This window comes from Strongylocentrotus purpuratus, unplaced genomic scaffold (genome assembly GCF_000002235.5).
Source record: "Strongylocentrotus purpuratus isolate Spur 01 unplaced genomic scaffold, Spur_5.0 spur5_scaffold_20, whole genome shotgun sequence".
Classification (NCBI taxonomy): Eukaryota; Metazoa; Echinodermata; class Echinoidea; order Camarodonta; family Strongylocentrotidae; genus Strongylocentrotus; species Strongylocentrotus purpuratus.
The window spans coordinates 44,983,629-45,044,576 of record NW_022145606.1 but is presented as its reverse complement, the minus strand read 5'-3'; the positions used below and the strand labels follow the sequence as shown (position 1 = coordinate 45,044,576).

General features: G+C 37.5%; 3 protein-coding genes across 3 annotated transcripts; 1 reads left to right on the top strand and 2 right to left on the bottom strand.

Moving 5' to 3' along the window:
• Positions 1–1,065: 1,065 nt before the first annotated feature.
• On the bottom strand, positions 1,066–7,888 carry LOC586901 (ubiquitin-conjugating enzyme E2 T). Its single transcript, XM_030993457.1, has 7 exons — positions 7,705–7,888; positions 7,287–7,439; positions 6,950–7,019; positions 6,459–6,564; positions 4,808–4,906; positions 2,963–3,049; positions 1,066–1,674 (listed from the first exon to the last, which is right to left on the bottom strand). Exons 2-7 carry the CDS (start codon positions 7,405–7,407, stop codon positions 1,414–1,416), a joined length of 744 nt encoding a protein of 247 aa, XP_030849317.1. The 5' UTR covers positions 7,408–7,439; positions 7,705–7,888; the 3' UTR covers positions 1,066–1,413.
• A 175-nt stretch (positions 7,889–8,063) lies between these two features.
• Positions 8,064–34,564, top strand: LOC586963 (actin-like protein 6B). Its single transcript, XM_030993455.1, has 13 exons — positions 8,064–8,190; positions 11,186–11,262; positions 11,737–11,920; positions 12,497–12,597; positions 13,357–13,454; positions 14,400–14,494; positions 15,527–15,633; positions 28,174–28,322; positions 29,540–29,654; positions 30,279–30,359; positions 31,547–31,642; positions 32,378–32,488; positions 33,326–34,564. The coding sequence occupies exons 1-13, from the start codon at positions 8,166–8,168 to the stop codon at positions 33,404–33,406; spliced, it is 1,320 nt and encodes a 439-aa protein (XP_030849315.1). The 5' UTR covers positions 8,064–8,165; the 3' UTR covers positions 33,407–34,564.
• Positions 34,565–45,976: 11,412 nt separating this feature from the next.
• On the bottom strand, positions 45,977–56,903 carry LOC100892725 (avidin-related protein 4/5). Its single transcript, XM_030993454.1, has 5 exons — positions 56,678–56,903; positions 49,985–50,024; positions 49,118–49,231; positions 47,573–47,774; positions 45,977–46,557 (listed from the first exon to the last, which is right to left on the bottom strand). Exons 1-5 carry the CDS (start codon positions 56,684–56,686, stop codon positions 46,521–46,523), a joined length of 402 nt encoding a protein of 133 aa, XP_030849314.1. The 5' UTR covers positions 56,687–56,903; the 3' UTR covers positions 45,977–46,520.
• Positions 56,904–60,948: the final 4,045 nt, after the last annotated feature.

The following is a 60,948-nucleotide window of genomic DNA, read 5'->3' as shown; positions in this document are numbered from 1 at the left end:
AAAGACGAATTACAATAGACAATCGGTTGAGAGGTAAGTGAACTGTTTAGAGAATAAAGCATTTTGAGAGAAGGATAAATGAGAAGAGCGAGAAGATTGCTTTTAAAGAAAGATGATGAATAATAGTGATCGGGTTAGAGAAAATATGAAAGTGGAATAATCATGTTTAGTGAGAGGGAGAGAAAAAAAAAGGAAGAGGGAGAAAAAATAAGAATCACATAGTCCAATTAGCAAGTCAAACATAAAAAAGATATAGTCCAGATTCTGTCTATTTTTATATTTTATTATATATTTCTTATTCTTCAATCATCTTTGTACTCCTCCCTTACATGCAACCCACACAGTGCGTTGTTTCCACTGATCACACGACCTGAAAAAACGAGGGTAAGAATGAAAGGCATTGAGGACTGTCTCCATTTTAGCGTTGAGGGCATGTTATTATGTTCTCGGCGGATTGGGCGTCGACAAGGAAACACCCCAGGCAGTGGACTAGAAAAAAAAGTCACATATATGAATCACAATACATATACGTATAAATGCCAAAAACAAATTTACTGCCTACATACAGTATGGTGTATTGTTGAACATATACTTTATACAAGAACAAAGAAAAATGGATTTGTAATGCTTTTCTTAGTCCAAATAGAAAAATATTCTATAGTCTTATATATAGGCATTTTTCTAAAAATAGCCACAACAATTCTAAACCTAATCCTTCCTGATACAAATGATATACTGTATGCAAATTAAATACCATAGCTTTATTACATAGTGGCAATTTTTAGAAAGATGTCTCTTAACTGCATGATTAAATACCGGTAATGCCTACCCTACAAACTAGTCAGAGTGCCTGCATGGCATATTGACACAAGATGGCGCTATTAACTTTTAAATGTATAGTATAATGCAGAAGCTTGAAGCCATCACTACAGGGGGATGTTTCATAAAGCTGTGCGTAAAGTTACAAATGAATTGAATATGGAGAGCCAAATGGAATGCTCAAATTTGTCCTGACATTTTGACAAAGTGTGATGGTATTTCCCATAATCTCAATTGAATTGTAGCCAAAAATACACTTTGCATTAAAACGTTTTGTTAATAATGATTAGGTTAATCTACTCTACATCTGCATATTACAACTTTAGCTTACGAAATTAAAATGATTTGAGAATCTCATTTAGCTCTTCATATTCAAGTCTTTGTAAAGTCATCCTAAACTTTACGCACAACTTAAACTACAGCAGTTTTAGATACAGTGAACTGCGTAAACGGCAGCTTTGTCCAGGTTTCTAGGCAGCATATGTCACATGAACATCACTCAGTTTTGATCAGTGTTGATCTTTATTAGGAATCTGTCCAGAAATTCTTGAGTTCTGAATTTTCAATTGCAAATCCGACCTCAAATGTCTTATTTCAGGTAGTCAGGTGACTCTTTTTGGCAGACAACGACTCCCCATTGACTTCCTGTAAACATCGCTTCTCTCCTCTCCTCTCATTGGTCAGTTCTTTCTGTCCTGCAAAGCTGCTTTTGGTAGAAGAGTTCTGATTGGAGGATTTCAAAATATGTGTGTTCTGATTGGTTGACTTGTTCTCTTCATCTTCGCTATCATCGGATTCATCTGATTCTGATTCAGAGCTGCTTTCGTCAGAGGAGTCACATGTGCCTGCGGATGTCTGAAATGTCAGGGAAAAAAGAAGGATAAAATGAATAGAGGAAAGAATTGAGGGTCTATATTTAACAATTCTTGATATGTAGGGTGATAAAAGCGGTTATCATAATTATTAAAGGGATCGTTTAGCAATGTTAAATCTGAGATGCACTGCCTTACGTGTTATAAGTGTCTGTGATATGGTGTTATATTGAAGACCAAAAAAAAAAATCAAATGCACTCCAAAATGATCAAGAAGTGCCTCAAAAAAAGTAAAATCTTTGAGTGACCGGTTCTACCATACTCGTTTTCCCCAATAGACTGTAGTGTTATGAAAACCGTTTGGCAAACGCAAAATTTTATTTTGATTATCAATCATAAATATCTTGATAATCAGACAGGTGATTGGCTTGTAAAAGTCATGGGGTTCCTGACTGACCTAAAGTTTTATAATTATCATTGCAGCATGAGCTAAATCAAGGATTTTTTAAAGGATCTGAGACAAAGTTACCGGGTCCCTTTAAGGTGCAAAGGTGGTGACTCTTCTCTACACATGGCCTCCATTTAACATCCTATCCAAGGGATGGAAGCTTTACCACTGAACATAGCTTGCATCTTTGAAACAGGGGAGGGGCACGTTAACACAATATACAGGCTTCAGTCAGACACTTTACTGACTGAGCCAACTGAGTTGAGGTTAATTTATTCATCATTTGTCCTCAAATTTGAAAGAAAGCTCCCTCAAATGTTAAGAAAACTCACTAATGTTTACACATTTTTAAATAAAATCGGGAATATCAATATTGATTTCATTCACACTGCAGTATTATATAATTTCTAAACATAGAGAAATTCATTTCAAATCATTGTCAGATTGTGTGACACATACTCTGTATTAATGGGAAATCCAACTTTGATAGCAAATTACTCTAAGGGGAAAGCAGAAAATCAAAGTAGACTGGTGAAAGTTTGAATGAAATTGAATAAAAGATGAGAAAGTTATGCATTTTTGAAAGTTACAATCACTACAGGTATTGAATCTTCAAATTGATCTGTGAAGTGGTGGTTGGAGAAAAACAAAAATTAATGATATGTTTAGGGTACACAAAATATGAGAGAATTATCTGCAATTACGTCACAATCCACTGCATGACCAGTTGACTTTCTTCATTTCAAACTTTCGCTATTCTGTTTCTCTAATTTTTCTGCTTTCAAACATTCATAACTTTCTTTATTTTGTGTTTATTGAAAGATGATGCACAGTATGCAGGACCAAAGGATTAATAAGTGCAATGTATTACTGTTCTTCTTACCTGTGGAATATCTTGTGTAGCATGTTTCTTTGTCCACTCTTTAGCCTTCTCTATGAACACTGCTCTATTGTGCTTGAATTCTGCAGACTGTGCATACCAGGTGTTAAGTGAAGACAGCATATCCATGTAGGTATTTAAAAAGATGAAGCAAAAAGATAATAAGTCTTCAGTGGTAAAAAACTGAAATGGTAATGTACATATACGTGTCATAGTTGAGTGGTTTGAACATTTGACTGAAGGTCAAGGGTTCAAACCCGACATAGCACTGATATCCTTTGGCAAGACATTATCCACAATTGCCACACTCCACCTAGGTGTAACTGGGTAGGTGATATGCCAGAGCGCTACATATTTGGGCGCCAACCAGGAGCATCTTCACATGTGCTATACAAGAAGCCACCATCATCATCATTCTTGTATAGCGCTCACATCATCTATTTCAGGGACACAAATATTGCCCTGCCTTTAGTTTGGTTACCCATTCCAGCGCTTATAATGAGTTCATAAGAAAAATAATAATAATAATAATAATAACATTTATATTGCGCACATATCCATCCCAAGAGATGCTCAAGGCCCCTAACAAGGTAAATACATTAAAATTAAGAAAGTACATGAGAAGTTACAGAGAACGAAAATAATTTAACATAATTAAATATACTTAAACAACGCTAATTACATCAGATTGTGAAATACACTATGTCTTAACTAAGGAATTCAGACATTCGATAAGTTTTCAAGTTTTTTTGGAACAAATTTTGATTGGCTGACATTTTGATTGGATGGGGTAGGGAGTTCCATAACCGGGGTGCAGCAGCTGTAAAAGCTCTGTCACCCCAGCTCCTCTTTGTTCTTACTTGTAGTAAATTTATTGAATTAGAGGAACAAAGACCTGCACAAGAACTTGAAGAGATATTAAGAAGAGAGGAAATATATTCAGGGACAGATCCATTTAGTGAATGATAGGTGAGTAGTAGAATTGTATATTTGATATGCTGTTCTATTGGAACCAAGCAAATGTGGATACAGGTGCTTTACAAGAAAAAATCATCACCACCATCATTATCGGCATCCTCAATGAATTTTTCACTACCAGGTACCCGTTTACCGTACTTTACCAGTGTGTTGAGTGACAGAAAACAGTTTGACGTCTTGCCAGAGGGCATTATTGGATATCCAAAGCTCAACACTAAAAGAGCGAATCTTTACTCTTTAGGCCGGGCCAAAGCCGGTAAAACCCCAAATAAACAGACCTAAAATTAGTTACTCATTTACAAAAAAATTCTTTCGATTTCCGGGGCAGAACAAAGTGAAATGTCTTTTAAAGGTAAAGACCAGTATTGGAAACGCCCCAATTTCAAAAAATGAAATGGAAGCTCTCATTACCAATCATGTGAAAGAATATGTTTTGACTAATACATGATGATACAAAATTTGCCGGGAAACTGCCTACTAATTCATATATTTGGTAAATTTGTTTCTCTCATGGTCTGTGAGAGATATAGGGTAGTCCCATATACATCTTTCTGTGTATAGTGCTTGTAACTTTACGAACAATGGGCCAAATTTCTTATCATTATGATGATTCCAGAACCTTGCAGATGCTAGCTAGATGCTAGATGATCAACCTTTTCTGATCGATTCCACAACGTTTCTTTCACAATGCAATCACATGACCATAAATGGTCTTTACCTTTAAGACCTGTCCATTCTTTTTCTTGTTTATTTGTTTGTTTTTTAAGATTTCAAGCTACCATTTTCCTAAAACGCCCATTTCTTTCGTCTTTAAATTCACTCATTTATTCTTTAATTTTTCTTAAGGGGGAGGGGGTAAGGGGTACTTACAATATCAGCCATGAGAGGGTCATCAGGGTTGGGTTCAGCCATCAACAGCTGTAAGGACGTCAGCACTGTGGATATGTTTAGACTTGGCTTCCAGTTACCCTAAAGACAATCATGGGAGGCAAATTAATTGGAGAAGTTGACAAACAGGGACATGGAGAAAGGAATGTAGCCTAGACAAATATTTTTGAGACTGAATTCCAAACAAAGTTACCCCTATTCCCACAAAGTTTGCTTAAATAACATCTGGCAAATGATCGCAGAGTAGTATGCAAAATAAACAAGTCTACCGGCAACATTCGTTCCATGTGATCTGTGTTGGCGAGTTTTCAGGTAAAGCAGTCTTTCAGTAAATGTTTAACAAGATATGAGTTTAACTTGTTACATTAATGTAATACATTTCCATACTGACAAAACTTTCCAACAAAATTTACATATAAATACAGTTAAGCAGCATAGAAGCTTTAACATACAGAACAAAACATTTGTTAAAAAATAAAATTTGATTTATATTAAATACAGTAGTATAAATTATTTGCAGTGGAACAAAAACCCAGTAGGGATAGAGGGGGGGGGGGGGGGGGGGGGGTAGTTGTAAGTTCCTAATCCTACATCAGCTCCATTTTACAATATTAAAGGTAATACAAAGTTTTGGTATGGGGTCATGAATTTGGTTCAAATGGACATATTGAAAGCATATGCGATCCTACAATATTCAGTGATCGTTGTCCCGGTTGAAATCGAGTCTGAAGTTATGAAATTGTAAATAATTAACTTTCATGTTGTATAGCTCCCTCTCACGGTCAAGATATTAATTTAGCTACAAAACAATGTTTCTTGACTAAAATCGACCGATTGGCTTTTCCCATTTGGAAATTATATATATATCACAACTGCATTTTCTGAGATTTGAAATAATTTGAAATTCATCAAAATTTACCAGGAGCACCAGTTAATTTTTCTCGGAAGCAGTATGTGTTTTAGGGGCTAAATTTTCTAGTGCTTATAATACATCCACAGGGGCATCCAAATATATCAAAATTGTAAAGAATCACTATCCACCCAATTTTCAAAATTTCTCAAAACTTTGTATAATTTCCTTTAGTCACTGCAAACCAACACCATTTATTCTATAAATTCTTTATATACTTGTAATAGCTACGGTAGTTCAATATTATTTCACTCTAACTAATGTATGTATATTACCAAATAGGAATGTGATTACAAGGTCAATGATAATTTATATTAGTGAAATTACATTCTATTTATGTAGTGATTATTCAGTATAATATCGATATCAGAACTGTTAAATTCTGCATTATTGCTTTTTTTTTCATTCATGTACAAATTGTAACCATCACAATTCAGACATCAGAATGCGAAATTTGATTATACATGGAGTTCTATCAATGAAACTCTTTCTAAGCGCTTTACACGAATATTTGTTAAAATATATCGTCGGCGCTATTATGGAACGACAAATCAGTACAGTTTTACATATGACAGGTTTTTCAGTTCATAGTAATGCAGACGATATTATGAAAGACCTATAGTGAAAATACTAGCAACAAGTCTTTATGCTAAGTAATGAAATTTACAGATTTACATTCTTCAATAAAAATTAAAAATTAAAAAAGATTTCATGTTTTCTTACAGCAGGGGGCATCTTGAGTAGATCCAGACAGATTCTTCCACTGGTATCAATGTTTGGGTGGTAGATAGGGGTCACATACTGCACCTTCGGAGGCTCAAAGGGGTACCTATGGGGATAAAAATATAAATAAATATAAATATAAAACTGACATATTTTTTTTGGGGGGGTAGTTTGTTTTTAGTGTTGTTGGTTCCTTTTTATGGGAGATGGGGTGTTCCCCTTTAAAATATCCTGCGATAAAAAGAATTATTTAAAAAATAGTGGTACAGTAGTGGTCTTGTAACCGAGGGTTTCCGGGCTTGAAACCAAGTCAATGTGTTCGTGTGTGTATGTGTGTATTGGGATTTTACAAACGTGTATCAATCAGATATGATTATTTACGTCTGGTGACCGACCTTTAAATTTCACCATCCGGGGGGAGGGGGAGGGGGAGGGGGAGGGAGGGGTGAAACACACAAAAAGGCAATGTACTAGTTTGAAGGATATGCTACCTGTCTGGAATGTGTATCTCAAGTTTGAAGATCCCTCCAGCATATGGCGTGGATTCACCTCCAAGAATCTCTGGAAGTAAAAGAAAGCATATAAGGGGGAGTATAAAAAATCATAATAATGAGAAAAAACAACAACAGTAGATGATGATGATAACGAAAATAAAAATAACAATGACAATAATAATCATTAATCAATCATAACAGATATAGATCTAGTCTATAGACGTCTAGCTTAGAGCTTAGCCTTAGACTTAGAGTCTACTGTCTAGACCCTAGTTATTTAGTTTTCAATCAATTATTAAAATAATTTCTGGAAAATCCAACTCCTGCAACTTACGGGCTTCAAGACGAGTCGCATCCCCATCTTTCATCCAGCAACTTACACCTGGAGGCGGCGCCCTTTCCATCATTTCAAGTTCTCGTTTCATTCGAGAGATGCGCTGCATTGTGCTTCTCATAAATCACATTCACCCTGTTCACAGACTGCAGGCTGTTCCAAAGAAAAAAAAATGAATTAAACTAAAGACTTTGATCTGTCACTAGTGTCAGTTAAATGCATAGAAATATTAAGAAATGTGTTAGGTGCCAACTATTCTACGTCTTCCCTCTGATGCTAGCTCTCTCCAAATTCCATGTTACTGTCAATTAATCTGAACCGACTGAAGATGGAACAACTTATTTTATAAAAATTAACAAGCAACAATTAATTCCTATAGATCTAGGTCTATTTTCAAGTGTAATAACTCGAGGCAAACCTCCGTCCTCAGTCTCAGCTAGACATGCCAGACACAAACAGCTCGCAATAGTCTAGAAATTAGAAATAGCAGTTGTAGAAGCTCCGAGAATTACAAGATTCCGCTTGCTTGATCCTTGATGGTTGGTGTTGTTGTGGGTGTTGTGGCCTCCAATTTTTTCCCGCAACGGAAGTTGAATAAAATCCCCTACTGGCTCGAACTAGATATTGATAGAGAATAATACATTTTGTTAAGATATTGTTCATTTATATTTATGGTATTCTTTGATTTAATTTAAAAGTATCTATTTTAACTCAATTTTTTAAATTTTACTTCCGAATTAAATCTTTTTTTTATGAAATCATGTTTAATTTTCCATTTATAGAATTATAATTCAGTGGTGAGTGCGGTGTTGCCAATTTCTATAAAGCCGATAGAAATAGTTTACACTTTCTGATAAATTTCATCCATTCGACACAAACATGAGTGGTGGGGTGTATGGTGGAGGTAAGATTTCTTTCTTTTCATTTGAATTTCAATTATTTTGATATCTTTGCCTGCCAATAATGATGTTTTTTAAGCTATTTATGTATCAGGATCAAAGACAAAGAAAAATGGTGATGATTTTACATGTGTGTGAATGTGCGATATTTGTCGTGTGTAGCCGGTCAGTCGGGATTGAATGCTAAAAATTTATCTCCGCGCCGGGAGCAGTAACGGCGCGGGCCAGGCCGACGCCGCTTCGCCACCGCACCACTGGCCGCCTGGCGTGGACCCTGTGCGCTTAGAAACATCTGTAGAAACATCTGTATAAAGCGCCCTATAGATCTAATAAATGTTATTTTTTGCTAACACACACAACTAACACACAGTAAAACTAAAAGTAACACAGAATTTGGGTCTAGATCTAACTAGATCTAGGCCTAGAGTCTAACTCTAAGCATGATTTACTTTCATATGAAAACGATCAGCCATGTATCAACTTGTCTTTCGTCTTCTAACAGAGTTAGTCTAGTCTCTAAGTAATTTAGTCTTTCATCAACTGTGTTTATTGCTACGGCAGGCAGCTAGTGAAAATGAATTTTGTTAATCTAATTATGGAAATGCAAGCATTACCTTGTTACTAGTTACTCCTGGCTCATTTTTCCTGATTAAGGAATAAGGAGTCATAGATTATGAAAGGGCAGAAAATGAACTTTATAGACAGTAGGGGCGCTGGTCCGAGAATAAGGATCGTCTTCATAAACGAGGATCGTCTTCGTAAACACGGACCGATGCGTCCTCTAAAATAAGGACCGTCTGCATTTTTGCAGACGTTTCATATTTTTGATCGGTGCATTGGCGATGCAAAAAACGGATTCTGCAATGATTTTCTTGATGCATTTTACATTGACATTGTACAGAGACTTTCACATTATAAGCAATAAATCCTTGGGAAGACGGACAACCCATAAAAGTAGACGGTGAACTAGGGTTATTTTCCCCCGGGGAATCCATTTTTGGCATCGCCATCAGGCCGTTCTGTAACGTGAAACCCCCAGAGCGCCGATGAAAAAAAACGTCCTCATAAATGCAGACAACCCTGATTTTTGAGGACGCATTTTGTCCTCGTTTATGAGGATATCCTTGTTTATGAGGACGATCCTCATTCTTGGACCAGCGCCCCTACTGATAGAAATGTGAATTTCTCTTTGAAATTCAGATACCGCCCGCCAAATTGATACCCTATCTTCAAATTGTTTTTAATCACTTATGCATGAAATGTGCATCCTACAAGTTGCATCAAATGAAAGAGAAGTATCTAAGCTTTACAAATTTATAGGTCTAGAATCTATGTGTCATTTATTAATAATAATTGTGATTTAAATATGATAAAATATCATTAATTCTCGGTTTCATTTTTCTGGGACGCACTGTATAATTTTTGGTCTCTAAGCTGTAGTCCGATTTGGGAGACTATCTCCCATGATATAAAGCAGATTTACCTTTCATAAGAACAAAAGAAACATCACCAACAAATTCATTTTTTCCAATCAATTTTAACCTCTCTGGGGTCAGGACCCGACTGGTTTGATGTGTACATCATAAGAAAAGCTTTTATGAAAATAAAAGTAGACAGTGAATTTTTCAAGAAGATGGCCAAAAGGGGGGTGATTTTTCTTGAGGAACTTGCTCATCATATTTTTTATTTTGAGCCAAGGAAATCCATTAGCGGCAAATTTAAATAAAGGAAATACCTGTAGTTTCCTAAATTGGAGAATGCATGTCTCCCAAATAAGCTATTAAAGCTACTAAACATCTCAACAAAATAACCTTGTAACTGATAATTGGGTCGGGGGCCGATCCTCGGCCGATCAGGTGAAATTGGATAATATGTTCTGATCAGAAAATGATCGGAAGAGGAAAACATTTTTTTTTCTTCAAGTTTTGGGCTATCAAATACTAAAAGAAAATGTAGAGCTGGGATTATTTTGTCATTTGGATTTGTTGTAAAAAAAATTTTTTTTTTTTATGTGCCTTTTCATGACTTTGAAAGTTATAATATTTAGTCTTATACCCCTTTCAAACTGGCCTGATTTTCATTGGATGCATCCGGAGTCTGGACGCATTAGATGAAACGGCCACTATGAATGCTACAGAGGAGAAAAAGCTGATTAAATAGCCGATGAAAAAAAGAGAAATAGGCGATTAAATTCTCCTGCTCAAGAGCAGGAGAAATTCTCATTCTAACGGTGTGACACCGATGAAACAGCCACTGTGAATGTGTCCGGGAGAAAACAGCGATTAAAACACTGATTAAAATGGTCTAATGTCACTTTATCGTAACCAGCTATGTTTGTTGAACATGCTCTATGCCAGCTAGATGGGGCATGGGCTTAATAATTACGTAATAATTCTTCACTTCCGGCAAGTGCTCACCACAGCGAGTGAATTTCACCGGCAGTATGAAAGCGACAGCAGGGAAAATGGTGGTTCACCTTTGTTTACATAAGGAAAATTCTATCGGTATTTTCATCGGTGTGACTCCGATAGAAGCTAGATTGAAAGCACATAATGACTTAAGAGGAGAGGCAAAGCATGCAAGCTGCCATTTTGGATTATAATGTAGGTGCACATTTTCTTTCCATTGTCGTTATAATCTGAAATGGCGACTCGCATGTTTTGCCTCTCCTCTTGGACTAATATTATTAATTTCAAGTCATGAAACATCAACATTTTCATTGATCGGCGATCAGAATTTATAATCTGATTTCAATAGATCAGCCAACGACCAGCCAACGATCCGATTATCGGTTACAGGATTAAACAGAAGTCTCTGACATTAGACTTAGAGACGGTACCCCCAAAGTACAGTGTAGACCTTCATGTAGGCTGTGCACCTCTATTGTTGAGCCAAATGACTCTCATTTTTTTCCTGCTGGTACGAGAATAAACCAGCGTGGACCTTCCTTCATGCAAGGATTGGATTTTAGTAAGAATCTTTCTTGTTTATGTTTTACAGATGAGGTCGGTGCATTGGTGTTTGATGTGGGCTCCTACTCTGTGAGAGGGGGGTATGCTGGAGAGGATTCACCTAAGGTAGGTCATTTACAGATTGGATATTGTTGGTCTTCCTTTAAAGGCCATCTTTACTAGTGTACATGAGGGATAAGACCACCCTCCAAGGTCACTGGACAGGTGCTTATCTTATCAATCAGCTCTCAATTAACATAAGAAAAAGAGGATCATGGGGGACCAATGGTCACTGATAATGCATGTTTGTTATATAGAGGGCGCAAGTAGCTATAAGTTGCTCCTGAATAAACTTAAAAATAAACATAACATTGACATTCACACAATATTACACATTGTTAAAAATAACCAAAAAATACATCATAACCCCCCCCCCCCCCCTCAAAAAACTAAAACTAAAATGACACATTATCACATATTTCTACAAATAAGGATATCATTTAGATATCCCAAGGAAATTATAATCATGATACAAAGCAGCATTATGCTTTAAAGTCTTGTTCTTAATGTTTCTTACGTACATAATTGTCATACCTACAGGCTGAATTCCCGACAACAGCCGGGTCGGTCGACTGCAAAGATGAAGAATCGATGGACATCGACGGTCAGACGCAACCGATCATCAAGGACGGAGCGATAAAGAAGCGATACGTTGTTGATACGCCTTACCTGACGTTTGTTCGGGAGGGGATGGAGCTTGGCACGCCACTCAAAGATGGCATGGGTGAGTACTAGATTATTTTTTGTTACTGACTACTGTCTTGTTCCCATATGACGTGTTAGTCCCTTATAGTTAAGATGCCGTTGGAAAAGAAGATATGCCGAGAAGGAGGAGGCGGGGGCGAGTTGGTTCAGTCAGTAAAGCGTCTTCCTGTCGAACCAAAGATCGTGGGTTAAAATCCAACCCGGGCATATGACTGTGGCCTGCGTTATGTGTTGATGTGCCCTTCCCCTGTTCCATAGACACAGGCTATGTTAGAGTGGAAAATACTCTTAATGTCCCACGGATAGGACGTTAAATGGAGGCTCCGTGTTGTTACCCTATAAGCTACTGAAATAGTTGCATTTGATTGGCTGAGAGCTAACTTTTTCGTGGAAATTAATCATTTGTTATTGATGACAAGTATTAATATAAGGATTACCGCCATGTTTTTCCTTTCAGGTTGCAACCTATTCCTGAAGTTTATTTTATGTCCTTGTCAAATATGTTCTAAAATGTTGTCTTTTTAACTGAATGCAATAGAATTGAAGTATTGTTGCCCTTTTTTTACATCCATTTCTTCCATCTCTTTGTGTTTAGTTGAAGACTGGGACATGTTTCAGTCCGTTTTAGACCACGCCTACAAGAAATACATCAAGTCCGACCCCAGCCTACATCCCGTGCTCATGTCCGAACCTGCGGTAAGTCAAGCTCAAGTTCACTTTATTCAATACGTTCATTAAAAATAGACAAAGGTTAAAAAAAATGGTATCAATATATATATACAGGCCTGATGATTACCCGATATAAATTGTTTTTTCCAATTTTTTTTTTTCCCAGATTTTTTCTTTTTTCTTTTTTAGTCGATTATTTTTTTTAATTGTCTTTTTTCTTCCCGATTTTACCCCGATTTTACCCCCATTTTACCCCCATTTTCCTGATTTTTTCCCCAATTTTCTTACTCAAAAGAGATGAATGTTGTCAGATGTCAATTTTTTTCCCGAATCCTTTTTTTTTTTAGTGCTCACTATCACCCCTGTATATAACATAAGAATAACACAAGCAGAGAAGAGAAGATGAACGAGGGTTACGAGGTACATTAAAGTGACTTGGTAACATTCCCTCAGATTCTGAAAAAAATTCCTTGATTTAGCTCATGCTGAAATCATAATTTATACCCCTTTAGGTCAGGAATCCCATGACTTTTACAAGCCGATGGCCTGTCTGATTATCTGAGATGCATGGCCCTACGTGTTATCAGTGTCTATGATATGGTGTATATTGAAGCCCAAAAAAAGTCCTCCAATCAATCGCAAGTTTGCAGTCTACTATCTCTTATGTTCATAGTTGCGCATATAAGTTGCGATTGATACCAACTCTTTGTAAGACGGGGCTCTGGTGAACTCTTATGATTATCATTGCAATCGTTTTTCATTTCATATTTGTTTTTGTTTTTTCAGTGGAACCTACGTCAGAAGAGAGAGAAGCTGACAGAGCTGATGTTTGAGCAGTACAACATTCCTGCCCTCTTCCTCTGCAAGAGTCCTGTTCTCTCTGCGTATCCTTTCATGCTTTTGAAATGTATTTGACACTTAAAGAGAAAGTTGAGTTCTGGTCATGCGATTGCATTGTGAAAGAAACGTTGTGGAATCAATCAGAACAGGTTGATCATCTAGCATATAGTATTGGTGTGTACTGCAAGGATCTGAAATCATCAAAATGATAAGAAATTTGGCCCAGTCTTGGTAAAGTTACAAGCACTGTACACAGAAGGATGTATATGGGACTACACAAACGTGGCATAAAAATCTGTCCTGATTTTTATGATGTTACATGCCATATTTAGAATATTAACTTTGAAGAGCCATGCTTTTCAGGGAACATTTTTTTATCTGATGTTCTTCCACACTTGCATAATACATTGATAACGCTCACAAATTATTTTCCACCTCTTTCCAGAACTCAACCTTCTCTTTAATATAAAGTGTAAATTGTATGGGTTAGCTCCTCCATTCATCCCCTCATTCTCTGCATACCCTTTCGCAACGTATTCGGCACTCTTAAAATTTTTTTACATGAAGTATGAGAGTTTTTGTTTGCCCCTCTTCCTCTGCAAGAGTCCTGCTCTCTCTCTCTCTCTCTCTCTCTCTCTCTCTCTTTCTCTCTGCGTAGATTTCGGCTTTGAAAACAAACTTTGTATCGAGTCTGAATTGTGTGTATTTGTCAATTATTTTTCAATGAATATCAAGTTGGGATTAGAACAAATAGCTGCATGCAACAAATTTCTTAAGCATTCATACTTATGTTATCTCAACATTATGAGACACAGATATGTGAAGCACATTCATACTTAAGTCGGTTTAGTTTACCATGGTGGATTTTTGAGGCACTTCACAACGCCATGTCTAAACGAGGCTTTAGGTAAGGGTTTGGCCCGGACTAAAGTTAACCTTCAATGAATACCAGCAATGAAGATTAGTTTCCTTAACCAGCCACTTTGCAGTTTTGCCAATGGAAGAGCAACAGGCTTGGTTATAGACAGTGGAGCAACTCACACCACAGCAGTGCCTGTTTATGAAGGCTATGTCAACCAATCTGGTAAGTGCATTATTCAGTGCCATATGGATTATATAATAAGAGTAGATATTCCAGTTGTGGTGAAAGTGAAGAATTCTTATGGTAGTTTAAATTCATTTACTGTATTCCAATATGAAAATGTGTAGTAGCAGCAATGTCAAATTAGATGAAAGGGATTGTTCTTTAGGGTTAAAACCGAGGTACATAAATGACTCCCTGCTTTTGTGTTATTATATTATCACTGCTTTGCGCCTGATTATGATGTCACCAGTTTGTGTATTCCAATACACCCATATCTACATGCAGCGATTGTTCATTTGAATATTCATGCTATTGAATATTCATGATATACACTGTTCTATCTTTGCACACCCATATCTGCATGCAGCAAATGTTCATTTGAATATTCATGCTATTGAATATTCATGATATACACTGTTCTATCTTTAATACAGCCATTGTAATGAGCCCATTGGGAGGAGATTTCATCAGCATGCAATGTAAAGAATTGATTTGAATATTCATGATATTGAATATTCATGATATACACTGTTCTATCTTAATACACCCATATCTGCATGCAGCGAATGTTAATTTGAATATTCAGGATAAACACTTCTATCTTACAGCCATTGTAAAGAGTCCATTGGGAGGAGACTTCATATTGAAAATGTTCATTTGAATATTCATGATATTGAATGTCATTTGAATGTTCATGCTATTGAATATTCATGATATACACTGTTCTATCTTTTAATACAGCCATTGTAAAGAGTCCATTGGGAGGAGATTTCATCAGCATGCAATGTAAAGAATTGATTTGAATATTCATGATATACACTGTTCTATCTTAATACACCCATATCTGCATGCAGCGAATGTTAATTTGAATATTCAGGATAAACACTTCTATCTTACAGCCATTGTAAAGAGTCCATTGGGAGGAGACTTCATATTGAAAATGTTCATTTGAATATTCATGATATTGAATGTCATTTGAATGTTCATGCTATTGAATATTCATGATATACACTGTTCTATCTTTTAATACAGCCATTGTAAAGAGTCCATTGGGCGGAGACTTCATCAGCATGCAATGTAAGGAATTCTTTGAGGATGAGAGGATAGAAGTCGTCCCTGCCTACAGAATAGCATCTAAGGTAAGAGTCTAGTCTCTATGCTGCTTCTCAACTCCATTTATGCTCTATGCAAAACACAGAGATGCCAACCGGTACGATTAAATCGTATTTAGTACGATAATAAGAGTAAAATACGATAATACAATATCATCTCTTATGAAAATACAATTTTTCACCCAAAAAAAAGAAGATTAAAAAAAAATCATAAAAACCGTGGAATCGCATAAAAACATGTAAAAGTAAACCCCCGCAACTCCTACAAAAACTTTGCTTTACAATTGTCTCATTAAATTATAATGAAAGAGCAAACATTTTACTTGACCGTTCCAGTATGAGATTTTTCTGAAATTTTACTGGCCCAGGGCCAAGGCGCCAGTGGTAGTGTCAAGTTTTTCTTGAAAATCTGATTTTTTTTTGGATTTTTTTTTAGTCAAGAGGTTCGCATCTCTGAAAGCAAGCTATACCAAGGGGAAGCAGCATGCAATATGAATGTTTAGCTTTCAAAATGCCAGTAACAAAATGACAGATCTTCGTCCCTGCCTACAATATAGCATCCGAGGTAGGGCCTTTTCTGTATGCTGCTTCTCAAATCCATTTGTGCTGTGTGCAAACCTGAATATGCTCTGGGAAGCAGCATACACAAATTAATATTCATGAGAGCTTATTTTAGCCTTCATATTTCAATAAGAAAATGGCAGATCTTTGTCTCGGCTTACAGGGTCTAAGGTAAGGGCTCATTCTGTTTGCTGATCCGCATTATTTAATTGCTCCATGAAAGGTAGACTAAGATAAGGGAAGCATCTTTACACAATGAATATTTCAGGATGGCCAAGTCTAGCCTTTACATGTAAATGTCAACGACAAAATGGCAGATTTTTAGAGACAACTTCTGATAGGCTCTTCCCGATGGGTTCTCTAATAGAACTACAATGATAACAAGATACGTGTAGGCATATGTTGCTATTATCCAAATAAGTGCTTTATTGACAGAAAATATCTTTAAAAGGCTTTTAATCATCTATTTTGATCATTTATTGTGATGTTATACATTTACAGTTAACTACTATAGTATTCATTCTCTTACCAAGTTCTGTTATTTTTAAGTATACAAAAAATTATTCGTCCCAACTTCCCTTTCTTGAGAATGTGACGTATCGAAGCTTACATCTGAAAGTATTCAACAAATACCCTTTTTCAACAATTTATACCTCTCATTCTTGAATTATGAAAAATACACAAACATCATATTTACAAGTGGTAAGAATTATTTAGTCATTAATCGTATGTTGTACATTGCAAAATGATACGATTGCACCATATTAACACATCATACCCAGACAAATACAAGAAAAATATGTTCATTATTTATACACGTTGTGATGTTTATATATACAGGTATATATTTGACTTGAAGTTTTAGGCGCCAAATTTGTTTTTATGTCACATTTGTTTCTTCATAAACAGGTAACTGAAATGCTCTGTAACATTTTTAATTTTGTCACTACGTGTTGTGCAGTTAAGATATAATGTACACTGTACTTTAAGCATGTATATACATGTACATGTACAAGGAACTTTCTTTGAAACTCCTTTTTCAACGAAACATTCTGTTTTCTGATCTTCATTTTATTAGAAACATATTAAAGAATAGAGTTTACTTTATAATTTGTAATCTTAAAATTAATTACCATTTAGAGCAACTCTTGCTTTAAATTACTATGGTCTGCAATGTTAATTGTTTTATAGAGAAAATATGAAATAGTCAATTTCAAATCCTTCAACATAATGTTACCTTGTACAGACCAAATATTAGAATTGTTTTTAAGCCACATAGTAGTCAGTGTCCATATACAATATATATTGCATCATAGTTCGCTGATACTAGATTTGGTTGAATTACCAATTAATGTGGGTGCAAAGGTCTCTGAAGCAACTGGGTCATTCCATATCAAATCACCCAAAAAATCTGAAAATCTTAACCCGACCATTTTTGATTTTGATGAAACTTACTGTACTTGTTGAGTGTGATCTCACAGCACCAAATCCCAAATTTTATGTCAATTGGGTGAGGGGTTTGGGAGATACGGCCAACCAAATTTTGAGATTTTTGCAAAAATGGGGGTGGCGGGCCTACCTTTGAACCCTTGTATCTCGGGACCTAATGGGTCAATCTTCACAAAATTTGTATTGTTGGAAAGGGTATTCAATAAGGATTCCAAATCTGCCGCCATTTTGAAAATTTGTACATGTTGGGGTACTTTGACCTCTTGACCTAAGATTTGACCTTGAAATTGACCTTGTGGATCACGTGACCTTGACAACATTTTTCATGAAATGTAATCTCTGACATGTTCACTTAAACATATAAAAGTTTCAGAGATATAATATTTTTGGTTTAGGAGCAATAAGGATTAAAAGTATCCATACTTACAGATATTCACAATAAACCCTATTATAATGTATACAATACATGCAATATGCACAGTAGGCCTACAACATACATGTACATCTTCTGCATGTTTTTTTGTTCTAGGCATATCCATTCTTAATGTCAGCAGTACTTGAATAAAAATAGAATGATAAGTTCATATAGGCCTAAAGGATCGGGTCTAGGATAATTACCCCCCTGGAAAATTAACCCCCAGGAAATGTCCCCCCCCCCCCTCCGAGGACAATTACCCCCCGAGGACTATCACACCCTGATGACAATTACCCCCCAGAAAATTACCTCCTAGGACAATCTGCCCCCCCCCCCCTGGAAAATTACCCCTCAAGGATAATTACCTCCCCCAAAAAAATCTGCTTTGATTAAAACCAACTTATTATCAGGATGAACTTTTCCTTTAACGAATAGGGGGGGGGGGGGGGTAATTGTCCGGGGGGTAATTTTCCTAGGGTGTAATTATCTGGGGGGTAATTGTCCTCTGGGTGTGATAGTCCTCGGGGGGTAATTGTCAGAGGGGGGGGGGGGGGGAACATTTCCTGGGGTTAATTTTCCAGGGGGGTAATTATCCTAGAACCAACTCAGAGGTCTGAAGCCATACATCCTGTTAACCCTTTAGGCCTATATGAACTTGTCATTTCATTTCTAGAATGGATATATGCCTAGAACAAAAAAGCATGTGGAAGATGTATGTTGTACTGTGCATATTGCATGTATTGTATACATTATAATAGGGTTTATTGTGAATATCTGTAAGTATGGATACTTTCAATCCTTATTGCTCCTAAACAAAAAATATTATATCTCTGAAACTTTTATATGTTTTAGTGAACATGTCAGAGATTACATTTCATGAAAAATGTTGTCAAGGTCACGTGATCCACAAGGTCAATTTCAAGGTCAAATTTTAGGTCAAGAGGTCAAAGTACCCCAACATGTACGAATTTTGAAAATGACGGCAGATTTGGAATCCTTATTGAATAACCTTTCCAACAATACAAATTTTGTGAAGATTGACCCATTAGTTCCCGAAATACAAGGGTTCAAAGGTAGGCCCGCCACCCCCATTTTTGAAAAAATCTCAAAATTTGGTGGGCCGTATCTCCCAAACCCCTCACCCGATTGACCTAAAATTTAGGATTTAGTGCTGTGAGATCACAGTCAACAAGTACACTAAGTTTCATCAAAATAAAAAATGGTCGGGTTAAAACCATTGGGTGATTTGACATGGAATGACCCAACTAACTCATGGTCCCACCAGATATACTCCCAACTTGCCTATACATGTACATCTCGAGGGTGAGGGAAATTTGATATGATTATAATTCCATATGATGGTAGAGTAGGACACAGTGCATTACCCAAGACCTGTATGTCATGAGAGTGAAGTCCACTCTTGGTGACTGACAACACCTGTTATAGGGTAAACACCAGTATGGTGTTGAATTAGCGTCGTAAAGTCTCCTTCTTTTTTTTCTTCATTTTCTTTTCTTTCCTCCTGTTACTATCAGAATTATCTATCATTTCTATGATTTATTTTTTTCAATACTGTTTTTACTGCTTTGTGCTCTGCTCTTAATTGGAATAACTCTATTGAAAAGTGATAATTATGGTTGATTTTTTAATGGGAACCTTGCATCTTGATATAGGGCATAATCAGAGATTCCTAGTTTCCTTCCTTGATTGTGAAAGTATTCTTGTTAAATGGGAATAACGCTGTTAAGGGCCCTATTGGCTTTCATGCTCTTCTCAAACTGGGCCCAGAAGAGTTCCTGACCATCTTCATCGTCCATCCACAACATGTAAGGTTTGTTCTTACTCAGAAATAACCGAACCAAATATGGGAGGTCCTCATCCTGGATGTCCTCAATGAAAATCAGTATTACCTTGTCCAGTCTGGTGTCATTGATGTGCTCTAGGGCTATGCGCAGCTTGGTCAAGAACCAGGCATCATCTATGGAGTTGTGACTTATCAACAAGACAGTCTTGAAGCTGATCTCGGTGGCGTAGTGGAGAGCATCGATGTAGAACATCCCGATGTTGAGGTCGTTGTCACCGAAGATCACTTTCCGCAGATGTGGAAACCTCTCCTGCAGCATTGGCTTCATGATCCGGTCCACCCATTCCTCGTCACCTTCATTGTACATGATGTTTAGCTGGTACTCATAGTCATGGGCATCCAAGTCCTGGTTGATTTCCTCGTAGCCAAAGATCGCTAGCTTAAGGAGGAAGACTTTGTAGTTTAGCCACCATCGCTTCCTGTAAGCCACCAAGCAAATCACCACGATCAGAACAACTGAAAAGGATACACCTGTGATCATCACAATGTCAGTGCCACAGTATTGGTCAGGGTTAAATGAAAGTATAGGTGAATTGATCTCTTCTTTGATGGACGTAAGCGAGCAGAAAGTCTTCTCTTGATTCCTGAGTTCAACATTGCCAGAAAGGAGCCACTTCACGAACCACCTCAAGTTGCATGTACAGGAAAATGGGTTTCCAGAAGCATATAGTCTCAGTGTCTTCTTTGTTTTGAACATCGTCTTTGGTTCTATGGTAGTAATTTTGTTTTGTTCGATGTACAGAGTGTGCAGAGAGGTGGTTTTATTGAATAGTGTCCTTGGAATAGTTTCAAGTCTATTGTTGCTTAAATATAGAACAGCAAGATGGTGTTGCGTTTGAAGCAGACATTCAGGTATCTTCTTGATCTCATTGTCGCGAAGGTCCAATGTCATGAGGGCAGTCAGGCTGTCAAAGACACCACGACTCAGAACTGTTATAGAAGACTGCGACAGATAAAGTATCCTGAGTTTTTTCAGCGGGTTGAAAGTACCTGGTACTAACATATCAAGCTTATTCTTTCTTAAATTCAGGCTCTCCAAAGAGTCTAGGCCTCGAAACAGTGAGCTTCCAGTCTTGACGTGGTACATATCTGTACTCCTCAGACTGTTCTCACGCATAATCAGTCTGGTGAGGGATGAGGTATTTGTGAATTGATTTATGGAGGTTAATTTCAATGGGGCGAATGACAAATCCAAGACTTGTAAAGCCCCTAGGTAGCAAAAAGCCTGGTTGATGGTCTGCAAATACTCATTTTTAAGATACAGCTCTTTGAGCAGCCTCAAGTTTGTGAACGACTTGGGAGAATATAAATTGGAGATGTCATTGTTCGACATGTTTAGAATTTTCAGATTATTGAAACCCCACAGTATCAACTTCCTGATCGCTGTGAATTTGTTAAATGACAGATCGATGTACTCTACTGAGGGAAATGTTACATTCTTTCTGCTGCTTTCGATATCCTTGATATTATTGTGCGCCAAGTCGAGGTGATATAGTAAGGATAGGCCCGATTCTATGCCGATGGATAGCCTTGCAATCTTATTCCCATTCAGCTTCAGTTGCTGTAACATGTTATTGCAAGAGAATATATCTAAGCTTAAGGTTGCGAGGCGATTGTAAGACAGATCCAACTGAATTAAGTGGTCTAACCCACAAAAAGATTTATTCGATAAACTAGCAACCTGACTGTTCTGAAGTGAAAGAATATTTGTCTGATTGAAACCCCAAAATGCAAAGTCAGGAACGTAACTTATTAGATTAAATGTAAGACTTAGTTTAAAGATGTTGCCCAATTCCCCTAGAGAGACATGTGACTTATTCAATGGAATTATTTCATGTATCTTGCATGAATCAAAGAAAAGGTTTGTGATGACAGTACTTCCTAAAACCACGGAGATGTGAAATGTTGTAAAATTGTTGTATGAAAGATCCAAGAACGTCACTGTGCTCAAATATGAGAAAATGTTTAGAGGAAGACTACTTAAGGCATTACTTCGTAATCGCAGCCTTTCTAGTGAACAATTCTGAAGAGGTATTAAGTCACGTGAATCAATGAAGGAGATTTTATTGGCACTTAAGTCAAGTATCTTGGTACTGTTAGACCATGGCAGTGCATCACTAGGAAAAGAAGACAATCTGTTATTACTTAGAAGAAGTCTGGAAAGGAAATGATTCGTGCAAAACAGACCTGATGGAAGAGAAAATAGTCTGTTGTTATATAGACTTAATTCGCTGAGATGAGCCAGAGGCTTAAAGGTACCATTTTCTATCTTTGAGAGGACATTGCTTGCAAGCCCTAAGGTAGTGATGTCAGGAAGATATGCAAAAGAACTGTTGAACAGAGTTGTGATCTTGTTGAAGGAGAGATCAAGCAATATTGTGTTGCTTGGAAGATCCTGAGGAACACACTTGAGATTTTGGTGAGCACAGTTGGCTTTTGGTCCGAGGCTGGTGTTCCTAAGCTGGCAACCTCTGTTTGACTCAGGGCTGAGACTTCCTGAAACATCCTTCACAAGCGATCCTGCAGAGAGCAGGGACATGGCACACAGCACCCACAAGCAAAAGAAAAACCTTGAGGCTGTATGAGAAGTTGTTATCTTCAGCATGATTATAATCTCTAGGGTGTCACCACTGCAGAAATAAAATGTATTGTTTGCTTCAGAATGGCCACAGCTAATTGTTATGTTACCCTACCTTTGTCGAGAATTGTCTTTGATAGGGTGTTACCACTGCCAAAATAAACTTAAGTGTCCTTTTTGCTGTAGAATGGCCAAAACTTACTGCAACGTCTGTTCGGCCTTAAGAATTCAAGCTTTGGTGGTCATTTACAGTAAACTTCACAAAATCCAGGCTAATCGCTTTTAGCGTCACGATTCTAGAAAGTTGCAAAGTTCAACTTTTGGTGTTCATTTATAACCATCTTCACAAAATCAAAAAGATTCTGGCTAATAACAATTTCACAAAATCCTTGCTATTAACAATTTCTCCAAATCCTTGCTAATTACTTGAGTTTCTCAAGTGCAGACGGTGGCCAAAATCCAAGTTTTGGTGGTCATTTATTGAGTATATCGAACAATTGCAGATGTTTGCCAATTCGAATTATGGTGATCATTTACTGTGTACTTGACAAAATCTATAAAATCATGGCTAACAAAGGCAAAACACTTAAAGTTTCACATCAGAAATTTTGGGTAGTCCGTGGCACCTGGGTAATTTCTGATTTCAAGCCTTGCTGCTAACATGTAGTTCATCTGCTCATCAGCTACATGTATCAAGTGTAGTGAGCAAAGTTCGTGGAGGAATCTCAAAAAGGTGGATTCGAAACTGTAGTGTATCTCATTCCTAAATGTCCATTCCTTCTACTTTATGACTTGAAGTACAGTTGAAAACCTCTGAAGCAAAGTTTGTCGAAGAATCTCAAAGATATGATTTCAAAACTCTAATGTATGTGATTCCTGAATGTCCATCCCTTCGACTACCGGTATATGACTTGAAGTACAGTAGAAAACCTCTGAAGCAAAGTTTGTCGAAGAATCTCAAAGAGATAATTTCAAAACTGCAAAGTATCTTATTCCTAAACATTCATTCCTTGTCTCAAAGTACAGTTGAAAACCTCAAAAGCAAGTTGGTCGAAGAATCTCAAAGAGATGACTTTAAAACTGTGATGGATCTAATTCCTAAAGTCAATTCCTTCTACTATATGATTCTAAGTGCGGTTGAAAAACCTCTGAAGATGTTGACTTGCAAAATCGAAATGAATCAAAGTTACAGCTTTTTCACTCCATTGTTTGAATACAAAGATGTTCAATACCCAAAGTTTTGATGACTTCAATCAACTGTTAATGTTAGTTTTGAGTAGTTTTCACCCTCTTGAAAATGATTGTCTCATATCCACAATTACAAAACCAATTGTGGGATCTGAAAAGAGGAAATATGTGAAGGATAATTACATGCTTTTTTCTTTTAAGATCAGAATTTTAAATAAAACTTGTTTTTACCAGGCTGTGAAGTATGTTTCACTTTCATAACACCCGGAATTTATTAATTGATCAAAGTAGATAAAAAGGAGCTGCTTTTCCTGTTTGTTTGTTTTTGTTTTCTTCTTCATCTTCATCTATCTTTCCTTTTTTTCTTCCCTCTTTTTAAAATTAAAGGATGCTTTGGTAAGCATGATAAAGAGAGCAATAAAAAAAATAACTTCATTTAATTTCACAAAAGAAAAGTAGGCTATTAAAACTGCTGTAGTTGATGGAATAATATGTCATTAAATAGAAGGAGGGGCGATGACTCAGTAGGCCTGTCTTCACTTTCTCGAGATTGCCAAATATCCAGCTATTTGAACTATCCCGATCGCAAACTATCCAGCTAATTTGCGTCTTCATCAGACCGAAGTAGCAATTAGAAGGATATTTGGTCTGGATTGTGATCCCAAGATATCTTGGGATAGTTTTCAAAATATCCCACTATTTGGCAAAATATCCAGCTATTTGTCCTGTGCGTCTTCACTAGACCGAAGATTCGCAATACGCGCTAACGCTGAGCAAAATATCTCAAGGTCGAGTTTCAAGTTTCGAGGTTGAATCTCGAGATAGTGAAGACGCGATTTGTTACTTCGGGATTATTTCCCAAATCAGAAATAGCAGGCTATTTGGCAATCTCGAGATGATGAAGACACGCCTTCTGGGAAAGCTGTGGTTTACCAAAAGGTCGCGAGTCCCTCAGAGAGGACTTAAAGCCACTGGTCTCTTGGTTGCTTAGTTATAAGCATACTAGGTACTCATCTTTTCTTAGCAGTCAGGTAAAGCAAACAAACCATTAGACAATCTGTCGAGAAAGACTTGCCAATTTAGCCTGCACAAAATTCCTGTTATTAACACTTTGGTAGCTTTATTTTTGCCTCTCTGAGCGATCACTCGTTTGCAACATGTGCAAATTTGCATAAACAATAAATACACCAATGGACGGAAGGATTGCTTTGTGCAACATAATGGTCTTGTATGATTGCCTATTTTTGCTCTTAATTTAATGATTATAGAATTAATCTTGCAATGGAAAGATGGAAACAGTTAAATAATCTTGAAGCCTTTGCAGGGAATAATTTGCCACAATTTTTTTGATTAGCAATTTTAGCTGATGGATAAATATTTCAAATGAAATTCTGTACATTTCTATGGAAGAAAACTGCTACACAAAAGATATTTTGTATAGCAGTCATGCAAAAATGCATAGCAAATTGCGATGCGATACCAGGAAAATTATTCCCTGCTTTGGTTAACCCAAAGAGATATTACTTTGGATAACCTATCCCATGAGAAAATAAATGTTGTCACAGGGAGATTGCACATGTACACTGTATGTGTGATATATAAAGAGTTGAACTAGCTTCCAAACCATCTAGAAGGCCTGCACACAATTTCTGTCATTTATGAGTACCATGAAACATCCATGTCACTTGATATCAGATTGCTTTCAATCAGTTATATCACGGGTGGCCAACCTTTTAAAGCTCGCGGGCCACATCTAACGATTGTCATAACTTGGCGGGCCGTAGGCCAGGCGGGGGGGGGGGGGGTAATCACATATTGAGACATACGGGGTGTGCCGCTCTAATGGGTAACCTTTTTTACAAAAAGCATCCCTAAACTTGGGTCCCATTTTTAACAGAAATATCCTAAACATGGGTCCGTGTTTTCGAAAAAATTATTTTAAAAAAATTCAGGGTTTTAGCCATGCAAACACCCAAAATTTTTATAAAATGGGCTTTACTTTCAACAAAAATCTGCCAAAACAAGGCAACCCTTAAAAATGGGTAGAGGTAACGAGGCTTCAGCGGCACACCCCGTCAAAACCAAATCTGAAATCCCCCCCCCCCCCCACACACACACACACTCATGTACACACCTGCAATTTTGCAAACAACAAAATCAGTCGAACAAAATCAGGCTTACTTTTTTAGTGTGATTTCTGGCTAACAAAATATGAGGCAAAGTTGTACCTTTCTCTTCTATGAAGAAATACTTCAGAGATCAATCCGATTTAAAGTTTCTGTCTTCATCAGAAACTTTCCTTTTCTTCGCACGTCTCGAAATCGATGCCCTGTTGGTTGTTATTTCAAACAAAATCATTGACACAGCAGAAAGAATATAAGGGGACTATCCACGATTAAGATTAATGAAAAAAATTTACGGCGGGAGAAAAGGGTTGTAAGTTTTAAGACAAGTATGGCATTTCAAACATATTTCTTGATTCACGATCGATTGGGCAAAAAGAATTTCCATTTTCGGTTTAACTTAATAAAATTTGGAGTGGATTTTAAAAGATTATTATTATTGTTATTATTTGTATATTTACAAAGGTTACTGCATGTGGAAATAACAAACTGAAATTAACACGGCGAGTGATGTTAATGTCGTTAATGTAATGTAATGAGAGGGAATTTGAGGAGTTTTGTATAAGCCACGTAACGAATCAATATGTTGTGAATGATGAAAACAAATTATGGAAATAGAGATAGATAGCTGTGTGCAAATGTTTTACTCTATTTCATCGCTGTTATGTGGGCCGCATTTCATTCATTAAGTATTTTTATAATTACTTTTTCAATGCTCCGCGGGCCACACAAGAAGAGCTCGCGGGCCGCATGTGGCCCGCGGGCCGCAGGTTGGCCACCCGTGAGTTATATGATTGTTTTCATGGGTTATAGAAAGTAGTAATTGTACCCTAAATCATTTCTCCATTACAGAGGTTCAGAGTGCCACGAGCGTCAGTACTGAGCGGATACTTGCACTTAGTTTTATAAATAGCCACTTTCATTATTTTATGATATAATTATTATCATTAAAATATGTAGCATTACAAGTATAATTATTATTATCATTAGTAGTATTATTATTAAATAAAAACTAGGAATATTTTATCCCCAGAATATTTTGTATGTAGATTTACATACTAACTGTATTGTTCTTTCATGGATATATTTAACTGAAATGTGTACCAATGGCATGCCATTGGCTAAAGGAGAACTAATCCCCAAAGAATATTTCAATTTTTTTTCTTTTTTGATTCATATTCATTATATTTTATTCATTTTCATAAAAATCACATTACAAAACACAACCATTTGCAAATAGAACTGTAAGTAACATAAAAATCTTTCACTAGAATATATACATGTACATAAGTACATTGAAATATTCAAAACAATGACTTTAGTTCTTCTGAGAGATTTATTGCATTCTTGCCCATCAATGATTCCCCACCAAAGTGTATGAGAAAGGCATAAAGCATTAAAAAATGTATTTTTGAATAAATGAGTTACAATTATTACTTTATCATATATATTTTCACCAAATTTAATTTTTACCTTCTCGACTATGATTTTCCCTCATCGAAAAAGTAGAGATTTTTTTATTGAATTAAAAAGTCTTTCCGATTGAAGCTTGGTGCATGATACATGTACACCTCCGCTTGGTACGTCACATTTTCAAGAAAATGGCTGCGCCCATGTCATGCTAATGGGCATTACATCATGCCAAGAAATCTTCATGTAAGATTTATTGTACATCAGAAGGCAGGAATTCATCACGTTTTTTCAGAATACTTTCACTTATTTTGGGGGGTTTGGGGTTAGTTCTCCGTTAAAGGCATCGTTTAACAATGTTAAATCTGAGATGCCCAGCCCTACATGTTATCAGGGTCTGTGATATGGTGTAATGTAGAAGCCCTAAGAAAGTTGTGCTTCAAAATAATCAAGAAGTGCCTTAAAACAGTGAAAATCTTGAGGTTTTTTTTTACCATACTTGTTTTCCCCCAATAAACTGTATTGTTATGAAAACACAAAATTTGATTTTGATTTGCAATCATAAATATCTTGATAATCAGACAAGCGATCGGCTTGTAAAAGTCATGGGGTTCCTGACTGACCAAAAGGTTTATAATTATCATTGCAGCATGAGCTAAATCCAGGATTTTGTTTCAGAATCTGAGACAAAGTTACCGTTAATGACTGCTTAGGTAGCAGCTAAATTTAGACATCCTTAGCTCCATCCTAAGCACCAAGGAAAAAAAAGATGCAATTAAATATCGTTATCACGAAGAAACATGTACTTCATATTTCACGAAAATTAAGATATTGTGATTTTCAGAAAACCCCCAATTTAAATACATATCAATTACATAACACTTCTGGAAGTTAAGTCTACTCATCATACCATTGCACCTTCACAGAAAATAATGAGAATTATTCATTTTCTTTTTATAATTTTTTCTCTTCACTTTAGGAGCCTGTGAAGGAGAGTGCGCCGGCTAATTTCAAGGAGAAAGAACTTCCCAACGTCACCAAGTCATGGAAGAACTACATGAGCAAACTACTGATACAAGACTTTCAGGCGGCCACTCTGCAAGTCATGGATTCACCATATGATGAGGAGTAAGTTGTTTTGATGGTGGTGGTGGTGGTGGTGCTGGTGCTGGTGATGATGATGGTGGTGGTGGTGGTGGTTGTGGTGGTAGTCGTGGTCGTGGTTGTGGCGGTGGTGGTGGTGATAGTGGTGGTGACGGTGGTGGTGGTGGTTGTGGTGGTGGTCGTGGTTGTGGCGGCGGTGGTGGTCATGGTGATCGTGGTCGTGGTCGTGACGGTGGTGGTGGTGGTGATGATGGTGATGGTAATGGTGATGGTGGTGGTGATGGTGGTGGTGGTGGTGGTAGAGGGTTGGAAACTGTTGTTTGATGGTGGCAGTAACTGTGATGATGGTAACTGGTGGTGGTAGTGATTTTAACCCTTTTGCAACAATCATTCCTCATTTTGTGGTTTCATAACTTCTTATTCAGAGCCCTATAAAATATGCAAGATACATGAGTAGAAAGGGCAAAATTTCTGCACACCCTGTATCCGTTTTTGTTCCATTTTGTTGCATTTGATGCTAGGAATTTGAAGAACGATAACAAGCTCTAAAATTCTTAAATTGGCAACACGTAGTGAGATTTAAAATCAATGTTTTCTATCAAAATTGGCAATTTTTTCAACTTTACAACATTCTCATTCATATATATTGTTTTCAGAGACATTACAATTTATTTTAACAATGTATCAATAGGGAATAGAAAATTGGTCAATTTTAGTCAAGAAACATTATTTTGAAGCTAAAGTAAAAATTAATCTTGAGAGGGAGCTATACAACTTAAAGAGTTTATTATTCCCATTTTCGCTCTTTAGGCTCAATTTCAACCGCGATAGCGATCATTGAATATTGTAAAATCGCATATGCTTCCAATATGTTCATTTGAACCAATTCACGACCCCATACCAAAACTTTGTATTACCGGACTTCACAGGCAGCAGGGCATTTACCACCCGAAGTTTTTGCATTACAAACAGAGAGTTTGGTACAGAGACCCTTCTCCTAATTCCCCATTAGCACATCGTACATCAAATGTGCTAGTGCCCTTTAGTAAGGCATTAATCCTCATTACCAGGTCCCTCGGAGATGATCTAAAGCCGTTGGCCGTCTGGTTGCTTACTTACAAAAAACATTAATGCTTTCTTAGCAGCCAGGTAAAATAACCACCTCCACATACTACATGTACATACAGACTGTCATTCTTAACTATTTACAAACTATCCTTTCTTTTCCTTCTTTGTGATAGAACTGCAGAACAGTTACCGGTAGAGGTTTATGAATTCCCTAACGGGTACAATAGAGAGTTTGGTGATGAGAGGTATCGTATTCCAGAGAAGCTCTTTGACACATCACTGGTTAAGGTAAGCTCATACCCTCCTTGATTTGATTTGAGTTGATTTATTTATATTTTATTTTCTTTTCCTTTTGTTTACAAACATGTAACAAACAAAACATTGCAAATCCCAGTTATATTTGTCCACCTCACTTGTCAATCATCTTTATAAAAATGGTTGAACCATATATTTTTATTTACCTATTATGTAAACAAGCCTTGATTTTCATTTTACATATTTTCTTCTTCTTCTTCTCCTTCTTCTCCTCCTCCTTCTCCTTTTCTTCTTTTTGCTCTTCTCCTGCCTTTTTCTTCTACTCTTTCTCCTTCTCCTTCACTTTTTCCTTCTCCTCCTTTTCTTCTTTTTGCTCTTCTCCTTCTCTTTTCTTCTACTCTTTCTCCTTCTTTTTCTTTTCTACTCCCCTTTGTTATGGTTCTTGTTCTTCTTGCTCTTGTTGTCCTTCTTCTCTATCTTCTCTAACTCTTCTTTCTCATTCTCCTCCTCTTTCTTCTTTCTTCTTCTTCTTTCTTCTTCTTTCTTTCTTCTTTTTCTTCTTCTTTCTTTCTTCTTTCTTTCTTCTTTCTTCTTTCTTCTTTCTTTCTCATTCACCTCTTCTCCTTCCTTCTATCTTTCTTGTTTATTTCTGTACAGGGTGCTGATGGCAGTAGTATGCTGAGTATGAGTCATGTCGTGACGACCAGTGTGGGACTATGCGATGTAGATATTCGAGGAGTAAGTAACCATTTAGAATACATGTATTATAGTTTGCTAAATATCCCTTTAAAGGCCATCTGTACTAGCTTGGCTAGGAGGGATTAGACCACCCAGTGGGTCACTGACAGGTGGCCATCTCATCAACACAGCTCTCAATTAATAGAAGAAAAAGAGGATCATGGGGGACCAATGCTCACCGATTAGGCATTGTTTTCTATATAGAGGGAGCAAGTAGCTACAAGTAGTACAGTGGGGCTTTAAGGACTGGAAATTTGAGGGCTTAATTAATCACATGTTGTTTTTTCAAATTGGCAACAATATTTGTTTCTTTTCTAAAATACTGAATTGTTCTAATAAATATGTCTCTGAAAGCAATATACATGTATATAGATATGATCTCTGTTAAAATTGAAGAGAATAGCAAGTTTCGATGAAAAACAATGATTTTGGACCTGTAAAGATGTTGCGAATTTAAGGATCTTATAGCTGATGTTCCTTTTTAAAATTCCTGGCATTAAATGCAATATGCTCATGCAACCAAAATGGACACAGTGTGTGCAGAAATGTGTGCTTTTTCTACCGATGCGTCTGCTATATATATTAGGACTTTGAATAAAAATTATCGAGCCGAACAACAAAATATTGAATGATTGTCTTGAAAGAGGTATGGTACTGTACTTGAAATGTTCAGCCTGTTAGATAAGTATGAGATAATTGTAACAACTTGTGCAGGACTGTGCATAGGCTGTGTGGATACAAGAGGAGTAAGTAATCACTCTCGCAGAGTATTCGACTTTGTGTTAGTCCAAACATTTTTCTTAATTTGTTCAATATTTGCTCATGTTGCTTTCATTTGCCTATAGTTCGATTCTCCACAAATATTTCCCCTTATAAAACATTCACATTGCATTCAGAAAATACTCTTCTCGCTATGTACAAATCATTCAAAATGAATGATATCACAGATCTGTATGAGCAGATAGAGTGAGAAAGAGGGGAGGGACAGAGGGAGGGAGAGACAGAGGGGGAGGATGGAGGAGAGAGGAAGAGCAAATACATGCAACTGCCAAAAAAAAAACTTTCAGTTTCACTTTCTTGAAGTGTCAAATATCATTCATTTTTTAATTACTACTAGAAACCAAAAGCAAACATAGAATGTTTCATAAGCTATGTCAAAAAATTAATTTGATCTCTTCCTTGTGCAGGCGCTGTTCAGCAATGTGATCGTGACTGGAGGCAACAGTTTATTACGAGGGTTCACAGACAGGTTACATAGAGATCTACAAAGCAAAATACCTGCAGTAAGTCAGACCTACAGTGATTGTTGATGATGGTGATGGTAGTAGTAGTTGTAGTAGCAATAACGATAATAACAATATTATTAATGATATTAAAAATAATAGCAATAATGATTAAGATGTTGATGGAAAAAAATGGAAGATTAAGAAGGAGGAGGAGAAGAAGAAGGAGAAGGAGAGGAAGAGGAGGAGGAAGGTGAAGAAGAAGGACGAAAAGAAGAAGAAGAAGCTTTGAGTCTCATTTTCCTCATATCTTTTGTGTTATGTTTGGTGAGATATATATAACTAACTTAAGCAATAGTCTCAAGGAATTTTAATCAAAACACCCTTTCCCATTGGTCAATTATCATTTCTGTAATGTCTTCTGATTGGTCAATTCCTCCACTTTTACACCCGGCCCCCAACTCTGTGAACGTGAGGGATACCATGCGTGTTACCAAAATGTTTGGTAAGGGGGTACTTTTCACGCACCAAAGTCCGGCTCGTTGTACACAAAAATCTGGCCCATATTGACTTTGCCTGGTAGGGAGGTGTTTTCAAAAGGAGGGAACATGCGTACCCTAAATAACACTTAGTGGGGGGGGGGGGGGGGGGCTTTTACATTATCATTTCTCTATCCTGTCTTCTGATTAGTCAATTCTTCCACTTTAACATTATCATTTTTGTATCATGTCTTCCGATTGTCAATTCTTCCACTTTTACATCATTAATTCTCTATCCTGTCTTTTGATTGGTCAGAATATGAAGCTGAAGTTGATCTACTCCAGCACCAGTTCATCAGAAAAGAGATTCAGTTCAACAGAGAGAAGATTCAGCGCATGGATAGGAGGCTCTATACTAGCATCACTGGTAAGCTCCAACACTTATTTCAATAGATGGGACCACATGTTGCCAATTCAATGATTTTACTTTTTGTGCTGTTTTAAAAGTTGAAGCTTAGGGTCAGGTTCTTCTATACTAGCATCACCGGTAAGCTCCAACAGTTATTTCAATAGATGGGACTACATGTTGCCAATTTGATAATTTTAATGCTTATCCCATTTCAAAAGATCAAGCTTCTAGACATAAAGGACTTCATGTTGCCAATTTAACGTCTACCATTTTTACCTGTTAGCTTTACCATATATGGATAGGACATGTCTTGCCTGTTTAAACATGTTAATGGTGATGATGATGATTATGATGATGATGATGATGATGATGATTATTATCATTTCTGGAGGAGAAGATGGTAAATTAGGATGATACTTGATATTAAACCCCGCCCCCCCCCCCCCCACTCAGTGTTATTTAGGGTACGCATATGCGTGTTCCAACCGACCCCCCCCCCCCCCCCCCCCCCCCCTTTTCAGCAAAAGTCTGGTGTGTAAAGTCAATACGGCTCAACCTTTTTCTTTTGTATACGAGCCTTTTTCAGCACCCCCCCCCCCCCCCCCCCTTTCAGCAAAAGTCCGGTGTGTAAAGTCAATACGGGTCGACCTTTTTCCTTTGTTACGAAAAGGACATTTTGGCAACACGCATGCGGTCATTTCGAAACCTGAGTGGGGGGGGGGGGGGGCCGGGTATAAAACATAGAAGAAAGCTCACAAATTATATTTCATTGTGCCACAACTCAGCCTTCTCTTTAAATGAGTAAACCATATTTTATTTATTCATTTCATATTTTGTTTCCATTCTACCATACAGGGTACATTCCAACAGATGTGGATTTCAAAGCAGGAATACGAGGAACAAGGAAAGACAGTAGTTGACAAGAAATGCCCATGAAGCAGATGAAACTCCTTGTTTGAAAACTCCAAGAGGATGCACCTAAAATATTGAAGCTTGGTTACAATTGGCAGATTCTGTGAACTACATCATTGATATGTACAATCAGTAGGGTAGAACTTTTGTCTTAGCGTCCTGTACATTCTACATGGAATCGCTCAGTTACTTGGTCAGATCACTGCATTCTAAGTTTAGCAGTTAGTTATGTATCAGATGACAGTGCTAATCATTGTGCTTGTAACAAGTTGCGCATCTCCGAAATATATGCTTGATACACAGTAGACCCACATGCTTGTTTTGTTTGCTGGGTTTGTTCAATCGCATCAATTTGTGCTGTAATCACTGATAGCAAGTTTCTTTCATGGAAATAAGATGAAACAGAGAAGAAAAAACCAGATTTATAAAACAGGGCCTTGATGTACAATTTCTGATGGTCTCGTTTTGTTTACAAATTCTCTTTGATATTTCAGGTTCATCCTTCGGAACAACTTTGTGAATTATGTATGTCGTGTAGATATGTAAATACATTTTTGTACTGTAGTAGAAAAAATAAAATAAAAATCATCCTTGACTAAATTATTCAGTTTGTATACACAAGCATAGCGAGTGATTGGAGGGTCTGAATTATCTGGTCTGTAGACTATCACTACATAGGCCCTGTGTTGTAGTTATGACAGCTAGAGTTAGGCTTGGGTAATGTCACTATAATTTATTTCTCTATTGGCAAAGTAGGCTCTGATATCGTAAGCTCAAACTCATTTTCTCTTTTTTTTTCTAATAAGAATAAGTGATGATTGACTTTTTTCTAAAGCCTGACTGACTGCGTTAAGAAAATAAGTACACGTTCATCATATATGTTCTAATTTAAAATAAACAGCCAGTTGACACATGGCATTAAGGTATAATCAGAGAGATATGGTTGTTAAGAATAATTCCTTGTCAAATGGAAATAGCTCATTGGCTTGGTTTTGAACTGAGGACCTCCTTTTATGAGTCCAATGAACTACCAACTGGCCCATGACAGCCTTTGTGTTAAAATACTTCCCTGAAAACTCTTTTCTGTATACAACTCGGTTGTATTAATGTAAAACTACGTTTCAAGTTTTGTAATATGTTTCTTTATGTTTTTCCTTTCTGTTTATTCTGATTGTATCAAAATAAAAGTCATACATTGTAATTATGTATAATATCCTTGTTGAGGGGTTTTGTTTTATTAGTGTGAGGATGATGATAATGGTCATGATGATGATGGTGATCATGATCTTGATGATCATGATAATGAGGACAATGGTGACGATTTATGATGATAGTTGTTGATGATGATGATAGTTGATGATGATTATGATGATGATGATGAGGAGAATGATGATAATGATGATGATGATAGTTGTTGATGTAGAGGATGATAATGAGGAGAATGGTGGTGATGATGATCTTGATGATTAGGATGATAGTTGTTGATGATGATGATGATCATGATAGTTGTTGATGGAGATAATGATGGTGATGGTGATAACGAGGAGAATGGCAATGATTGATGATGATGATGAAGAAGATGATGATGATGGTGATGATAGTTGTTGATGATGAGGAGGAGGAGGAGGATCATGGTGGTGATAGTTGTTGAATTAAACATAATTATGCCACAAGAGGGTAGCAAACACAGTGCATCATGATGATGACAATTTGCTTAGTTATATTTAAACAATTAATGTATTATTGATGTTCCATTGTTTTGCTAAATTGTAAGCAAAATTATGTTATTGTTTGAATATTGAATAAACACCTCTAAGAGGCATAGAGGAAAAAAAATGATGATGACAAGTGCTGATTATAATTATGATGAGGAGGAGGAGGAGGATGATGTTGATGATGATGAATAAGATGGTGATGATGATGATGATTATGATATTTTTTAATATGTTGATGATACTGATGAAGATGATGATGTGGATGATAATGATATAAAATGGGGTGACAACTTCGAGATATGCTCCCAGACTTTGTGGGAGCTAGGAGGACGGCAAGGGACCTATAGGACAGATTGCTAGGGAGAAATGGTATGCTAGTTGTTTTTTCCAGGGGGTGTCTTTGCGAAAACGGGTCATCCTGAAAAAGTAATTTTGACAAACAAAATTTAGAAGCTAAAATGAAACAACAACAACGAAACACAAAAATCAATTACTGCCCGATCGAAGAACACGATAAGGTAGATAATGGAATATGATATGACCGTGGGCCGAATATTGGTGATTTCGAATTTTACATTTTAGTTTGGTTGGGCGAAAGCCATCTCCACGGAGAGCGTTAATTACAACATTTCTGACATGCCAAACATGGCAGGGGTTCAATGGCCGCTCGGTCATATAATAAATCAATTGCATGAGCAGATTTCTTCCTTCAACAATCAACTGGGGGCTCCAAATACTTCAAAACAAAGTTGAATCTCGGTCCAGTATAATTTTCTTTTAATTCGTAACCCTTTTATTTAGATTGTTCGAATGTTAAACTAAACAAAGGACTTGTTATTTTGATGTTTAAATTGTTAATTTTTACATGTCAGACCGCCTGTTTCCCTCTTGTTGTGTACTTAATTATGTTCTGTACCTACCTATATATTTTAATAATTTATTCCTGGAGACCTGCCTTTGACAGCCAGGCGCGGATCCAGGATTTCTGAGGGGTAGGGGCCCAAATTTGAAATCAATTTGAAATTTAGTGTGCTGAAATGTGAAAATCGTGCCGGCCAATATTTCGCTCAGTGGAGGGGGGGGGGGGGGGGGGGGGGGGGGGGGGGGGGGGGGGGGGTACTGAGCACTAATTTTTTGTTTGGGCCCTCGAAAATCTGAAAAATCGCATCCCCTGTCTTTAAATGGTTTTTTCCCAGGGGGGGGGCTCAGGAGCTCAGGGGTTTTATACATTAAATTATCGTCAGATGAGCATATTTTATACCTTATTTGTCACTGGCAGGTCACGAATTAGTCCAGCCTCTGTACCGTTTTGTGTAGCGCACCCAATCAGCTGATAAAATAACATACCCTCAACGTTGAAACAGACCTAGCCATTCCTCTCAATCTGGGGCCCGATAACGACGGAAATTTGGGGATTGCGCGATCAGTGGAGAGACCGCGCTGTGTGTAGGGGATAAAAAGAAATAACGGACTGAATCTGGACTAGTCACGAATTAGCGTGAGAAGCTCAGGGGTTTCGGGCAATAAATAACGGTCAGATGAGCATATTTTTATACCTTATTTGTGACACTGGCAGGACACAAATTGGTGTTGGGTCCATAGGGCGGAGCCCCAATAAGCTAAGGGGTTTTATATGTTAAATTATCGTCAGATGAGCATATTTTATACCTTATTTGTGACACTGGCAGGACACAAATTGGTGTTCGGTCCAGGGGGCGAAGCTCAGAGGCACGAAGTGACGGTAGTGAGGAAAATCCGCACGCAAATTGTATGCGATTTTCATTCACTACCGTCACTTCGTGAATATAGGGACGGTTTATACATCAATTTATCGTCAGATGAGCATAATTTTATACCTTATTTGTGACACTGGCAGGTCACGAATTGGTGTGGGGTCCAGTGGGCGGAGCCCCCGGAAGCTCAGGGGTTTTGGGCAATAAATAACGGTCAGATGAGCATATTTTTATACCTTATTTATGACACTGGCAGGACACAAATTGGTGTTGGGTCCATAGGGCGGAGCCCCAATAAGCTAAGGGGTTTTATATGTTAAGTTATCGTCAGATGAGCATATTTTATACCTTATTTGTGACACTGGCAGGACACAAATTGGTGTTCGGTCCAGGGGGCGAAGCTCAGAGGCACGAAGTGACGGTAGTGAGGAAAATCCGCACGCAAATTGTATGCGATTTTCATTCACTACCGTCACTTCGTGAATATAGGGACGGTTTATACATCAATTTATCGTCAGATGAGCATAATTTTATACCTTATTTGTGACACTGGCAGGTCATGAATTGGTGTGGGGTCCAGTGGGCGGAGCCCCCGAAAGCTCAGGGGTTTTGGGCAATAAATAACGGTCAGATGAGCATATTTTTATACCATAATTTTGTGACACTGGCAGGACAGAAATTGGTGTTGGGTCCAGGGGGCGGAGCAAACAATCAGTCTACGGCAGGAAAAATAACCCAGAATGAATTTTAGCCATGCTCTCTTGACATACGATATCTATACCAGAGCTTAAGATTGGCTGAAACATAGAGAGCTTCCTTCCTACAACATGTAATAATGACATAATTATTGTATGACTATAGTAATTTAAAAGAATATTTAGATAGTTCCTCTTTACATGTGAACATTGTCGATCAGACCATGTCGTTCATTTCAATGATCTATTTTAAGTAAATACCTAAATTTAGACATGCTTACACTTTAAATAGTTTTCCATTGTAATTTTCCTCTAAAGAATCTTTCGACAAACATGTTTTTGAGCTTCTAAGCACCCATCCACGCTCTACTTGTTTCAATCAGTGATCATAATTGTTTTTTTTAATGTAAAACCTGCCGGCGTGAACATCAAAATGATTTCCATCGAGGTACGTTTCCGTTCCTTTCAAATGTGTTTTTCTTTGTTCTGTTACCCTTGTCACAAGCCCAGCCGTATGAAATTTCTTATTCACCTACAGTTCTGTGGCATATACAAATAATGTGCCAGTCCGCATATCGTGGTATTGGTTTCCAGTCAAAGTCATTCGTTTTTTTCTTCTCCCCCCCCCCCCCCCCCTCTCTCTCTCTCTCTCTCTCTCTCTCTCTCTCTCTCTTTGTGTTAAAAAAAAAGCCCCCAGAAGCTCAGGGGTTTTATGCATAAAATTATCGTCAGATGAGCTATTTTATACCTTCTTTGTCACACTGGCAGGTCACGAATTGGTGTGGGGTCCTGGGGGCGGAGCCCCCGGAAGCTCAGGGGTTTTGGGCAATAAATAACGGTCAGATGGGCATATTTTTATACCTTATTTGTGACAATGGCAGGACAGAAATTGGTGTTGGGTCCAGGGGGCGCAGCCCTTAGAAGCTCAGAGGTTTATTCATCAATTTATCGTCAGATGAGCATAATTTTATACCTTATTTGTGACACTATCAGTTAACTAATTGGCGTGAGGTCCAGGGGGCCGACACCCCAGAAGCTCAGGGGTTTTAAGCATTAAATTATCGTCAGATTAGCATCCAGCCGTCCGCCTTAGGGCCCTAGGGGGGGGGGGTCCAGGGGGCAGAGCCACCGGAAGTCAAGGGGTTTTATTCATTTAAATACGGTCAGATGAACATATTTTGATACCTTTGATATCTTTCCTCTTTTATTTCTTTTTTTTTTTGTCCTTCTTTTTTTTTCTTTTTTCCCTTCTTTTTTTCCTTTTTTTTTCTTCTTTCCCTCCCCCCCTGGATCCGCCACTGTTGACAGGTCAATGACCTCTGTTGGCTCCACCACAGTCTCGAGTATTAGTTCTAGGTGCTTAAAATTCTTTTAATATTGTTATGGTATTTTCTTGTTTTGTTTTGCTGTGTTAATCAGATATTGTATGTAAATTGCCATATGTTTTTATGAGAAGTGGAAATAAATTAAATGAAAAAATGAAGGAGAAAAAAAAAGATTAAGTGGTGATTATTTTACCTGAATGCTAAGAAAACATGGTTGTTAAAGCAACCAGACGACCGACGGCTTAATAAAGTCCTCTCCGGTGGACCTGGTAATCCTTACCAAAGTGCACTAGCGCATCGCCTTGGTTTCGAACCCGGGTCGCCGGATTACGAGACCACTGCTTTACCAACTGATCGCGCCTCCTCCATGATTTGTTTTGTTCACTAATGTATTAAACTCCAAAATTGAATTTAAACAAACGAATAGAAATATCAACGAATCATTTTTCCTTCCCAAACCCCTCACTAACTTTTTGAAGAAAATAAAAGCACTACATACACTGCCAGTCACTTATTCAATATAGAGGGGATTAGAAATTAAAGTTACCATCTTTTGTACATGTTTTTTGCCAGGGGGAGGGGTGGCCAGGACCGACAGCCCCCCCCCCCCCCTGCTTGAAGAGGTGGATGAAATGCGAAAACAAATCAAGACTATTTAGTAGGGGATGGTGTGGGAAGGGTCGCATCATATTTTAACATGTGCACTTTCTCCCCTCCCCCCCCCCCCCCTCTCTCTCTCTCTCTCTCTCCCTCTCTTTCCCTCATCTCCCCATTTATATTATTTCTTGTCTGTTTGTTCTCTCTCTCTCTCTCTCTCACCCTCTCTTTCCCTCCTATCCCCATTTATATTATTTCTTGTCTGTCTGTTCTCTCTCTCTCTCTCTCTCTCTCTGTCTCTCTGTCTCTCTCTCTCTCTCTCTCTCTCCCTCTCCCTTTCTATTTCTTTCTTTATCTCTCTCTTATTATTAACAAATCCAGGGTCCATGAGTAAACCCATATCGTTTACACAATATAAACTAAGAAGAACAGCCACAAAAAAACACACCACAAACAATCAATTCCATAACATAAAGATTTTTTAATTTAGAGAAGAAAATTTGTTAGGCTGCGAGCAAAGTTACTTGTAGTTTAGTTCTGGACCATTTTAATGATTGATGGCGCGATCCTTAGTGACGGCGCGTGCCATCACCCGGCTTAACGCTTATAGCATAGACGTAATATGCTTATAGTCGGTGAATTAAAGAAAATCATTAAAAGGGTCCAGAACTAGACTAGGTTACTTGTAAAATCGTCGGCTGATGATTTTATCTTAAATTTGAAAATAAGCTTGAGTTCTAGTTATGATATCAAATGAATTCTTACAGAATCCAAGAAAACTTATACTGAATGTTCAAGATTACAAATACATGACATACGCTAGACGATTTTATAGGGGCTGAGTAAAATCAAAGAAAGTAGGCCCGTGCTTGTGCAAATGAGAGTTTTTTTTATTTTTTTTATTGAAGATTATTTCCAGCAAGTTTTGTGTAAGTTTGTTTTTATTTCACTGGTTCAAACAATCAGTCTACGGCAGGAAAAATAATCCAGAATGAATTTTAGCCATGCTCTCTTGACATACGATATCTATACCAGAGCTTAAGATTGGCTGAAACATAGAGAGCTTCCTTCCTACAACATGTAATAATGACATAATTATTTTATGACTATAGTAATTTAAAAGAATATTTAGATAGTTCCTCTTTACACGTCAACATTGTCGATCAGACCATGTCGTTCATTTCAAAGCTCTATTTTAAGTAATACCTAAATTTGGACATGCTTACACTTTAAATAGTTTTCCATTGTAATTTTACTCTAAAGAATCTTTCGACAAACATGTTTTTGAGCTTGTAAGCACCCATCCACGCTCTACTTGTTTCAATCAGTGATCATAATTTTTTTTTTAATGTAAAACCTGCCGGCGTGAACATCAAAATGATTTCCATCGAGGTACGTTTCCTTTCAGAATATTCCTTTCAAATGTGTTTTTCTTAGTTCTGTTACCCTTGTCACAAGCCCAGTCGTATGAAATAACTTATTCACCTACAGTACTGTGGCATATACAAATAATGTGCCAGTCCGCATATCATGGTATTGGTTTCCAGTCAAAGTCATTCGTTTTTTTTTTCTTCTCCCCCTCTCTCTCTATCTCTCTCTCTCTCTCTCTCTCTCTCCCTCTTTGTGTTAAAAAAAAGCCCCAAGAAGCTCAGGGGTTTTATACATAAAATTATCGTCAGATGAGCATATTTTATACCTTCTTTGTCACACTGGCAGGTCACGAATTGGCGTGGGGTCCAGGGGGCGCAGCCCTTAGAAGCTCAGAGGTTTAAACAATTAATTTGTCGTCAGATGAGCATAATTTTATACCTTATTTGTGACACTAGCACTTAACTAATTGGCGTGAGGTCCAGGGGGCCGACACCCCAGAAGCTCAGGGGTTTTAAGCATTAAATTATCGTCAGATTAGCATCCAGCCGTCCGCCTTAGGGCCCTAGGGGGGGGGGTCCAGGGGGCAGAGCCACCGGAAGTCAAGGGGTTTTAGTCATTTAATTACGGTCAGATGAACATATTTTGATACCTTTGATATCTTTCCTCTTTTATTTCCTTTTTTTTTGTCCTTTTTTTTTCTTCTTTTTTTCCCTTTTTTTTCTTTCTTTCCCTCCCCCTGGATCCGCCACTGTTGACAGGTCAATGACCTCTGTTGGCTCCACTACAGTCTCAAGTATTAGTTCTAGGTGCTTAAAATTCTTTTAATATTGTTATGGTATTTTCTTGTTTTGTTTTGCTGTGTTAATCAGATATTGTATGTAAATTGCCATATGTTTTTATGAGAAGTGGAAATAAATTAAATGAAAAAATGAAGGAGAAAAAAAAAGATTAGGTGGTAATTATTTTACCTGAATGCTAAGAAAACATGGTTGTTAAAGCAACCAGACGACCGACGGCGTAATAAAGTCCACTCCGGTGGACCTGGTAATCCTTACCAAAGGGCACTAGCGCATCGCCTTGGTTTCGAACCCGGGTAGCCGGATTACGAGACCACTGCTTTACCAACTGATCGCGCCTCCTCCATGATTTGTTTTGTTCACTAATGTATTAAGCTCCAAAATTGAAGTTAAACAAACGAATAGAAATATCGAACGAATCATTTTCCTTCCCAAACCCCTCACTAACTTTTTGAAGAAAATAAAAGCACTACATACACTGCCAGTCACTTATTCAATATAGAGGGGATTAGAAATTAAAGTTACCATCTTTTGTACATGTTTTTTGCCAGGGGGAGGGGTGGCCAGGACCGACAGCCCCCCCCCCCCCCCCCCCCCGCTTGAAGAGGTGGATGAAATGCGAAAAAAATCAAGACTATTTAGTAGGGGATGGTGTGGGAAGGGTCGCATCATATTTTAACATGTGCACTTTCTCCCCCTCCCCCCCCCCCCTCCCTCCCCCCTCTCCCCTATCTCTCTCTCTCTCTCTCTCCCTCTCTTTCCCTCCTCTCCCCATTTATATTATTCTTGTCTGTCTGTTCTCTCTCTCTCTCTTTCTCTCTCTCTCTCTCTCTGTGTGTGTCTCTCTCTCTCTCTCTCTCTCTCTCTCCCTCTCCCTTTCTATTTCTTTCTTTATCTCTCTCTTATTATTAACAAATCCAGGGTCCATGAGTAAACCCATATCGTTTACACAATATAAACTAAGAAGAACAACCACAAAAAACACACCACAAACAATCAATTCCATAACATAAAGATTTTTTGATTTAGAGAAGAAAATTTGTTAGGCTGCGAGCAAGGTTACTTGTAGTCTAGTTCTGGACCATTTTAATGATTGATGGCGCGATCCTTAGTGACGGCGCGTGCCATCACCCGGCTTAACGCTTATAGTCGGTGAATTAAAAAAAATCATTAAAAGGGTCCAGAACTAGACTAGGTTACTTGTAAAATCGTCGGCTGATGATTTTATCTTAAATTTGAAAATAAGCTTGAGTTCTAGTTATGATATCAAATGAATTCTTACAGAATCCAAGAAAACTTATACTGAATGTTCAAGATTACAAATACATGACATACGCTAGACGATTTTATAGGGGCTGAGTAAAATCAAAGAAAGTAGGCCCGTGCTTGTGCAAATGAGAGTTTTTTTATTTTTTTTATTGAAGATTATTTCCAGCAAGTTTTGTGTATTAAGTTTGTTGTTATTTTATTGGTTCAAACAATCAGTCTATACGGCAGGAAAAATAATCCAGAATGAATTTTAGCCATGCTCTCTTGACATACGATATCTATACCAGAGCTTAAGATTGGCTGAAACATAGAGAGCTTCCTTCCTACAACATGTAATAATGACATAATATTTTATGGCTATAGTAATTTAAAAGAATATTTAGATAGTTCCTCTTTACACGTCAACATTGTCGTTCAGACCATGTCGTTCATTTCAATGATCTATTTTAAGTAATACCTAAATTTGGACATGCTTACACTTCAAATAGTTTTCCATTGTAATTTTACTCTAAAGAATCTTTCGGCAAACATGTTTTTGAGCTTCTAAGCACCCACTCACGCTCTACGTGTTTCAATCAGTGATCATAATTGTTGTTTTTAATGTAAAACCTGCCGGCGTGAACATCAAAATGATTTCCATTGAGGTACGTTTCCTTTCAGAATGATCCTTTCAAATGTGTTTTTCTTTGTTCTGTTACCCTTGTCACAAGCCCAGCCGTATGAAATATCTTATTCACCTACAGTCCTGTGGCATATACAAATAATTTGCCAGTCTGCATATCATGATATTGGTTTCCAGTCAAAGTCATTCGTTTTTTTTCTCCCCTACCTCTCTCTCTCTCTCTCTCTCTATATATATATATATATCTCTTTCTCTCTCTCTCTCTTTGTGTTAATAAAAAAAAGCCCCCGGAAGCTCAGGGGTTTTGGGCAAAAATAACGGTCAGATGGGCATATTTTTATACCTTATTTGTGACAATGGCAGGACACAAATTGGTGTTGGGTCCAGGGGGCGCAGCCCTTAGAAGCTCAGAGGTTTATACCTTAATTTGTCGTCAGATGAGCATAATTTTATACCTTATTTGTGACACTAGGAGTTAACTAATTGGCGTGAGGTCCAGGGGGCCGACACCCCAAAAGCTCAGGGGTTTTAAGCATTAAATTATCGTCAGATTAGCATCCAGCCGTCCGCCTTAGGGCCCTAGGGGGGGGGGGGTCCAGGGGGCAGAGCCACCGGAAGTCAAGGGGTTTTAGTCATTTAATTACGGTCAGATGAACATATTTTGATACCTTTGATATCTTTTCTCTTTTATTTCCTTTTTTTTCCCCCATTTTTTTTCTTCTTTTTTCCCCTTTTTTTCTTTCCCACCCCCTAGATCCGCCACTGTTGACAGGTCAATGACCTCTGTTGGCTCCACCACAGTCTCAAGTATTAGTTCTAGGTGCTTAAAATTCTTTTAATATTGTTATGGTATTTTCTTGTTTTGTTTTGCTGTGTTAATCAGATATTGTATGTAAATTGCCATATGTTTTTATGAGAAGTGGAAATAAATTAAATGAAAAAATGAAGGAGAAAAAAAAAATATTTAGTGGTGATTATTTTACCTGACTGCTAAGAAAGCATGGTTGTTAAAGCAACCAGACGACCGACGGCTTAATAAAGTCCTCTCCCAGGGACCTGGTAATCCTTACCAAATGGCACTAGCACATCGCCTTGATTCGAACCCGGGTCGCCGGATTACGAGACCACTGCTTTTCCAACTGATCACGCCTCCTCCATGATTTGTTCCCTAATTTGTTTTGTTCACTAATGTATTAAACTCCAAAATTGAAGTTAAACAAACGAATAGAAATATCGAACGAATCATTTTCCTTCCCAAACCCCTCACTAACTTTTTGATGAAAATAAAAGCACAATATACACTGCCAGTTACTTATTCAATAAGGGGGGGGGGGATGAATTACAAATTAAAGTTACCATCTTTTGTGCCTGTTTTTTGCCAGGGGAGGGGTGGCCGGGACCGATAGCCCCCCCCCCCCCCCTCCTTGACGAGGTGGATAAAATGCGAAAACAAATCAAGACTATTTAGTAGGGGATGGTGTGGGAAGGGTCGCATCATATTTTAACATGTGCACATTTATATTATTTCTTGTCTGTATGTTTTCTCTGTCTCTCTCTCTTTCTCTCTCTCTATCTCTCTCTGTCTATCTTTTTTCTATCTCCTCCTTTCTCCCTACCTCTCTTACTCATTATCTCTTATTTTGCTTTCACATGTACAACCATTCAATGGAGGGACACAATCCCCAGTCCATCTTTAATCTTGCTTATTACATGCCTATATCCGGAATCACGTCCATAGATAGTTCTTTAAGGCCAATGAAACTCGATTTTGTCAGCTCATAATGAGGCAACTATTTCATTATTCATTTTTTAACATTTGCAAGATTTATTTATGTTATCCTTTGTAAGAACACCTGATTCACTTTTGTCAGTTCAACTTGTGTATTTCCAGTTTGTTAACTGTAATGCATGTATAAACATCTCAGTGACACACATTTCTAGTATATCTTGGTTATTTTATTAATAAAGACATCAAATATTGTAAAAATAAACCACACATATGCACATGCTATAGTTCCAAATAGAACAGTACTTTAATAGTAACAAGTGTGACAAAACCTTTTACCATAATTCACAACACTTTAAGTACTACTAGCTCAAAGATATAGGCCTACATGATGCACAGCATACATGTACACATGACTTACTTAAAATTTTGGGAATTTTAGAAAATTTGGTGGATAGTGATTCTTTACAATTTTGATATAATTCGTCACTGTTTTCACGAAGTGACGGTAGTGAAAAAAAATTGCATTCACTTTGCATTACGATTTTCCTCGCTACCGTCACTTCGTGAAAACAAGGACGAATTGGATGCCCCTGTGGATGTTATATAAGCACTAGAAATTTTAGCCCTTAAAACACTTCTGTTTTCGAGAAAAATTGAATATAAAAATGTACCGGTGCTCCCGGTAAATTTTGATGAATTTCAAATAACTTCAATTCAATTCAATTCAAATCAATTTCGGTATTTTTTTTTTTTTTTTAAGAATAGGGCAAAAGTCCGGAGACTATAATATTGTCATATTTACAGTAAAGATGGCATACTAAGAAAATATATACAGATTTCGTGATGTTGTACAATTTTGGTTACAGACCGATCATCGTTATTTAGTTTACGTAATTCAGATTGTATAACATACAAAATATGAGATAGTTTGAACTTAATTTATTGTGTTCGCTACCTAAAATATCTAACATGAAGTGAACTTAATTTTTGCGTTGATCATGGCACTCGATGGGCCCAACACTCTTGCAAGTAAATGTTAAAGTAATGTTGCAAGAGTGATTTATACATTAATGTTTGTTTGTTTCGTAAATAATTATTTATTCGTGTTTTTTATCATTATTATTCATCTCTTTATTTGCCAGGGATGTCTCTTTCAGACTTGTACCCCCTTTTAGAAAACCCTGGATCCGCCACTGATGTTTAAATGTCTACATAAACGGTGACGACCTGGCCTGGGCTGGATTTAAAGGTCCTCTTTAGCACTGGAGTGGACGCCCTCTGAAGGCTAAGCAATCACGCGAATGAAATCATCAAATCCGACCCTGAAAGAAAGAAAAAAAATCCAAAAGGACTTTAGATCAGACTTTAATTGACACTATTGTAGGACATGTACTCAATCAACATTTGCTACACGATCAAGTTTGTAAAGTTTGTGTTAAAATTCCTTACTTCAACTGTCCACCTAACAGCACATCCCTGGATGCTCATCTGACCGTAGTGAAATATCTAAAAACTCTCGGAGCTTCTGGGGGCTCCGCCTCCTGGATGTTCATATAACCGTAATTAAACACCTTAAACCCATGAGCTTCCGGGGACTCTGCCCCTTAGACTCCCCGCCAATTAGTGACCTGCCAGTGTCACAAATAAGGTATCTAAATATGCTTAATGCCTAAAAACCCTGAGCTTCCAAGGCTCAGGCCCTGGACCCCACGCCAACTTTACGCTCTACCTGGTCGTTAATACTACACTTTGAAAAACTTTCCGCGGGGCCTGCATGTAACGTGTAAGAGTGGTGGTGATGCAGATTTTTCTTTCCCCCCCCCCTTCCAAATCCCAAAATGCTTCCTGCGCGCCTGCAACTCAACACATTCAACAATTAATGAGAAATCATTGAAAGGAAGAGCGAAAATTTGCTGAGATACCATTTTCTGATGTAGGAATTCTATACCCTGATATTTCATGCGCACCTTAATCTCACTACCTGGTCAACAGTTGCGGATTAGCGCGTAACTTTTCGGCGGCTTGGATCATGGGAGTCAAAGGAGAGCGGCTTGATTCCACTCCTTCTCTATCACCTCCATGTTTAGACCAAGGAAATTACCTTGTTATAATCAGGAATCTTGTTATATCAGGGTAAAAACGCCAAAAGAATATAAAGAGCTGTGACCAGCAGAATCAGCTTGTTATAACAGATACCTCGTTATATCAGATCTCCTTATACTGAGGTTTCACATTATTATAAACTATCAAAATGTATGTGAAGCCATTTTCATTTTGTTCATATTTTACTTGTCTATGTCTCTTGTATAAAACTATTAAACAAAAATTCAAACTAACTGGGTGTCTCCCCAACTGTTATCGCAGTCGGTCTCGCTGACCAAGAGCCACGTGGTCTTCAGGGTCTCCCGACCGTCGCACGTGAGGAGAACTCCCGCCCAGGCCGTGGTCGAAGTGCCGCCGTTCCACAGGACTGAGAAGGAGACGGACGTGTGGCTTCCATCCGGCGATGTCCAGCCAGTGAGAGGGAAAGGTGTAGGTGCTGTAGGAAAGGTAATTAGTCAGAACTTGTTGATTATAGGTAAGTACATGTCACCATTCTAGCACGATCGTCAAAAGCAAAGTATAAATCAAAAACTGTGGTGTAACATGCCTCGATCTACCAGCCAATAGGGAAAATTAGAACAAGATAAACATGTATAATAGAATTGTGAGAGAATGGAGAAAAAAAGGGTAAGTCCATGGAAGTGGGATGAGAAGTTGATCGACGCGCCCTTCCAGACCCTCATTCACTCATTAACCCCACTCATGTTCTCCCGTTTCTTTTGTAGGCGCCGACACTCTGGTACAGAATTTTGTCTCACATCTGGAAGAGCCGGGGCCTTTCTTTCAGTCTGAAGGTTCGTCTGCTTCAAGCAACTTCTTTCTCTATTGCAACTTTAATACGGAAGTGAGTCCTGGGCCATGATAAAGAATGACAGAAGGAGAGTTGATGCCTTTAAAATGTGGTGCTACAGGAAGCTGTTGCAGATGTCATGGAAAGATAAAAAAGACAAATGTGTGGGTCCTGGAAACGATTAGAACAGACTTGACCATAAGAAGGGGAATCATGGGAAGAAAACTAAACTATTTTGGGCACATTATTAGGAGATCTGAAGGTGTTGAGAAGCAAATACTGCGAGGAGCAGTCGAAGGAAAACGGGTAGAGGTCGTCCACCAATATCTTGGACTGATGATATCAAGAAAATGTCTAGACAAGGAATGAAAGGTGCAACACAAATGGCAGGTGAGAGAGTTGCATGGCGTGCTCTCGTGAAGACCACAGCAGCGCTCTACAGCGCCACCTGAGGTTGATGATGATGACACTCTTCTTACCTTACCCTCTCATTCTTTGATAACCTAACACTTCCCATCCTCAATCGACGTTTTCATCTTGGAAAGAGAGAGAGAGAGAGAGAGAGGGGGGGGGGGGGGAGAGATGTGAAGTGAAGGATGTGATAAAACGCATTGACCACGGAGATCCGCAAGTGGTCATCATGTCTTTCATCCGGAAAGAGGAGTTGTTGTTAATTACCGGCAATGTAAAAGTGAAGTGTGAAAAAGTATATTGCTTGTTTTGCTGAGGAATGTAATATTTTAATACAACTGAACTTCAAAAGCCTGTGAGGGGGTAGTTACTTCCGTCACCTTCGCCCCGCCCCTCCCCCCCCCCCCCCGTCATGAAAGAAATCGCCGCCCCTGCTCATCTGAGACGTTCACATGATCGTATCTTTCTGCTGTATAGATCGTTCGTTGGTAGCTAAAAGAGCATTAACTCCGTGTTGAATAAACCCTGTGGCTCTCTTTATACGACTTAAATCATTATGAAAAATTGTATACACTCACGTGCATCCCCGACTGCCGTCGTGTATGTCCCAGTCATAAGACCTGTATCTTTATCCACGACAAAGGAGACTGTTGAACCCAGTTCGTTGGTCCAGGCACCTTCCACACTGCATTCTATATGGAAGGATAGGGTTTAACATGGGCATATATGTATTTTGTATTTTGGGGGTACATTTATTTCCTTCTCAACGATACAATATGAAACACAATGTATATATAAATTATACAGTGCGTCCCAGAAAAAACGAAACCGAGAATTATCTATGATTTAACATAACCTAATCACAATTATAATTGATAAATGGCACATATTTGGAAAGCTTAGATCCTCTTCTTTCATTTGATGCAACTCATATAATGCATATTTCACGCATGAGTGATTAAAATGAATTTAAAGAGAGGAAACCAAAAAGTCATTTGGCGGACGGTATCTGAATTTTAAAGAGAACATCACATTTCTAGAAAGTTGAATTTCTGCCCTTTCATATGACACCTCAATCACGAAAAATGAGCTGGGAATAACAAAGTTCTGTATGTTTAAAGTAGTGCTTGTATTTTCATAATTTGATTAAACGAATTCGTTTTCACTGGCTCCCTGCCGTACCAACAAACGGAATTAATAAAAGACTTAACTCCGTTTCGTTGACAATCAGCCGTTTATAAAGGATATCAAAATTGGGCAAGGGGTTTTAAAATATGATTTTAAAAAAAGAAAAAAAATGGTGGGAGGGGAGGGGGTCTGAAACAAAGTTGGAAAAGTCGAAACTGCTCAACTAACCTGAGCCGGCTAATAACAACACAAGCAAACTGGAATGAAGTAAATGATGTAAATTAAATAGCACCAAATCACATAGGTATTGTATTTACCTGCGACTCGTTCATACTTGGTCGTACGTTGCTTGTTAGTCTGCAAACAAAATAAGAGATGAATAACCAATTTATCGGCGGGACTTAAAACTGTACATGTATATTTATGATCGACCCTATATAATATTCGAAGACAACCTTGAAATGATCGATGAAGCTGGAACAGATTTTATCATTCTTGGCGATATGAACTATGATATAAAGAGGAACAACTGCCAGTGGCAAGCAAAGCTGCTCTCTGAGATATTTCATAATAATAGATTTGATCAACTTATAATGGAAGCAACTCGTGTAACAAATAACTCTAGTTCATTGATTGATTTGATTGTGACGAACAATACCCAGCAAATTCAGTCAAGTGGAGTATTGTATAAAACTCTGAGTGCATGATGAGGAGGCGCTCAGTGGGTCTGAGAGCATCTCGTAATCCGGTGACCCGGGTTCGAAACCAAGTCGATGCGCTAGTGCCCTTTGGTAAGGCCATAGACCTACCAGGTCACTCGGAATGACCTAAAGCCGTCGGGTTTCTGGTTACTTACTAACAAGCATGTAATATGACAGTAATATGATACACTCTTTTGAGTCATACTGATTCTTTGTAAGCAATACGTATGTCCATCATAATAGTCAGGTGGCTTAGCGTCAAATTTGTCGATTATCGTTACTTGCCGGATAAAAGCACCATTTTTGGTAGAGGGCTCCCTTAGGACCTACTAAACGATATTATGATAGGAGCCCCCGGCAAAAATTTCAATTTAAGGGTGTGGGGGCGGGGGCGTTTTTTAGAGCCCCCAAATAATTTTATAACATTGATTTGTAGATGTACAAATGCCATTTTTGGTACAGGTCTTCCCTAGGACCTACTGAACGATATTAGGGTGCGAGCACCCAGCAAAAATATCATATAAGGGTGTGGGGCGGGGGCGTGGCCTCGTAGCCCCAAAATAATTTAGAAGGTAATATAACATGTATTTCTTGTTGTACAAATGCAATTTTTGGTTAAGAGCTTCCTTAGGACATACTAAACGATATAAGGGTAGGAGCCCCCGGCAAGAATATCATATATGGGTGTGGGGCGGGGGCATCGCTTCGTAGCCCCCAAATAATTTAGAAGGTAATATAACATTTATTTGCTGTTGTTACAATTGCCACTTTTGGTACAGGGCTTCCTTAGGACCTACTGAACGATATCAGGGTAGGAGCCCCCGGCAAGAATATCATATAAGGGCGTGGGGCAGGTGCGTCGCCTCGTAGTCCACATATAATGTGTAAGGTAATATAACATTGATTTGTTGTTGTACAAACGACATGGGCCCCCAATCACCCGTATATGAATATGTATGCCGGGGGCTCCTACCTTACCATCATTCAGCAGGTCCGAATGAAGCCCTGTACCAAAAATGGCGTTTGTACAACAACAAATCAATGTTTTATTACATTACAAATTATTTGTGGACTACGAGGCGACGCACCTGTCCCACACCTTATATGATATTCTTGCCGGGGGCTCCTACCCTGATATCGTTCAGTAGGTCCTAAAGAAGCCCTGTACCAAAAATGACATTTGTACAACAACACATAAATGTTATATTACCTTCTAAATTATTTGGGGGCTACGAAGCGACGCCCCCGCCCTACACCCTAATATGATATTCCTGCCGGGGGCTCCTACCCTAAAATCATTCAGTAGGTCCTAAGTAAGCCCTGTACCAAAAATGGCATATGTACAACAACATATAAATGTTATATTACCTTCTAAATTATTTGGGGGCTACGAGGCAACACCCCCGCCCACGCCGTTATATGATATTTTTGTCGGGGGCTCCTACCCTAATATCGTTCAGTAGGTCCTAAGGATGCCCTGTACCAAAAATGGCATTTGTACAATAACAAATCGATGTTATATAATTATTGGGGGCTCCAAAAAACGCCCCCGCCCCCACACCCTTAAATTGAAATTTTTGCCGGGGGCTCCTATCCTAATATCGTTTAGTAGGTCCTAAGGGAGCCCTGTACCAAAAATGGTGCTTTTATCCGGCAAGTAACGATAATTTCACTAAGCCACCTGACTATGAGCGCATGCATACAAAATGCACCGCCGTTCCACACATCGCCCCATATACTTATTTTCACGTAGGCCTAAGTGAAACAAAGGAGTGAAGTATGTGATGCAAAACTAAAACGACCAAATCATGTCTAAAAAACATACATCTAGACTAAATATCTTAAGTGGAGGGTCTCATTTCACACCAAATGTTGATTTAATAAGGTTTTTTTTATTTTTTTTTTTTTTCTTTTTTTTTTATAATTTTGTACATCTGCTTGATATTAAGTTAAGAATAAGAACGAAGTTTTACTTTTAACGAAAGTTAGAGTTAGATTAGAGTTTAGACCCTACTTGTGTTTAAGTTTTAGTTTTACTTGTACTTTTAGTATTAGTAGTTTAGCTATAATTATACATTTTATTTAGAGTCTATAACTCTAAATCATCGTTTCATAATTATCAATTTATGTCAGCCACTCAGTCATTAATCTAGAGGTGAGTAGATCAGGATCTATACAAAACTGAGTCACTGTGACTTTACTTGTAAAGGTGTGCTTGGGGTGTAAGCAGCTTCAGGGCTCCAAGCCCAAGGCCAACATGGCCAAGGGCAAGGGGAGTTATGAAAATTATCATCATACTGAGCTGAGATGACATGGGATGACCCTCCTGTTTAGGGAATTCACTGAGTTGCCTTTCAAGCAAAAATGGACATATGAAAATATTTAGGGTACGCATATGCATATGGATTGTTCCCTCCTTTTGAAACCACCCCCCCCCCCCCCCCCTAAGTACGCTTTGTAAAGCGGGCTTTTGTGTACTACGAGCCGGACTTTGGTGATTGAAAAGTACCCCTTTACCGGACATTTTGGTAACACGCATGGTATCCCTCCGATCACGGAGTGGGGGGCCGGGATGGGTAAACAATGCACACACGTTTAGCTTATTTTCTTCCATTGTCTGTACTCAAGGTGTGTTTTAAAGGCAGCACTTTATAGTATCCTTGGTCCCTAGCTCACCCTATAAAATATTTCTTTTTAACAATTGTTCTTGATACCAGCAAATGTTGCCCAACTCCCATGGGTGTCGATCCTTACGTAATACCTATTCATCAGGGGGGGGGGGATCAATGAATAGATCATCCCCCCCTGATGAATAGGTATCAGTTACAGATCGACACCCATGCCAACTCCACTCCGTGTTTTAAAGAATTTGCCAAGCAAGTACCATACCAGATGATGTACATGTCACAACATTGCACAGGAGAATCTACAGGAACTTCAGTGGTAATGATTATGATGATGTTTTTGCTTTCACTTAGTTTCAGATGCAGTAGATACAATTTGCGCTTATATTAAGGAAGCACTAGGACTGGTACATCTACTTTTCAACAATGCCGCAGGCCAGATACAAATTCAAGTGAAAATAGTTGTTATGGTCTGTGAAAGAAAATCACACATTAGCAGCATATAGAGAGTTATGATTAATCATGACCGGTCTGTATAATGCCATCCATTGATTTGCGCTCACTACTGAACTTGCGATCGATACAAATCTTTGAAATACACTGATATTATATATGATGGCTACATAAGCAATTAAATAGTAACAGGGAAATATAGATATGGAATATGTAATGCACTTAGCAGACATAGAACAAAGCTGGACAGTAACGTGTTTCTAATTTTGGCGAAGGCTATATTATGACCATCAATGGTCATGTACATACAGTGCGTCCCAGAAAAAACGAAACCGAGAATTATTGATGTTTTATCATAACTTAATCACAATTATAATTGATAAATGACACATATTTGGAAAGCTTAGATCCCCCTCTTTCATTTGATGCAACTGATATAATGCATATTTCACGCATGAGTGATTAAAATCAATTTGAAGAGAGGAAAACAAAAAGTAATTTGGCGGACGATATCTGAATTTCAAAGAGAAAATTACATTTCTAGAAAATTGAGTCTCTGCCCTTTCATAATTTATGACACCTTAATCAGGAAAAATGAGCTAGGAATAACAAAGTTCTGTTTGTTCAAAGAAGTGTTTGCATTTCCATAATTTGATTAAACGAATTCGTTTTCACTGGCTGCCTGTCGTATCAACAAACGAAATTAACAAAAGACTTAACTCCGTTTCGTTGACAATCAGCCGTAGTTATTCTCATCATAATTGTATTTGGTATTTCAAACTATCCTATAATCATACATGTTGCTGTTTTTAATTTATCTGTATGATGAGAAATGAAATTGTTTAGTCAAAATGATATTTCCATGTTTATCATGCATTTTTCAGCTGATAATTGTTTAGTCAAAGATTACGTGTTCGCCTGGGTGAAGATAACCTTTTAGCATTGGAAAACTTTGTAGCGTTTGAGACTGTGTACTAAATTTTATTGAAATACCCTACAAAGAGATTGTGTAAACTGACTTGCTTCTGATACTCTACTCACAAAACATTTATGAAAAACAGTGATGAAAAAAAAAGTAACATTGATGATTATATTAGTCATATTTCCTATTGAAAAACTCCAGCATCTTTTTTTCAAGAACTGCCTTGTTTCGTTACGATCAACATATAAATCTTTCAGCTAGAACATGATAACCACGGCGTGCAAGAAAGAGACTATACCACACAGTACTGTTTTGAATACCTCTTTTGTCTTCAGGTAAACAATCTATGCAGATGATGAGGATGATGATGCAAAAGATAAAGACATTTTAGCATATTTACAAGTACTGTACAATGTTTGAAATAACCTTCGTATTCCGTGGATGTATACCTGATGAGTCTTTTCCACAAAACCCTAAATGTACGTTTTAAAATGCAATACAGTATTGATGATAATTGATGATGATATGTTTGGTGTGAATTATTTGATATTTTAAATGCATGTTTACCTCTTTTTTGTTTATTTTTGTAAAGAACTTATTGGCATGCACCCAGTAGATTTTCATCATGTGTTTGATCTTGTTATTGAAAACAAGATCAAACACGTCATCATAATTTACAGAGTGCAACCAAAACATTCTTATCAACGATTGAATTTTTTTCAGGAAAACTAACAATAAAAGCTGTTTTTGATTCAAAGAGCATCGCAGAGACGACGAAAAAATAAGAATAGTAATACAACGTGAGACCGTTCACTTCTATCTCTTCCCGCCAAATAATCCGATCAAAAGAATCACCCGAGGGTAATCAACTGTTAAACGAATGTATCATGAGTCCTTGACAAATTAATTTATACTGCTTGCCAAGTATTATTGAAGCACAGCAAAGGCGAACGATTGTCGCTACAATTCAGAAATCGTTGATTCGATTGCTTTTCTGTCAAAATTACCATGAGATATCAGGCTACATAGAACTATGATCGACAAAAAAGATATTGTCTTGAAAGAAACATTGGAACTTGAATACATAAATATAATGGCAATGGGTGAGACTAGAATGAATAGGACACGAGTTCATTTTTACCATTTAAATCATCCAGTACCAAATTCGAGCCAGATGCATATAATGGTAAGCTTAAAGACAATGATTCATGACAAATTGTCAATTGTCCTTCCTTTGAGTTTATCGTCTAGACATATTGCAAAAGATAATCAGGATAATAAGGATCAGAATGATACCTCTACTACTTGGCCTACTTTTACATGTATTATACTACACTACTGCCATTGCTGAGTATCGTGAAATTGTTTCATCCAATAAAAATCCCAAAATGTCGTGAGAAATTTGTTTTTGTTTGTATTTTTGGGTGGGATATCTAGCCCTCGTAGCAACAAGCGGGCAGGATATAATGATAAATACAAACAAACGCAGGAAAAATACGAAATATAAATACAAATGCGCATGGAGTTTTAGAAAAAGTTAAACATTAATTAATTCGAGACATGATAAATTCAGATATAAATATAAAGAATCAATGACTTTAAATAGCCAAACCAAAATAATAAAATTACAATAAAAGGAACAAAACAAACGAGGAGTAAGGCTGGCGTGAATTGTAACGTAACAAAGTAGATAATTACAGAACAAAGACATCATTAAATATGAAATATCCCCCCCCCCCCCAGCCCCCGCCCAAAGAAACAACATAGCAGCTGAGAAATATGGCGGTCAGAGAAGCTGGCAGCTTTGATGTAACTTCTACACACTCTCATGTCAAGAATATATATGTATTATTAACTCCGTAACGTATTATTTGTAAACAATGACACAACTATTTCCTGTTACCTGCCCCGAAAAATAGCAAAAAGAATATCCTGTTTACACCGAGTTACTAGTAAGTCGATGCAAAGCTTTATACATATACATTGTAGCTCTGTTGTTATTAAGTTCTCATCTATTTCTTAAATTATAGTAAGGCAATATTTACAAATTCAAGTACCATTACTTTCTTGTCAAGTAAATGTTATCTCAGCTATTCGTTAACCTGTACTCTACCGGGGTTAACGTATGCCGAAATAACTTCACGTACAATGCAATATGGGTGATTATGTGCATGGATAATTATCTAGAATAATATTGCTATGCAATATATCGACGTCGTAATCAAAACAAGGAGTAAAATCGACCTTAACACCAAATATGGAACGAGAGGATAGTAATAATAAAACATTGCGAAGGATATAATCACTTACCATATTCATCTCGAAATGATGAGTATAAAATTGTTGACAGAAGCTTGTATGTGCGAAAAAAAAAGACTTATAAAATTGCTTCTCTGAAACTCTGCTTTCAAACACTGAGCTCCTGCTGAAATCAACTTATAAACTCTTGCTCTAAAATAAACAGGTTAATCTAATTAAAAGGAGACGAAATGAAATCATGTCTAAACTGGACCAGATCCTGAGTTGCACTGATTTTGATTAAGAGGAAGTCAATTTCAACGGATAACAACATGACGTCATAAATAAAGAACCAATCAGAAACATAGAAATGGAATAGGACAACAGAATGGAAAAACCCAGGGAGAAGGAAGAACCAATAGACAGTATGGAAGGTTGTTCTGCGCCCTGTTTCATAAAACTTGATATCAATAACAAGTTACAAGCTACTGTAATTATAAGCTACTGAAATCAAGGTATCTGATTGGCTGAGAGCAGAATTATCATACGTAGAAATTAAGCATTTGTTATAAAAAGTTTTATGAAACGGGCCCCTGGTGTTCTGAATAGGGACTTTTAGATGTGCACGTCGACATAGTGTCGATGTGCACATCTAAAAATCCCTATTATAAATGAGAACTAAACAATAGAACCTTGTGAAGTGGAAATGGAATGAAAATGGTAGCACGAGGGGTGAAATGGAATGAAAGAAACAAGGTGTGGCAATGGCAATGAGATCGATGTGTGAAGGTGGAGCGAGGAACGGAGCACTGCTGCTCAAAGTTAGCTCATAATTAAAACAAAAACAAGAAATAGCTGCAATGTTTGGATTCAAAAGTTCATTCAAAATGTTAATATAGTTTCATATACAGATTTACGTATAATGTGCAAGTGACTTTCGGTAACTTGGGCCAATTTCTGAGTATATTTAAGTTTGTAAAGACTCGCAGTAGACAAACATGTCTATGTGATACATAATCAATATTTTCAAGTCGCTTCCAGATAATGTTTGTGTGGATGACAATGCAATTGCATTTATACTTCTTTATATTAAATGATTGTGAGAATATGATTTATTTTGTATAGATAAAGTTCATATCTTGTCAGAATTTCATTATTTAAAGTAAAGATTCAGAGAAATTGATGACTAAAGTTCTGAGAAGGTATACAATTTATGTATAAAGTACAACCCAGATTTGTCACAAGCATTTCATGAAAAGAGGCAATACAATATCATTCCAACTAAATGGCACTTTATACGGGTATGCACCCGGATACAGTGACTTTCGTCATAATCACTAACATTTTAAAAACCTCATGTTTACCTCCTCCTCCTTATTCCATATTCATTGAAAAGTGATAAAGCCATTCAGTTAGTCCAGGAATTTTTTTTTTTTTTTTTATCTTGATACAAATGCATCATTCAAATAAAGCATAGTTTCGCACCCCAGAAAGCAATGGTAAGTTTCACTCTTCAAGGGCCTTTGTGTTGATCTTATCATGTTTGCTTTGCATGCTCTATCAGTCGGTTATTGTATGGACTTCAACATTATTGTTTGTGAACAAATAAAGCTCCATGTAGCCCTGTGCACATTAAAGTGACTCGGTAACATTGCCTCAGATTCTGAAACTAAATCCTGGAGTTAGCTCATGCTGCAGTCATAATTATTAACATTTAGGTCAGTCAGGAATCCCATGACTTTTACAGCCGATCGCCCGTTTGATTATCAAGATATTTATGATTTGAAATCGAAATTTCATTTTAGTTTTCCTAACGGTTTTAATAACACTACCGTGTGAGTCAAAAAAAAGTTTACACCTAGAAAATGGCTAATTATTTTAAAAATCATCTATGAACAGTACATTATTATACATCTGATGAAAGAGTGTTTTATCCCAAATCATTTGGTACCATTTTTGTGTGGTATGTGTTCACGCTTGGATGAACAGGTGGCATTGTTTGCGAGAGTGCAAAAATCGACTTGCGCCAAAGTGATGCCTTCAGTATGTATTATGTTGGGATTAGCGGAGTGAGAGAATGGATTGAATGTATCAAATGAAATGTATTGCATATGTTTTTTGCAAAGGGCAAAGTCACACACACCCACACACACGCGCACAAATGTTCGTTGATATTTGATATTCGATATTTGATATGTGTGACATTATTAATTTTGTTAGGGGTGTTATTTGGATATGCAAAGACCGAATTAATACCCAAATCCCAATTGTTTTTATTCAAACATCACATAGGCAACTTTGGCGCAATTCGATTTTTGCACTGTCGCAAACAATGTCTCCTGTTCATCCAAGCGTGAACACATACCACACAAAAATGGTACCAAATGATTTGGGATAAAACACTATTTCATAAGACATATAACAGTTTAATGTTCATCGATGATTTTTTTAAATAATTAGCAATTTTCTAGGTGTAAACTTTTTTTGACTCCCTCTGTACAGTCTATTGCGAAAAACATTGTGTACATATGACAAACGACGAGTGCCATAGACCATAATCGATGCAAATTTAATCTACTGTAATGTATTTGGGATATTAGGGTGACGCGAAGCTTTTTATTTCTTAAAAGGGTGCCTTGACAAAAAGAGGGTTGAAACTTGAAAAACACTGATATCGTGGACTTAAAACTGGTGCCCCCCCCCCCCCCCCCTCCGCCAATGACTGAGCCCATGCTAAGCCACTTCGGAGTGGAATAACGCTTAAAGATAAAGACCAGTTATGGTCATGCGATTGCATTGTGAAAGAAACGTTGTGAAATCGATCAGAAAAGGTTGATCATCTAGCATATAAGTATTGAAGTGTACTGCAAGGTTCTGGAATCATCAAAATTATAAGAAATTTGGCCCAGTCTTACGGTAAAGTTACAAGCAGGCTGTACACAGAAAGATGTATATGTGACTACACAAACATGTGCGCGACACGTGCTTTATATATCTATCAGGTCCAAATATATCAATTAGTAGGCGGTTTCTCGGCAAAATTTGTATGATCAAGTATTAGTCAAAACATATTCTTTCACATGATTGGTAATGAGAGCTTCCATTTCATTTTTTGAGAGGGGGGGGGGGGGCGTTTTCAAAACTGATTTTTACTTTAATGTGCACATGGCGACATGGAGCTTTGTTTGTTCACAAACAATTGTTCAAGTCCATGGCAAATACCGACTAAAAGAGCATGCAAAGCAAACGTGATAAGATCAACACAAAACCGGTCCTTTGGAAATTGAAACTTACTAGTGCTTTGCGGGCTGCGTAACTATGTTATATTTAAATGCTGCATTTGTATCGGGATACAACATTAAAAAAAAACAATTTTCCTGGACTAACTGAATGGCTTTAACATTTTTGAATGAATATGGAATATGGAGGATGAAGTAAACATGATTTTTTTTAAATGTTATTGAATATGACGAAAATCACTGTATCCGGGTAGTAATCATTACAATGAGCTGTCTATGAGTAAGTGTACATAACGCTGGGGAAATTAATGATTCAGAAAAATTGATGAATAAGGTTCTGAGAAGGTATAAAATTCATGTATAAAGTATAAACCAGATTGTCGCGAGTATTTCATGATAAGAGGCAATAAAATATTTTTTCCTACTACATGATAACACTGAATATTCGCACTTTATATGGGTATGCACCCGGATACAGTGATTTTCGTCATAGTCAATAACATTTCTTAGAAATCATGTTTAGTTCCTCCTCCATATTCCATATTCATTCAAAAATTTAAAAGCCATTTAGTTAGTCTAGGAAAACTGTTTTTTTAACCCGATGCAAATGCATCATTCAAATAATATAATATAGTTACGCAGCCCATGTGATTATGTCACATTAGTTTCATGTTTTGTACTATAATTATGATATGTTACAATTGCATGAATTCTGTATATAAACACTGTTGTAATTAGCTGTTATTTTATGTTATGAACAAATAAAGTTCCTCGAAAGAGAATAAATAGAAGAAAAAATAGATACGCAGCCCAGAAAGCACTGGTAAGTTTCAATCGCCAAAGGCCCGGTTTTGTGTTGATCTTATCAGGTTTGCTTTGCATGCTCTTTCAGTCGGTTATTGTACGGACTTGAAAAATTATTGTTTGTGAACAAATAAAGCTCCACGTAGCCCTGTGTACATTAACGTGACTCGGTAACATTGCCTCAGATGCTGAAACTAAATCCTGGAGTTAGCTCATGCTGCAAAAGACAGCGAAATCCTTTTTGACATTCTTCTCAACATATGAATTCCTGTAAATCTCTTTATTGTATTGTAGTCTGCC

Excerpts from the sequence above, each read along its gene's own strand:
- LOC100892725 (XM_030993454.1), bottom strand. Across the intron at positions 47,775-49,117 it reads GACGGCAGTCGGGGATGCAC|CACCTACACCTTTCCCTCTC; the intron begins GTGAGTGTATAC and ends CCTTTCCTACAG. Across the intron at positions 46,558-47,572 it reads AACAGTTGGGGAGACACCCA|GGTCGGATTTGATGATTTCA; the intron begins GTTAGTTTGAAT and ends TCTTTCTTTCAG.
- LOC586901 (XM_030993457.1), bottom strand. The coding sequence starts at position 7,407 with ATGAGAAGCACAATGCAGCGCATCTCTCGAATGAAACGAGAACTTGAA. Across the intron at positions 6,565-6,949 it reads GAGATACACATTCCAGACAG|GTACCCCTTTGAGCCTCCGA; the intron begins GTAGCATATCCT and ends TTATCCCCATAG. Across the intron at positions 4,907-6,458 it reads TACTCAAGATGCCCCCTGCT|GGTAACTGGAAGCCAAGTCT; the intron begins GTAAGAAAACAT and ends GATTGTCTTTAG.
- LOC586963 (XM_030993455.1), top strand. The coding sequence starts at position 8,166 with ATGAGTGGTGGGGTGTATGGTGGAG. Across the intron at positions 11,921-12,496 it reads GCCACTCAAAGATGGCATGG|TTGAAGACTGGGACATGTTT; the intron begins GTGAGTACTAGA and ends CTTTGTGTTTAG. Across the intron at positions 28,323-29,539 it reads GATTCACCATATGATGAGGA|AACTGCAGAACAGTTACCGG; the intron begins GTAAGTTGTTTT and ends TCTTTGTGATAG.